Source organism: Elephas maximus, chromosome 17, assembly GCF_024166365.1.
Source record: "Elephas maximus indicus isolate mEleMax1 chromosome 17, mEleMax1 primary haplotype, whole genome shotgun sequence".
In the NCBI taxonomy this organism is placed as follows: Eukaryota; Metazoa; Chordata; class Mammalia; order Proboscidea; family Elephantidae; genus Elephas; species Elephas maximus.
Window position 1 is genome coordinate 34511121 of NC_064835.1, and position 60948 is coordinate 34572068.

Genomic DNA, 60948 nt, shown 5'->3' on the forward strand with positions numbered 1-60948 from the left:
CTGGCTAGTGCAAAGGGTTAGTTATGTTAGGCTGCTAACTGAAAGGTTGGAGCTTCAAGTCTACCCAGCAGCACCTGGGAAGAAAGGCCAGGCAATCTTCTTCTGACAAATCAGCCACTGAAAAAGAATTATATGGAGCACAGTTCTACTCTGACACACATGGGGTCAACTGGTGTGGTTTGGCCAAACTCTTGAAAGGTTGTGTCCTAATGATGGCATTTCCGGTAGTGAAGGTTGGTTTGAATGGAGTTAAACCATCTATGATCCCTTGCCCTGGTCTCCAATGGTCAAGGACATAGTAGACATTTGCTAAGCCCTTGGCTCACATTGTTGGATTAACCTCTGATCATGGGAGCTTTATTCTTATTCCAAATGAAGCTAAAAGGCCCATAAAATTAAAGCTCTGATCTCTTAATATATTCTGCCAACCAGAATAATCAACACACTTCAAAAACAAAGATAGCCAGGATGTGAAAATGTATACAGAGAACATCCACAGAGAAGAAGACAAACATTAAATTATTACCAGTCCTCAATGGCATGGATATATTTTTACCATGCCAGGGTCATGGATATGAGATTATGGGATAAAAGAAAACTTGTGGGCATAGTGAAAGGTATGGCATTGAAGACACTCACAAACTCTTCAGCTTGACTTACAGGATCTGGTGTCTGTCTTCTGGGCTCTCGTACTTGTGCTCTTTATCTCAGCTCCTACTGCATTTTTTCTTATTTATTTTTTTGTAATTATTTACTAGATGGTGAGCTCCTTAGGGGGAAGTACCTATTTTCTCCATATCTGCAGCACCTAGCACAGTATCAAACATCAATAAATGTTTCTTGAGAGACTGATAGACACTTGTTCTATGAAGCAGAAAACTGGATAACCTTGTAGATATCTCTTTATCTGGGGGAATGGGAGCCCAAAGGAAGTGCTTTGCTTTCCATTTGGGTAGGCTGATGGGTGCTGTTGGCTGTTTTGTTTTTTTTTTTGGTAAATGTTGCCATTTCCTCCTGCCCCGTTAGGCACACTCTGCATGCTGACACAAGGCAGCTGGCTCACCACAGCCCTGCTGACAGTTCTCAGCTGCTGGCCAAGCTGGTTAGAGTCACCCATCAATATGTCCTAGAGGCTTCCACCCACTCTGATCAGACAGTAATCCAATCTCCTTCCTCGGAGCCCTCTGATCACCCGCCCTGTGCTCTCTCCTCTGTCCCTTGCTGTCTGAGCTGCTTGGACTTTGGCAGCCAAGTGGGACTAAAGCAAAAGTGAGTTCATCCACAGAGCATGTGCCTGGGCAGCCAAGTCCTCCAGGTTTGAATAAAATGACCCAAGCCATTTGGTATTCACCGGGCAGTCACATAGGGACATGTCCATTCTGGGATGTCCCTCACCAGGACCAGCTGCTATTTCAGCCAGATTTGATGAAGTTACTTGAATGGGACTCCTGGTGGGAAGCATGGGAGGTCAAACTCCACCTCCACCAACACCCCAACCCCTGTTCTACTAAGTATCAGTTTTGCTTTCGTAATGAATACCAGCAGGAATTCACATTCCCAGTTCCTTTTGGATTCTTCCCAAATTGATATCTCTCACCTGGTCTATAGCTGCAAATTAAAAAATTCAAGTTGTAGCTATCAGACACCAGAGACTATTTTATTTCTAGGAGGTAAAGAATTACCACTGGCTAACGAGTTATATTCCACTGTACAATGCCCTCTGATTGTGTATTATATGTTAGCAATCTGATTTTGAAAGAGACAATTGTATCATGGTTGCCCATCAATTGAAGACTAATCGTCTCAGCTGCACAGTACTGCATACCAGTCAAGCTTGTCATTCTCATACTCAACAGCTTTTAATTGTTGCATTGCCCTTTAATGACAACCTTTCTCCAGAATTTGGAGACAGAAACAGAGACCTGCCTAAATATCGGCTTCTTCCCGCCCTGAGTAAAAAGGACCCATTTAGCTTGAAAGGACTTGAGTTTTCTAATCCCCAGAGAATGATAACGCCTCAGCAATTTCCATTATCCATCAAGCTAAATGCTAGGGCACGAGATTTCTTCCTCCTAATAAAGTTAGGAAATGTATCAGACAAGAAAAGGGCTCTTATGACTACGCAGTAAGATACACACTAAAATAGAAGAAATGCCCTAAAAATCATCTTCAGATCCCTGGGTAGTGAAACAGTTACTAACCAAAAGGTTAGAGGTTCAGGTCTACCCAGAGGCACCTTGGAAAAAAAGCCTGGTGATCTACTTCAGAAAAATCAGCCACTGAAATCCTATGGAGCATAGTTCTACTCTGAAACACATGGGGTTGCCATGAGTTGGAATCAACTCAATGACAACTGGTTTTAATTATCTATCGTTTATCTTAAAACATGTATGAACTGAATTGCATCTACTTGGCTACAAAAAGGGTCAGATTCCTTTCTGTTTTTGTGATCTCTTTAGCGGATTGCCTGTGATGCATATTCTGGTTTAATGTTTATTCAATGATAACTTCGTTTTCATTCTCTTCTTAAAAAAATCATTTTCAGGACGCCTTTGAATGTAAGTAACAGAAAATCTAGCTCAAATTGTCTTAGGCAGATTTTTTTATTAGTTCACCTAACTGAAAAGTCCCGGGGTAGAACTGCTTTAGCATGTCTGAATTCAAGGGCTCAAAAAATATCTTCAGGACTTGGTCTCAGGTTCTCTGTATCTTGGCTCTTCCTGTGTTGCTGCATTCTCAGACAGGTTCTCATCTCCTGGTGGCGAGACCACAGCCAACAGCTACAGGCTCACAGCTCCAGCATTGTCCTAAGATCGAGTCTCATTGGATTAACTTGGGTCATGGTACTCATCCTGAACCAACCACAATAGCCAGGCGGAATGGAGTATGCTGATGGGCCAGGCCAGGGTCACTTGCTCACCCTCGAAGGTGAACTGCAGGGTCGAACTACCAACCTCAGCCTCTGAACTATGAATGGAAGGGGATGGTGATTCTCCAAGAAAACCTGGGCGCCGATACCATGAAAGTGGGGAATGGGTGCTTAACAAATAAACAACTGGGGTTCTCTACCTTCATCTCAACTCTGAAATAAGTGTCTTTTTAGGTTGGTAATTTGAACGTCATGTCTGCCCCAGACCCCTGTCCATAATAAAGACTTCCGTTCATTGAGTGCCAGTCCTTGTGCTGGGTGTTTACATACATCATCTCATTTAATCCCTACAATTACCCTAGGAGGGAGGTATGATTAACCCCATTTTTTAAATGAGGGAAAGGAGACACAGAGAAATTGAAAGGGTAGGGGTCATTATTCATCACAGGCCTAACTCCAAAAAAAAAAAAAAACACTCCAAAGCCCATGCTTATTCTTTTATCAGTGTGTTTCCCAATCACGTCCACTTATGGGGCTCTCTGGGGTGTTCACTAAAAATTCAGGCTTGGTAAATGCCCCTCCTGGGAGATTCTGATTCAAAAAGCCTGGATTAAAGTTTTGGAATCTCCTTTGCTAGCATGTGCATTCAGTAGTTTGTATGATAGCACAATATCTTGCTGCTTCTCACAGGTTAAAAAGTACAACTACTGCCCAGTCCTATGCCCTCTCTCTCCTCTCCCTTTCCCACAGCAGGACTCAGGGGGTCTGAGGGGACCACAGGGCAGTTTGTAGAGCATGCTCAGTCTATCGCCCTTCCAAAGCGGTCTTCTGGATAGGTAAGCTTCTCTCTAGCAGTGGTCTCTGAAGACGGGATGTATAAGAGGACCCCACTGGTGTATGCAGAGACAATAGTTCTTTTCCTGTTTAATTTTTAAAATAGGTAACAAAACATTTGATGTTTCAACATCCTTCACAGGTACAGTTCAGTGACATTGATTACGCTCATCATGTTGTTCAATCATCGCCTTTATCCACCCCATTTTTTTCTATCTTCTATTTAATATTTGGGGGCAGTGGTGGTTCCATGGTAGAATTCTTGCCTTCTGTGTGGGAGACCCAGGTTCAATTCTCGGCCAGTGCAGCTCATGCACAGCCACCATCCCTCTGTGTGTTGCGATGAGGCTGAACAGGTTTCAGTGGAGCTTGGGACTCAGATTGATTGGGAAGAAACACCTGGCGAACTACTCCTGAAAATCAGCCATGAAAACCCTACAGCTCACAAAGGTCAGAACCGCAGACGATCATGGGGATGGCACAGGACTGGACAGTGTTTCATTCTGTTGTGCATGAGGTCGCCATGAGTCAGAGGCTGACTCAACTGCAGCGAACAACAACATTTAATTTTTATCTAAGAAAAAAGAAAGAAAGAAATTAAGCTTTGCTAAAATGTAACATCCAAATTGCCACTGTTATTTTCACTCCACCAAAAGTCCTGGGCCACATGTGGTACATGAGATGTCTGAAGGGAAGAGAGAGTCCCGTGATGCAGAGGGGTGATGGCGCTCCCACTTGTTTGCTTGCTTCCAGGCATTTGTGACTAAGTGGAATTACACATTGTATTACCTAGTCTCCTGTGCCCCAGAGTCACCAGGCTTTGATGGTTTTAGAGAGAGGTTTTAAGAAACCATCAACAAACATACAATCCTTATCTTACACAAACTGTTTTAGATTATAGAAAAGGGGAGAAAGCTACCTAGTCCTTGTCACGAGATTAGTCTAACCTTGATGCCAAAACTGAGAAGGACAAAACAAGAAAAGAAAATCATCTAGCAATCTCATTTAAGAACACAAATGTAAAAATTCTATATAAAATATTAGCAAATTTAATTCAGCAGGACTTTAAAAATAATGTGATCAATACTTCAAAGAAAAAGATTCACAGGATGCAGTCATGAAGTGGATTTATTTTTCTGCTTCTATTGCCTTTTTAAGTTTGAATTGCGGTATATTCATACAATGAAGTACCATGCTACAGTCAAAATGAGCCAACACTATTCTATCAACATGTGTAAGTATAAAAACATATAGTACCATGTGGGAAAATGATGTTAGTAAAATACACATAGCACACCATTCTATCACATTTAAACATCTGCAAAACAATAGTGTTTAATATGCATAAATGTAAAGTACGTCATAAAAGAATTAAAACTTGAACAATAATGATAAATAATAAACACATGATAGTGTTTATCCCCAGCAGGGAAAGGAAAGGCAGTGAGATTGGGGAGATGTCTTCACAGGAAGCCTCGCTTATGTTTGCAATGTTTAATTTTAAAACATTGCGAAGAAGGTTTCTAAATATCATTTCCCTTGATGAAACATCTGATTCCAGGTCTGGGGCAAGCAATGTCCATGATGAGCTGTGGACAAGTTGTTTTGCCAGAAAGCAAGGAAGCTATCCAAGATTGTTTGGGGTCATGTCAAAACAACACAGGAACCACTTTGAAGTGGCTCCCACTGGCCAAAGATAGACAATTTGTGCATCAAAAAGAATAATAAACACAATGAATTAAAACCTGTCAAATATATAAAAATCACAGATTTATAATGATACTTAAAAACAAAACAAAAAACCCAACCTTGAGTACTCTCCATTGGAGTTTGCTAGGGCCTAATTTATTACTCTGAAAACTAATCAATAATGAGAAATCATTTGTTTTACCTTTCCTATGCCAATTATATTTCATACTACACAGTTCATGAAAGTGGGTCCTGTGTAGAAGAACTTCATCCATTAAATGCAGAAGGAATGATAAGATTTTTAAAAATTCACCATTTTGAACCTTTAATAAATAATTGATCCAGGCAACAATCGTGAATGAGGCTCAAACAGTAAGTTGAAATGTTGATGGGAACATTATAACGGGGAGTCACAACCTACATCCAACCAATCTCTAAGTGTAGGACAGCCAAAATATGTACCTCATGATGGAATGTAATAGGAAGTATCAAGGGATGCTTTCTTGCCTAAAAAAAGAACCTGATTCTAACCAAGCCTTTAGAACTAGCAACTTGTTTACAGGAAATATGGGGATTATAATAAAGCAACAATATCATTGTTGTTGTTGTTGTTAGGTGCTTCAGAGTTCATTCTGACTCATACTGACAACAGAAAGAAACACTGCCTGGTCCTGAGCCATCCTCACAATTGTTGCTATGTTTGAGCCCATTATTGCAGCCACTGTGTCAATCCATCTAGTTGAGGGTCTTGCATCCACTCTTTCGCTGACCCTCTACTTTACCAAGCATGATGTCTTTCTCCAGGGACTGGTCCCTGCTGATAACATGTCTGTCTTAGACTGGGTTCTCTAGAGAAACAAAACCAGTACAGCGTATAAATATATATAATAGAGAGATTTATATCAAGAAAACAGCACATGAGATTGTAGAGGCTGAAATGTCCCAAGTCCATGGATCGGGATAGAGGCTTCTGATTCAGGTAGCTGCAAGGGCTGGTGAACCCAAGATTGACAGGTCGGGAAGCAGAGCTCTTGCTCTCAGACTGTGAAGATAGACGAATCCCGAGATCAGCAGGTAAGCTGCTAGCTCAAGTCCCAAGAACGGAAGTCAGATGAACAGGAGGCAGCTGCAGGATCCAGAGCAGGTAAGAGGCAGAACGTCCGCTTATATTCAGATGCAGGTCACACGCCCAAAGAAACTTCCTTTCAACTGAATGGCTACTCATAGTAGATCCCATCATGTGGTGATCACATATAAATACTGAGAATCATGGCCCAGCTAAGTTGACACACAATCTTAACCATCACAATGGCCAAGGTATATGAAATGAAGTCTCACCATCCTCGCTTCCAAGGAGCATTCTGGCTGTACTTCTTCCAAAACAGATTTGTTCATTCTTCTGGCAGTCCATGGTATATTTAATACTCTTTGCCAACATCAGAATTCAAAGGCGTCAATTCTTCTTTGGTCTTCTGTATTCATTGTCCGGCTTTTGCATGCATATGAGGTGATTGAAAGTACCATGATTTGGGTCAGGTGCACCTTAATCTTTGCTTTTTAACACTTTAAAGAGGTCTTTAGCAGCAGATTTGCCCGATGCAATACATTGTTTGTTTTCTTGACTGCTGCTTCCATGGGCATTGATTGTGGATCCGAGTAAAATGAAATCCTTGACATCTTCAATATTTTCTCTGTTTATCATAATTGCTTATTGGTTCAGTTGCGAGGATTTTTGTTTTCTTTACGTTGAGGTGTAATCCATACTGCAGGCTGTAGACTTCGATCTTCATCAGTAAATGCTTCAAGTCCTCTTTGCTTTCAGCAATCAAGGTGGTGTCATCTACATATCACAGGTTGTTAAAGTCTTCCTCCAGTCCTGACAGCTCCTTCTTCTTCACATAGTCCAGCTTCTCTGATTGTCGAATAAGTACGATGAAAGGATACAACCCTGATGCACACCTTTCCTATTTATGATCTGGAGGCAGAACACATGCTAGGGAAACTTCCTTTTTGCTGTTAAGGCCTTTTAAACCGTGAAATATCCCCTTGTTCTGTTTGATTAACAGTAACTCAACAATAAAAAGATGTATTTGAGACAATGAAGAAGTTGTGAATATGGATTGAGTATTAGATGACATTAAGGAGTTATTGCTAATTTTGTTAAGTGTGATGAAGGTATGGTGATTATGTTTTTAAAATTTTCCTTGTCATTAAGATAATATCACTTCAGACAGAACGTGACATGGTGAAATGCCTCTCAAATGATCCTTTATCCCAACTCCTAAGGGGACCTTAATGAACTAAAGAAACTAATCAGATCCTTCAGTCAAGGGCTTCTGCGATGTGAGAGATAAGTCGGCCCTGCTCGGTGCCCTGTGAGGAGAATGTGGTACAGACTGGGAGGAGGAGCCCATCTGCTCCCTAGTGGAGCAAGTATTGCAGAGCACTGGAGGCACCATGCTGGTGTTTGTGGGGTGACACAGCCCCTCAGCACAAAAGTCAAGGGCACCAATGTGGTCAGCGCAGCTGGGAGAAGATTACAGAGCCCTGGGTGGCGTTTGGGAGTGGTGGAAGCTGCCAAGAGGAAACCTCCCTTCCAGAGCACACATCAGACACCCAGGGCAACTTGAACCAGAAAGAAAGGATTTGAGGAGGCTCCTTCTACTGGTGAGAACTGAGCCATGAGTGGCTGTTCTGTCATGGTTGCCACTCCAGGCTGCTGTGGCTTGAGCGTATCACTCATAGAGAGATTTGGTATTTGTCTTGGTGTTCTCTGGAGAAACAGAACCAGTCAGATCTCTCTCTCTAACTATCCATATCTATCCATACATCCCTGGGGAGTGGAGGGAGGCAAACAGTTAAGTGCTGTACTACTAACCAAAATTTTGGCAGTTCGAACCCACCCAGAGGTGCTTTGGAAGAAAAGCTTGGTGATCTACTTCTGAAAAATCAGCCATTGAAAACCCTATGGAGCACAGTTCTACTCTGACACACAGGGGGTAGCCATGAGTCAGAATAGACTTGATGGCAACTGTCTTTTTTTAATTTTTTGTCTGTCTATATCTATCTATCTAATCTATCTGTCTGTCTGTCTGTCTGTCTGTCTGTCTATCTATCTATCTACCCACCCACCCACCCACCCACCCACCCACCCACCCACCCACCCACCCACCCATCCATCCATCCATCCATCCATCCATCCATCCATCCATCCATCCATCCATCCATCCATCCATCCATCCATCCATCCATCCATCCATCCATCCATCCATCCATCCATCCATCCATCCATCCATCCATCCATCCATCCATCCATCCATCCATCCATCCATCCATCCATCCATCCATCCATCCATCCATCCATCCATCCATCCATCCATCCATCCATCCATCCATCCATCCATCCATCCATCCATCCATCCATCCATCCATCCATCCATCCATCCATATCTATGGAGAGAATGCATGCATGAGAGATTTACTTCAAGGAATTGGCTCAGGAGATCATAGGGGGCTGGGAAGTCTTGAATCTGTAGGTCAGGCAACAGGCTGGAGATTCCTTCAGCCTTGTGTCTCACAATCTGTAGGTCAGGCAAAGAGGAAAGTGGAGAGTAAGAGTGTTCTAGAAAAATGTCTATTTATGATCTGAGTGATCATAAATACATATAAACTGAGTGATTGAGGGTTACAGAGGGTAATCTGCTTTACTTGAGGCCAACTGATTAAATCACACATAATTACTTTCTAACAGTACCAAGGCTAGTGTTTAACCAAACCACTGGACACCATTGCCTAGCCGAGTGAACACACAGAACTAACCATCGCAGCATTTTACGTGTAAACACAGCAATCATAAGCGAGGCTCACCCTCATTTTATACTTAGGGAAATAGAGGCTCAAAATCGTTTAGTTTTTTCCTCCTAAGAAGGCTGGATGAGAACTACTTCCTGATTCCATGCTGCTGTGTTAACAGTTACCTGTCCATAACTCTTTCTGATTTTCTGTGCACCTTGGCCTAGCATCCAGACGGACTGTCAAAAGACTGATAGAGCTCAGCCTGAGAGGTAAGGTGTTAATAGTTACTATCTTCTTTCTGAGCTTTTATCAGAAACTGCTGTCCACACAAATCAAACTGTGAGAACATTTGCCAGAGATTTCCCCAGGGTAAGATTAATTCTTCCTGCTCTATCAGAATTAGTGTGTTTAGCTGGCCGTGACACTTCCTGGGACCATTACCAAGCTCCATGTCCATCTTGTCCCTAGAAGCTGGTGTTCTGCTCCTGATTGGATGTCTGCTTCTCTGGTGGAGCCCAGGCAGTTGAAAAGTTTCTGTGGTGGTTTGCCAGCAGCAAGAAGTCTAAGCAAGCCCTGAGAATTTCCATTTGTAGGTTCTGAACAGAGTCCAGGGAGCCACCTACCATGGAGACACTGACGCTCTTGTGGCTAGGGGAGATAAGGATGTTTGCAGCAGCTGATTTCTCGACTTGGCCTGCCTTGTTTATAATGAGTAGGACATGTATCTTCCTATTAGAAGTGTTTGTCTGTATCCTCTATGAAGGCATGGAAGGAGGAAGGGGTTAATAAGAAGAGAATGAAAAGAGCTAGGCCATGTTTTCTGGCCACCATCCCTCCATCAGTTCATCATACTATGGTGGCTTTCATGTTGCTGTGATGTTGCACGCTATACCACCATTATTTCAAATACCTGTAGGGTCACCCATGGTGAGCAAGCTTCATTCAAGGAGTTCTGGTAGTGCAGCGGTTGAGTGCTTTTAACACATCAGCTGGTCCGTGGGAGAAAGATGTGGCAGTCTGCTTCCGTAAAGAGCACAGCTTTGGAAATCCTATGGGGGCATTTCTACTCTGTCCTGTAGGGTCACTGTGAGTCAGATGCAACTGGATGGCAATGGGTTTGGTTTTTATACTCATTCATTCATACTTTCCTTCCCTCAACAAATATTAATTGAGGACACATTAGGGTAAATTAACAACGCATGATACTGTGGGGGATAAGATAACGTCTTCTGTCCTCAAAGAATTTCCATTCTAACTGGAGAGAGATGACTTGTGTACTGAAAACTATAACATACTATCTTAGATACGTAGTGCTGCTGTAATACAATACGCCACTAATGGCTTCCCCCGTGTGTCTGTGTGTCTATTCTCTTTTTATAACTCAGAAGCGATTAGGTTTAGGACTCACCCTACTCTGCTGTGGCCTCATTAACATAATAAAAGAAAAGCCGGGGTCATATTTACAGGCACAGGGGTTAGGATTTCACCACATAGTTTTGGGGGACCCAATCCAATCCATAACACATGCTGTTGTCACTCTGGTGACTGAGTAGAACTGCCCCATAGGGTTTTTTAGGCTGTAATCTTTATGGGAGCAGATTGCCAAGTCTTTCTCAGTTAATCTTTTCGTTAGCAGCTGAGTGCTTAACAGTTACACCACCAGGACTCCTTCCATAAGACAGAGAGTGTGCTAAACACGGTAAGAAGGTTACCAAGTGCTATGAGAGTTCAGGAAGAGAGGTTACTTCCAGGTGAGAATTTCAGGGACGACTTAATGAAGGGTGCGGTGGGTGTAATAAGTTTTAAAGAATAAATAGAATTTGGATAGGAGGTATGGGGAAAACATTGCCTAGGCTCGAGAAGGGCTTGAGCAAAGACCTGGAGGTGGGAGTGTGTGAAAGACGTTTGGGAAAATAGTAAATCACCCAGCATGGGGGAAGCTTGGGTTCTGAAAGCAGAAGAGGGAGAAGAGGTAAGAGAGAGCCAGGTTGAAGTAAGCTTTGAGTGCTAGGCTAATGTTTGGGCTTTATTTAGAAAAAAAATTGGAAACTGTCGAAGATATTTGAATGGGAGCCCAATTAAGAGACAATTACTACAGTTCAAGGAACACCTGTGTGGCACAAATGGTTAAGCGCTTGGCTGCTAACCAAAAGGTTGGTGGTTTGAGTCTACCTCAAGGCACCTCTGAAGAAAGGGCTGTCAATCTACTTCAGAAAAATCAGCCATTGAAAACCCTATGGAGCACGGTTCTACTCTGACACACACAGGGTCGGCTAAAGTTGAAACGGACACAATGACAACTGGTTGGGTTTGGTTTGCCACATTTCAAGGGACAGTCAGTGAGCATCTGGACTCAAGTGGTGGGGAAGAAAAGGGAGTCAGAGGGAACTGTCTGGGAAAAGTGACCGCAGGAATGAAAGGGAGGGGAGAGGTGAGGGAAGCTGGAGGTAAGAATGCCTCTTCTTTCTCTCTTTCCTCAAGGTCGATGGTTGTTTTCTAAAGGCCTCGCTGTCACTCTACATTTCGTTTGAATTAGAATGATTTTTATTTGAATAGTAGTGGTTTTAATACCCATTTATCTGTTCAGAGCAAGTCAGAGCTTGATCAATCAACGATACTATCTGCATCGTGATCTTCATTTTGGGCAATTTTTGTGTTTTGCATAAGTGTGCTAGCTTGCTCTGAAAGTCAGTGAAGATGTCGACAATACTTATTGAAAACCCACTGAGGCTTTTAAATTTTTATACATCATCAGTAAGAATTTACTGAATATCTCTGATGTTTAAGGTAACGTGGGGTGAGGAGGGAAGTTAGCCTTTGCCCACAGGAATTTACAAACTAGTGAGGGGAAAGCTGTGTGTGTATAATTAGTTGGATATGTGAAAAGTGCCATGCAATCAGAAGAAGTTCAAAAGGAGAAGCACTCAGTTCTAGTAATCCAGGGAAGCATTAGGTGGCCAATAAAATAAAATATGGGCTCTACCCGTTGGAATTGATATTGCAAAGAAAGACAAATATAAAATGACTATTTATACATACTCAAGGATGGGGAATCTGAGAGCAACAGAGGCAGGTGGTTTCACACTAAAGGACTACTACGTAGCAGTCCTTGGGCAGTACAAGCGGTTAACGCACTTGCCTGCTAGCTGAAAGGTTGGTGGTTCGAATCCACCCAGAGGAGCCTTGGGAGAAAGGCCTGGCAATCTACTTCTGAAAAGTCAGGCATAAAACCCCATGGAGAACAGTTCTACTCTGACACACATGTAGTCACCACGAGTTAGAGATAACTAGATGGCAGCTGGTTAGCTGGTTATACGTTACCAACAAGGAAAAGTACAGTGAAGCCTTCGAGAACCAGAACTCGATGGAACTGCCTTGTTTTTCTGGGTCTCACAAGTTTTTGGCCTTTGACAGGGTGCAGTCTTATCACTTTTCTATTGCTTGTTTTAGTAGAAAATATTTGCATTTTCCTCCTCTGACAGGTTTCCACCTTATACAGGTTCTGGCTTCCGCGGGTTTTGCTGTACAGTAGGTGGTAGGAGACAGGAGGTGTGGCCTGCTAGGAGAGAGCAGGCCTCAGCCTGGATGACTATGTAGTAGTGGGTTTTGTCAGGGCAAACTGCCTACCAGCCATATTTTGAGGGGCCTTCAAACTCTGCAGTGAGCTCCTATATAATCAACTCCGCGGCCTTTTGCCATCTGTTTTCATTTGGGTTGAAACTGGCTAACTTTGGGGAAGGACTTTTGTGGTTATGCCTGATAAACCCTAGGGAATGAAGTTAGTATAAACCGCATGGTCGCCCAAGGGCAGGATTTCCACAAGACTGAAGTTTGACCAAGAAGCTGTGTAAATGGGACATGTGTGCCCCAGTGCCCTTCACCTTGTCTTGGTGAGGTTTGGTTTATTCAAAATTATTCAATATTGGTGCAGCTTGTTCAAAATCCCAGGTGTTACCCAGACTAGCTTCCCAGGATCTGAAATGGATTTCTCTCTGTGGTCTGCTAGGCCACCGCGAGGTTTCCCTTCTGGATTCCTCTTTGTGGTGGGAGGTCAAACCCTGTCTTGCCTGCTGCTTCCAGGAATGCATGGTGTGTGTCGGTGGGTTACACAGGAGGGTTTTATTGCACCTCCCTTGAATAGAATGGCAGCCAGCCAGAAGGCCTGGGTGCATGTATAAATAGAGGGACACGTAAGCCTGCGTTTAATATCCAGAACACACACCACCCACTACTATGTGTTTTAATTAAAGGCTGCTGACAGCACCGCAGACCACGCCGTGGGGCCAGCAAACCAACTAATCCCACTGCTTTATCTCAGGCATAGATGGGGGCAGATTTCATGGCCAGGGACCATTCCTTTCCAGCCACCAGCAGCTCTGAATCTCTTCTGCTTTTCTTGCTTCAACTGCCTATTACTGATGACCCATGATAGAGAGGCCAGGTGAAATGGAAGGCTGAAATGTACAGTTAATCCCAAGTCTTTTTTTTTTTTTTAAGGCAGGAGAATTAGACTCCCTTGCCTGTGTGTCCCTTGCACTGTAGAGCTGATGTCAAAGGGTCTGCTGAAAGTTTAGTATTTCAGTCTCCCCTACCCACCTTCTTACGACAGCATCATTTCCTAGTGACAGATGGAGTATGGATTCCGCTTCTGCGGGTCAGATTCTTTGCAACCTGGTCTCAGGCCGTCTTTCTGATCTTATGACCACTGCACCTCTACTTTTTGTCTGTGAACATTTTATGGCGCTTTAGGTGAAAGTTAACACAGAAATTAGTTTTCCCTTCAATAATTCACACACAAATTATTCTGTGACATTGGTTGCAATTCCTGGGTTTCCACCCTGGGTTCCTCGTTTCCATTTGTCCAGTTCCCCTGACCCTCACTGCCTTCTCATCTTTGCTTTTGGGCAAACATTGCCCTTTTGGTCTGGTATAGTTGAATATTTTAAACAGCACATTCCTCATGGGTGTTATTGTTTATTTTACAGGTCAGTCTGTTATTTGGCTGGAAGGACGCCTCCAGGAGTTGTCTCGGTTCCAAATCAGAAGGTTGTCTTAGAGCAGTAGTCTCGGGGGTTCCTTCAGGCTCTATCAGACTATTAAGACTGGTCTTTTTTATGAATTTTAATTTTGTTATACGTTTTTCAACCACTTACCTGGGACTTTTTATTTTGTTCCCTGTCAGGGTGGTGGGCGGTGGTAATCGGACACCATCTAGTTCTTCTGGTTTTGGGTTTGAGAAAGCTGTGGTCCATGTGGACTATTAGTGCTTTGGACTAATGGCTTCCTTGCGTCTTTAGTTTTCTTCATTCTCCTTTGCTCCAGATGGGAAGAGACCAGTAGTTGTATCTCAGATGGCAGCTTGAAAGCTTTTAAGACCCCGGACACTACTCACCAAACTAGGACGCAGAACATTACTTTATGAACTGTGTTATCCCAATTGACCTCGATGTCCCCTGAAACTATGGTCCTGAGCCTTCAAGTCCAGTAGCTTAGCCCTACAAGGTGTTTGGTTATGTCTAAAAAGTTTTCATAACTGTGCCCCCTATGTGCTCTATTATATATATGAATATACATGTAGTACATACAAATATGTGTGTGGAAATATTCACAACCATACCTATATATGCACAGGGGTGTAGTCCCCTATGACCTCCCACACCTATTTAGCATATCTTTTTATCTATATATGTATGAGTCGGAATCGACTCGAAGGCACTGGGTTTGGTTTTTTTTTTAATCTACCTATGTAATCACTCACAAACGATTGTCTGTTATTACTGTTGTTGCAGGATTGTATATGTTACAGAATTTACCGTAATTGGCCTTTATTCTTGCGTACCTCTCAGTGTCTTTCTTTGTCTTGGTCATACGGTGCTGTCTTCCTCCATATAATGTACTGCCTTTCCCTTTACCAAAATTAACACTTGTCTCCTTTTTTTTTTTTTTATTATCTAGTTAGTGATTCTCCCTCCCTGCCCTTCCCATCCCTGGTAACCATCAAAGAATGTTTCTTTCTGTGTGTAAACTATTCTGGACTTTTAGTAACGGTGGTCTTATACAATACTCATCTGTTTGTGATTGACTTATTTCACTTACCATAGTATCCTCCAGATTCATCCATATTGTGAGATGTTTTGCGGATTCATCATTATTCTTTATTGTTGTATAGTATTCCATCTTATGTATGTACCATGTTTTGTTTACCCATTCATCTGTTGATAGACACTTAGGTTGTTTTTATCTTTTTGATGTTGTGAATAATGTTGCAATGAACATGGGTGTGCATATGTCTATTTGTGTTACAGCACTTATTTCTCTGGTGTATATAACTAGGAGTTGTATCGCTGGATCATATGATATTTTGATTTCTAATTTTTTAAGGAAGCACCATACTGTTTTCCATAGTGGTTGTACAGTCCCACCAGCAGTGTATAAGAGTTCCAATCTCTCCACACCCTCATCAGCATTTGTTGTTTTCTGTTTTTTTGATCATTACTATTATCGTTAGGGTGAGATGGTATCTCACTGTAGTTTTGATTTGCATCTCTCTAATGGCTAATAATCAGGAGCACCTTTCATGCATTTTTCTGCTGCCTGAATGTCTTCTTTGGTGAAGTGTCTGTTCATATCTTTTGCCCATTTTTTAATTGGATTGTTTGTCTTTTTTTGTGTGCTTTAGGTGAAAGTTTACAGAGCAAATTAATTTCTCATTAAACAATTAATGCACATATTGTTTTGTGACTTTGGTTACCAACCCCACAATGTGTCAACATTTTCCCCTTCTTGACCTTGGGCTCCCCATTTCAATTCATCCAGCTTTCCTGTCCCCTCTTGCCTTCTCGTCTTTGCCCTTGGCTGGTGTGCCCATTTAGTCTCATATACATGGTTGAACTAGGTGTGTTATTGTTTGTTTTATAAGCATGTCTAATCTTTAAGTTGGAATTGACTTGACAACAAGTTTTAATATTTGGCTGAAGGGTGAACTTCAGGAGTGACTTCGGTACTGAGTTAAAAGGGTGTTGGGGGACCATACTCTCAGGGTTTCTTCAGACCAGTAAGTATGGTCTTTCTTTATGAGTTTGAATTTTGTTCTATATATTTTTCCAGTTATGTCTGGGACCCTTTACTGTGATTCCTGTCAGAGCAGTTGGTGGTTGTAGCTGGGCACCATCTAGTTGTGCTGGACTCAGTCTGGTAGAGGCTGTGGTAGTTGTGATCTATTAGTCCTTTGGACTAATCTTTCCCTTGTGTCTTTGGTTTTCTTCATTCGCCCTTATTCCAGATGGAGTGGGACCAGTAGACGTATCTTAGATGGTCTCTCATTGTTTGTCTTTTTGTTTTTGAAATGTTGAAGTTTTCTATAAAATTTTAGAGATTAGACCCTTGTCAGATATGTTGTTGTCAGAAATTTTTTCCCTATCCGTAGATTCTCTTTTTACTCTTTTGGCGAAGTCTTTTGATGAACATAAATATTTAATTTTTAGGAAGCTCCAGTTATCACCTCCTGCTCACAGCATACTTGGATAGTTTTTACAACTTTGTAGCAGATGGCTGTAAAGTGTACTGAGGAAGGAGGGTCTTTTTCTAATTCATAGTTGTTGAAAAGTTGGTCTCAATGCTCTGTGGTCACATGGAGGAATTAAAAATCTTGAGCAGCTTCTAGATGAGCCACCTTGGAACTGACAAATGACAGTTCTTAACTACTGAGAATTCTAAGTGTTGTCTTACTGTTACTCAAAGCAGGTCCTGCTCAGTGTAGCTTCTTGTCAATAAAGCCACACCAAGGTGAGGAGGGAGGAAGAGCACTTATTGCAAGCGCAGGCAAGAAGCAAGGATGTGTATACCTTAAATCAAGCTCCTTGAATAAGGGGAGGCAGAACCTTTTATACCGTCTCGTACAAGGAAGTACATACAAACGTTATCGACTACATGTTATCATGGCGAGCAGGTGTGAGACAAACTGAATTTTTCTTCTTTGGACTGTAGGCTAGTAAACTAGGTTTGACTGGCTTGAGCCACACCCAGTGTTTTGAGGACAGTGGACAGGAGGAGCCAAGATCCACTTGGTCTGAGCAGCTCCCATCTGAGCCACACCTTTTGCCATCACCTAAGGTTTTGTTTGCTAATTGCCAGGAGGAGCAGGTAAGCAGCTTCTGGCTGCCTTGGCTATCAATCCCTCCTTCTCTTTGTGGATATGGTGATAAGTCATATTCCCTGGGTTGTGGAGAGTGTCTTTTAAATTGGCAATGGCCCCTCCATGTAGGGGATTGTATTGTATAGAACAGCAGGAGGTGAGCCAGTCAAAGATAATTGGCCTATCTTGGTTAGGAACATGAAGCCAAGCTTTCTGACTTATTGGCAAATCCAACCTTCAGTCATGTTGGTTGCACTTACTATTAATTGTGCTAATTTGACAAAAGTGTTACTATGCCAAGACTGTGTGAGGGAAAGAGTTAGGGGAAGAATGGAAGTGAGGTACCACAGCTTCATATTTGCATGAAACAGTGTCTAGGTGAAGAGACCTACTATCTTAAACAGGTGAAATATGAACAGGAAGGAAAAAAACCAGTTAACAAACTAGAGGTTAAAACTCAGAGTCTCTTAAACAGATCCTTCAGGTCTTGTAATGGCTCACAGTTTCAGATGTCCTGAAGAGTTGTTGTAGGGTTGGAGCCTGGAGCAGGTGCTGCTTTCAGCCAAGGTTTGACTCCTTTCAGTTTGACCTCTGTATGGGTGATGAGAAGCACCTCGAAGGGTCCTTTGCACTTGTGATGGAGAACCTTGTCTTTCCAGGCATACAGCAGGACCCGATATCCAGATTGAAATGGGTGCGCCATCACCTCAGGAGGGTGTTCTTGCCTGGCAAGGGTGTATCTGTGGAGAGAATGAAGGACAGCAGACAAAGAATGCAAATACTCTTGTGCAGTTTTTTCCACCTAATACAATTAAATAGTCTTCATTCCAAGACAGAGGTCCCTAGGCTGTGGAAAATTCCACCACCTCAAACAGCTTGCTTAGCTTGCCCCGAAGCTTTGCATTAGAATCCTGTTTCCTTTGCTTGGCACACCCTGCAATTTTGCATTAAAATCGTAATGATGCGTGAAGCTCTGTGTGAACCCCATTGTGCCTGCATAGCATGATTAAGAATGCTGCTGATGTAACTCGTGTGAGCTTCCTACTTGCAAATCTCTTTAAAGTGACCTTTCCCCTCCCTTCGATGAGAAGTCTTGGCGGCAACAGCTACGACCGTGTCCTTTCCTTGTGCAACGAAATAAAGGCGCCTTTCTGTTTTCCCACCTCGGTCTCTAGTTTATTGGCCAATACAAGTCACGCTGAGCAGAACCTGGGGTTTCTACCCGGCAACAATTCATCAGCCCATAATTTTTCAGAAGGGGCTTCCCGTAGACTAGTTAAAAAGGGCTTAATTTGAACTTGTTCCTGGGAGCTGCCCTAACCCTAAGCAAGGCCATAGGTAGAGCCTGTATCCATGTCAATTTTGCTTCTTGACAAAACCTTGCAATGTGTCTTTTAAGTGTCTGGTTCATTCTTTCAACCTGTCCACTGGATTGTGGTCTCCAGGCTGCATGTAGTCACCATTTGATGACCAGGAAACATGCAGCTTTTTGGGCTACATCAGCTACAAAGTGAGGTCTTTAACACTTCCTACAGAAGCGGGTAATCCAAACACTCCATGGGTTAGATAAAATTCTTAGTAACCTTTCTTCCGGTAACTCCCTACACTGTTGTTGATTTTTTTGATAAGGATCCCTTTAGGTTGTTAATAACTGAATCAGTGGCTCCTGCGTCCAGTAAAAAGTCAGTCATTTCTCCCTGACCTTTACTTTAACCAGGGAGTCACCAGGGGAAACTGGAATAAGATTGGCCCCTGGTGCCCCTGAGTACAATTGTTCTTCTTGTTGTATGGTAATCTTTTTTGGGTTCTTTCAGGGCCCTCTGTCTCTTAGGGCATTCCCTCTTCCAATGCCTTTCTGGTTTATACCACATGGGCTGGGTTAACGGGAGCCAATGGAACATGTCCAAGCTCAGCATAACTTCATTGCTGCACTTCCCCCTCTTCCACTCATTAGTGGGCCCAGGTGGTCAGCACATGCGAGTAGACCAAGCTGTCTACTTGCTGGCTCTCTTTAACTTCCAGTCCTGGAAGGAGATCTTTTCTGATGGACACCCGACTTTTCCTGCCTTCATGCATCCAACAGCAAATTGCTTGCTTGAAATTCAAAAAGCCAAACAGCCACTTTTTTCTGTAAATTCATCCTTCAAATGCAAATCTTTCATTCTTTCAGCCATTCTTAGTGGTTCTGCATATCTTTTCAAATGCAGATCTGGGTGGGGCTCAGGTTTTTGACCTCAGCCCCCAATCTATACTCAGGGAACAATGTTCTCTCCTCATTGTCTTAGCTATCAATTTAATTTAGCGGAACAAATAATGTATTGAGAATCTATTGTGTAGGAAATGCTCTAATAGGCCCCCAACAGGAGGAAAGAGGATGGGGAATGGGGAGGGAGGCATGGGGTGGGGGGAGTGACACGGTGGAGGGGGGAATTCAAGGGAGGATACAAAAATGAATAAGGTGTGACCTTGATTGCAATTTATAGCTGCGGCAGAGACACAACTGTGAGGACTATGTGTTATGATGGCGACAGTCTAGAGGAACATGGGGAGAGTGAAATTAATTTGGTCTGGGAGAGTTGGAGAAGCCTTCATGAAGAAGGTGATATTTAGGTAACTCTTGAAGGATGGGTGGGTTCCTGACAGATGGAGAGGGAAAGAATAGTAGCAAGAAAACTTAAGGTAAGAGTGGTCCAACGGCTAAGGTATAGAGTGAGGTGTGTGCGTGTGTGTTGGAGCAAGTAAGAATGGAGGTAGAGAAGCTTGAATAGCCTCTTAAAGACTTTAAATTTTATCTGGGCAATGAGGAGCCACTGAATGTTTTTGAGCAGAGGAGTAGCATCTTTTGAATTTTTCCAGAAATGGCACTTTTTTATGCATGCAGTTATTCGGCGGACTGTTGGTTGTATTGTGTGGTGCTAGATTACACATTAAACTTTCCTATCAGAGCATTTCCTACACAATAGATTCTCAATACGTTATTTGTTCCACTAAATTAAATTGATAGCTAAGACAATGAGGAGAGAACATTGCTCCCTGTGTATAGAGTGAGGGCTGAGGTCAAGGAAAAGGAACTTATTGCACTTTTGTTGCCGTTTATTCATTTTCCTTCTCTTCCCTTTAATGCTTTGGGCAAGGGAAGAGTTAGGCTATTGGTTCTTCCTACTGACATCTGGGTCACGGATTTGATTCATGTTAAATCGGTTGCCCTTGAGGTGATTCTGACTTGTGCTGATCCCATGTGTGTGAGGGTAGGACCTTGCTCCATTGGGTTTTCATCAGCTGATTTTTCAGAAATAGATGCCAGGCCTTTTTTCTGAGGTGTCTGTGGGTGGACTTGAACCTCCAACCTTTCTGTTAGCTGAGTGCGTTAACCATTTGCACCATCCAAGGACTCCTTGATTCACATTACCACATGCCTACCGTTTTCGTTAATTAGACGGATTGGGGAGTAAGTAGTCATCATTGTCCATGGGATAAAAACCCAAGAAAGTTTAGGGGTAAACAAATTGGAGAAAGAGGCAGATAGACAAAGAGGTGGGACATGCGTCAAAGCACAGGACAGTAAGCCATGGATTGAGAGAGGTCCCAAAATAGAAGGTGCTTCTCTTGGGATTCACACCACAGGCCTTGGCAGGCAGCCTACCCTTATCACCAGTAATTTTCAGATTTCAGAATTGGGCACCACACCCTGGTGTTAAGCTGTTAACCTACAGCCTCAGGCCACAGCTGCTGGGAAGAATTCCTCTTTCAAGTTGTGGCATCATCAGAGCTCTCTGGACACACCAGGAAGGGTGAATGTTCCACCCAGTCCTGTGATTCTGGGATTCTATATATATTTAAGGACGTCCCGCTGCTTTACGACCTGACACCGATCCCTTCCCCAGAACACACACACACACACACACACACACACACACAGAGTAGGGTCTTCCTGTAGTGGACCATAAAACTGCAACTGCAGAGTATGGATGCGTGCACGTGTGTATTCGTAAAACAGAAGTGGGTGCAGGTGTGTGTGCATGTCTGTATACAGGAGCATGTGTGTGCATGTGTGTGTGTGCATACAGAAGCATGTGTGTGCACGTGTGTGTGCCTGTGTCTGTGCATACAGGAGCATGTGTGTGTGTGCATACAGGAGCATGTGTGTGCATGTGTGTGTGCCTGTGCATACAGGAGTGTGTGTGCATGTGTGTGTCTGCATACAGTAGCATGTGTGTGCATGTGTGTGTGCATACAGGATCATGTGTGTGTCTGTGCATGCAGGAGGATGTGTGTGCATGTGTGTGTGTCTGAGCATGTGTGGTGTGTGCATATAGGAGTGTGTGTGTGCATACAGGAATATGTATGTGCATATGCACACAGAAGTGTGTAGCCCTTTCAATGCCTAGGACATGAACTCCACTCCAGACCTTTTTTCTTCTGCTGCTGGAAAGAATAAAACCTGAAAAAATGTGGAAAGTTTGACAGAAATTAAGGTCATTTCTGGAGCCTGTATTTTCATTAAAAAACTTGCTCTAGGCAGAGAGATTTGGGAGTTCTTCAGACATTTGGTGTCTGAAGTTACACCACGCAATCAGCAGAGGGCTCCCTCAGCCTCAAGCTGGTGTTCATGCTTGGAAGGCCAAGCAATGTAAATGAGTCTTTCTTCGCCCAGAGCTGACTGAGTCTAAAATCCAAATGCCCTAAATTACTTCTGTAGGGAAGAAACCCTAACCCATCCTGAAAACAGACCACTTCAGCAAGAAGGCATTTGTTAGTGTTTACATTAAACGACACTGTTTAAATTCCTGGATCAAGGTCAGCATAATGTTTATGCTCAGAAGAGCACATAGCTAAGTTATCCTTCAAAGAACCCAAGAAGCAGGGCAACTCCCTGACCAGCAGTGTACGTGTTTCTGGGCCCATTGGCTCAAAGGGTCCTAAATATCGCTTCACAGCGTCATCAATCACCATCAGTCCCAGGTCTGGACCAAAGCTTTGCAGATGTCAAATCTCTACTGTGTAACTTTTCCCAGATTCATGCTGGCTAAACTTAGAGAGCCTGGCTGATGAAGCACAATGTCAGTGTAGCTAATGCCCAGTGTCTGTTAGGGCGACTGGAGCTGGTTAGCTGCCCAGAGCACTCCTCCCTTGGGCAGCTCCACTCAGCAAACTAAATTAAAATTGAGAAGGCAGCTTGGTAACAGGAAAAGGAAATTGGGCGATGCCCAAACAATACCTATTTAAAGTTAACTATCTCTTGAGGGCGTTCTGAGTTTCCACTTTGGAGACATATCTGTCTCTGATCCAACAGCAGGTATTAGTTAAAATCGGGGCACTCTTGCCCTTGGAATTTGCTGGAGAGCTACTGTCCAATTTTACTATTTAATGCTCTTTGTTCTCAGCTTTAGACAGATAATCTCCTTCCTTGATGATAACAGCCTCTGAGACATGTCATAATGAATGATGCCATCACTTATTTACCATCAGGTGGGCTTCTCTGAGGAAACCACAGGAGAACACCCCAGTTCCTTGACTACATTTGGGAGGTATCTTAGACTTTTATTTGGGGTGGTGAGGACGTGCCAAGTTAGTAGGTGAGGTTTTCTGACCTGTTTAAATTCCCAGGAAAAAGACATATCATCTGGTGAATAAAATCTTCCTCCCACCTGTTTCCTGAGAAAATGAATCAAGCACAGCAAAAGGGGAAATAGCCGTCGGGCAAACTATGGCACAGAAGTGCTGAAGGAACTTTCGGGAAAGGAGGGCTTGTGTAGTCAGGGTTAATCAGCATGGTCTGGAGAAAATTCCAAGAACCAGGAGTCCTCTTTGTGATAGAAAGGCAAGCATATAACAGTGAAAACTTTGGGGAAGTCACTCCGGGAGACTGCAGTGGGAAACTCAACAATTTCTGTTTGTACTGGCTTCTTTCATTCAGATGTTTCTCATCAGTTACATTCAGATTGATTCTATTTGCAAAACTCTCCTGACGGTCTTGGTAGATGAGACTTGATGGCAAAGTTTCTGGCATTTTCTGATCCTGCCTATGCCCTGTTCTTCTTGTGTAGTTTCTTTGGCTCCTAAGGAGATATTGGCTAAGCAGAGGCTACTGTTGAACAAAGCCCAATGTAAAACAGAACACTAGAATACCAATGAAGTGATGTTTCTAAATGTAGGGGGTGGGAAGGCTGTAGACGACAGAGAAGTATGAGAAGAGGGAGGGACTTCCATCACACTGGACTGAATCATGTTCTAGTGAAGATTTATTATTGCCCCATATGTCAGTGCCCTTGCTAATTGTGCAGGGTCAAAATTACATCCCCTTCACTCTTCAGCCTTCCTAAAGGACACAATGTTAAGTACACGGGTCCTGCCAAGTGCCCTCCGTTAATTTTCTGGCCCTCACAAAGTTTGTGACTCACGACACTGTGACACCATGCAATCATTCTCAAAATCCTTCCACGCAGCCTTGCAGTTTCTCATCAGTTTCCTTCTTGGCATCTACCTTGTCTGTCCCACTGTTTCACACGGGACCCGTCTTTTAATCTTCTGCTTGATACTAATTTTTCTTGTCCTGTTAGCGAGGAGGCTCATTACCCACCCTTTACATTGCCATGGCAGGGGAGGACATCGGGTTGGAGGAAACTTCTGATCCTTCTCTTTCCACTGTTGAGATGGGAAAAGGGGTCCTGTGGTCCACAGCCCCTTGATTCTCTTGGGGTGGAGAGCAGGTGTGCTGTCCTTCTTGTGGCTGCCTTGATCCAGTTTGCCTCACGTGGACTACAAAGAAGTAAGCCTTAGGAAGCAGGAGGCTTGTTGGCTTCAAGTCCAAGATGTTTACTCAATCCAGTAAAACTGATTCTATATATAAATACTACATATATGTATACATATATAGTCTCAGGGTGGTGCAAAGATGTGATGTGTTCCCTGCTAAATAGAAGGGTGGAGGTTCAAGTCCACCCAGAGGCCTCAGAATAAAGGCCTGGCCATCTGCTTCTGAAAAATTAGTCATTGAAAAGCACAGTTCTTCTCTGACACACATGGGGTCTCTGTGATTTGGAGTTGACTCGAGGGCAACTGGTGGTGGTGGGTATATATGTATATATAGCAGAGTCCCTATTCCCATACTGCAGCCCTGGTGGCACAGTGGTTAAGAGCTCGGCTGCTAACCAAAAGGTTGGCACCACCAGGCCCTCCTTGGAAACCCTGTGGGGCAGTTCTACTGTGTCCTGTAGAGTCACTATGAGTCGGAATCTACTGGAGAGCAGCGGGTTTGGTTTTCGTGGGTTTAATATTTACTCGCATGCTGATGGGTATTAGGCTGTTCCCAATCTTTGGCTATTATAAAAAAAGTAGTTGGCATTTTAATCCCCCAATCCTGTGTTTGTTTCCCAAAGGGTAAGAACTCAGAGGGGAGAGAAGCGTGGTTCATCCTCCCTATCCCTGCCACGCTTGGGTTTGAAGTACCAGACCACTGTGTCAAATACTGCAAATTTGCTGATTTGTACTTAATTCTTTCCAGCTTGACATCATGCATTGGAAGTTGTTTGCATAGAATTTATACTACCAATTCTAGTGTTCACTAAATTAGATGATTTTATGCTTTTCTTTCTCCTTCTCTGCCTCCAATGCCCATCAACTAAGGATTTGGTTGTAACCAAAATACTGTTTCAGCAAGTCATGCCCCCATGCTGAAAGGAGTTAAGCTATTTATTCCCTACATTTGTGTAGCAGTTTATATAACTTGCAAAGTACTTTCACATGACAATATTTGATTTGATTCTTGCACAAATTCTTTGAGGTAGGCAGGTCAGGTGGTATCATCCCCATTTTATAGATGAAGAAACCGAGACTTAGAGGGACTATGTGGCTTGCCCAAGGCCATCTAGTTGACAAATGGCAGAGACAAAGCTTGAAACCAGATCATCTAACTCTCAATCTATTGCTTTTCTAATATACACGGTTACCCTTTTGTCACAGGGTGGGAGGCTGAAATTCTAGCACATTCTCCCCAAAATTTCATTTCTATCAGCAGATAGAGTGAGGATCTTAAGACAGGAGAAATTATTTTCTCTCAGACAGCTCTCAGTTCTGCCTCATGTATTCACTAGGCTTCCTCAGATGCACCACACTGCTGTAGTGATTTGTGCTTTGAGGGAGACGTGAACAAGGTCTGGTGCCACCTCAGCGAGGAGAGCAGCCCCATGGGAAGCTGAGGAATATTAAAGAGGATATGACCGCTGAATATACTCCTAAAGGAGAAACAGAAGGTTTCCAGGTGGAACTGCCAGGAAGGAGAGAGACTGGAGAGAGAGGCAGGTGCTGGTATGCCATGAATCTCAGGTGCTGTGTCTCAAGTACTGGAGTCTCAGGCGCTGTGCTGAGTATTTTATCAACCAGCCTATAGGGGAATCACTGAAGAAGTTTGAGGAGAGGAGTGACAAGATTAGATACGCCTTTCAGAAATCTCACTCTGCCAGCTACTTACTCATTTGCTCCCTGAATGCTTAGAGTTCACAAACCATGTCGCAGGCACTAGCTTGCCCCACACGTACAGTGGTGAACAAAAGTCCTTGACCTCATAGAGTTTACAGTCCAATGGGCAAAGGGGGAGGCATTGAACAAACCAATGACACAAGATTAGAAGAGGATCAGAGAAGACAAAGGAAACCCTCAGTGAGATGGACTGACACAACAGCCACAACAGGGACTTAAACATATGAATGATTATGGACATGGCAGAGGACCAGGCAATGTTTATTTCTGCTATACATGAGGTTGCCATGAGTTAGAGCCAATTCTGTGGCAACTAACTAACAACAACAGCATTTGTGAAAGAGAGTAAGGGAACCTCATTTAGATGGGGAAGGCAGGGAGGGCCTCCTGAGGGTGTGGCCTTCAGCTGAGACCTGTAGGGTGAGCAGGAGAGCCAGGCAGGGGGCAGGGAAGAGCAGTCCAGGTGTCGGAACGACATGGGTGACACCCTTAGTTGAGGAAGAGCTTGGCCAGAGCCCATGATTGACAAGTGTGACCAGAGTAGGAAGGAGGCATAAAATGAGAGTGTGAGTCCAGTAGAGAATAGTCACTTAGGAATTTGTTGGCCTTGTTAAGACATTCAGATTTTTATTCCTAGTGCAACAGGAAACCCTTAAATGGGGTAATAGAGAAGTGAAATCACCCAATTTTCATGTTTGAAATGTCCCTCTGAGCACAATGTGAGATCAGATGGGCGGGGTGTACAAGTGAGAGGGAGGCCCATTCTAAGGGCTGCCGTAGAAATCCTGGAGGGAGGCAACAGCGCCCCATGAAGGAAGTAGCAGTGGGAATGGACAGAAGTGGTTGGGTTTGGGATATGAGGAAGAAGGGAAGCAGGGAAGACAGGCCGTAGGAGGAAGACAGCTGGGAGGGAGAGGATGAGTTTGAGCACGTTGAGTCTCGTGGGAGGTTGGAAACTTCCTATGGTCCCTGTGGTTCAGGAGACAGATCCAGCCTGGGCAGAAAGGCATTCACACGGCAGGCCTGAGTCTGCTGTCCTCACAGAGGCTGCGTGCAAGTTGGGCCCTGGGTTGGCACTTGGGAACTTGGCTCTTGGAAAGTTTTCAGTCAACGTAACTAACTGATAAGGGTGGTTCACTGTGCCTGGATAAACACAGTGCTTGTGCAAACAATGTGGTTTGTGCAGGACACCTGCTTTTCTTCTGGGAGGCTGGGATTTGGGTATGTACCCGCAGTGGGTACTATGGGACCAGTCCCCAGTTACAACCTTGGGCACTGAGTCTGTAATGAACTTCCTTGGGCAGAAACATCACACACATATTGCTGCATTTTCATTGCTGGGGGAAGAGTGTGTGCTTGTGATCCCTCATGGGAGAGAGAGAGCATAAAGGACGCCTCTAGACTCTGCCCGAGTCTTATTCCCTTATGACCTGGCTGTGTGCCCTTACTAACCACTGCACTATGTCTTAGCTGTGACTATAACTGTATGCAGAGTCTTGTGAGTTCTAGAGAATCTCCGAATGTGAGTGGTCTTGGGGACCTCTCAGACACAGCCTCAGGGTTTCAATTTGGGAATGATGGCATGTAGGAAAAACTGAAACCATGGGAGTGTATGAGATCACCCAGGAAGAGTGAGTAGAAGGTGAGATTGACCAGAACAGAACCCTGAGGAACGTGAACGATGGTCAGAGGGAGGGACCTTCAGAAGAGGCCCAGAAGTCAGGCAGTGAGGACTGGGCAACGTCTGCTGGATTTAGCAACAAGGATTTAGTAACTTTGGTAGGACAGTCCCATGGGGAGTGGGGGAGATGCGGGAGTTAGGGATGTGAGGAAGGGTTGCAACTCCTTCAGTAGATGTGACTCTGAGAAGGAGCAGCAAGGTAGCTATAGAGGAATGTTGGGGAAGTTAAAAAATACATATCTTTTAATCTGGAAGAAACTTGATCATTTGTTTTCTCATTTATCAAGCACCCACCATATGACAGGCTCCATGCCAGACACAGGTGATACTAGTGGACAGGAGGCAGGGGCCCAGCTGCATGGGGAGTGTGGTCCAGCAGTACAGAGAAGAAATAACTAACCTGGGGGCTGAGTATTTGAACATCATGGAGGTGCACAGTGCTGCAATGATGTTTGACTGAATCTGATGGCTTCTTAGAGGAAGTGACCCTTAATCTGGGGCTTGAAGAACAAGTAAGAGATTGTTGAAGTGGAGAGAGGAAAGCAGGGAAAAAAACATTTCAGAAAGATGGAAAAATATATATGAATGTCTGGAGGGAGAAAAGAGTGCGTACTTTGGAGGAAGAATTGGAGCTTAGTGGGCAAGGGAGAGAATGAGGAGACTGCCTGCAAATGAGCTTATGTAGCACCTTTACAGACTGATGGGCAGGAGACCATGGAGAGGGAGAAGCCACATGCACCGGAGAGCGAGGGGATGGACCCTCAAGGGGCCAAGGACCTTGAGAATGGGGAGTGGTGTGTTATCTGGAAGGGATTAGGTTTATTTTTTATTGTGGTAAACTATATGTAACCACACATTTGCCACTTCAACCATTTTCTTGGAAAGGACTGGTTTTGAGAGGTTAAATAATTTGTCCTCAGTCAGTCACACAGCTAAGAACTGTAGGAGCCAGGCTTTGAACCTACATTATCTCACTCCAGAGTCCATGACAGGAACCATTAGGCTGTGTTTTAGAGAAGGGAATACTTTTTTTTTTTAATTGCTTAAAAAATATGTATATAACACAATATTTGCCAATGCAACATTTTTCATTTGTAAAATTTAGTGACACCAATTACATCTATCATGTTGTGCAACCCTCACCGGTATCTCTTGCCAAATCTTCCATCACCATAAACAGAAACTCACTGCTTCCTAAACAATGATTCCCCCTTTTTCCCTCCCTCGTGCCCCTGGTAACCACTCATAAACTTTGATCTCCACACATTCAGCTATTCTAGATAACTCTTGTAAATGGAAACATAACGTATTTGTCCTTTGGTGACTGACTTATTTTACTCAGCATCATGTTTTCAAGGTTCATCCATGTTGTAGCATGTACCGGGACTTCATTTCTCTTTATGGCTGAATAATATTCCATTGTATGGACAGACCACATTTTGTTCATCAAGAAGAGATTTGTTTTGATAAGAGAAAAATACCCCACCGTGTTACAGACACAGTAGAAAAGGATATATTAAAAAAAGGATAGCAAGCTCTCTTCCTCAGCACTGCCTATGGAGGTGGCAGCCATCTCCTACCAGCATCATGGCTGCCCTCAGACCCCTCATGAAGCCCAACATTGTCAAAAAGAGGTCCAAGAAGTCCATCCAGCACCAGTCACACTGATATGTCAAAATTAAGCGTAACTGGCACAAACCCAGAGGCATGGACAACAGGGTGCAGAGAAGATCCAAGAGCCAGATCTTCATGGTCAACATTGGTTGCGGGAGCAACAAGAAGATGAAGCACATGCTGCTCGCTGGCTTCCATGAGCTCCTGGAGCTGGACGTGCAGAAAATCTTACTGTGCTGAGATTGCTCACAGTGCTTCCTCCAAGAACTGCAAAGCCATTGTGTAAAGAGCAGCCTAGCTGGCCGTCAGAATTACCAATCCCAATGCCAGGCTGCACAGTGAAGAAAATGAATAAACAGCTTGTTTGCAAGTTTTATTTGTGCTAAATAAAACCATAAACAGGCTGCCAAAAAAAAAAAAAAAAAAAAGATAGCAATAGTTAAGACTTTAGGACTAGTGGTAAGAGATTGACAGAGTTCTTGTTTAATGACTTTCATTTTTCTGTGTGGCAGGTTCAAAAAAATTTTTTTCACCTCGATTTCCCTTCCTGAGATCTAGCACATTTGGAGGCTAGGGAAACAGAAGGGGGCCTTTAGTAACAGCACTCAAGGGGGAGAAAGGGAGACATTCTTTCAGCACCACAACACACCAGAGACGAGTCAGCAGGAGCTCAAGGTTAGCACTGTGGGAAGTCTTTAAGAGAGGTTGTCCTTGGTCATGTGCCTATGAGGGCCTGTGATTGTTAGGGTTGTGTGTCGACTTGGCTGGGCCATGATTCTCAGTGGTTTGGCAGCTATGATGTAGTTTGGCAGTTGTATAATGATGTGATCACTTCCATGATGAGATTTGATATAATGTGATCACCTCCATGATGGGCTGTGCTGTGAGTAGCCAATCAATTGAAAGGGAATTTCCTTGGGGGTGTGGCCTGCATTCAATATATGTGGACTTTCTGGCAAACTCGAAGGCTTTTGTTCTATTCTGGATCTTGCATTTGGCTCATCAGCTCCCGACCTCCACTTCTTGGGACTTGGGCTAGCAGCCTGCTGTCTTACATGACGATCTTGGATTTGCCAGCCCTCGCAGCTGTGAGCCAGTAGCCTACTGACTGACCTGTGGATCTTGGGTTTGTCAGCCCCTGCAGCTACATGCGTACCCATGGACTTGGGACTTGTCCACCTGTACAGCCATGTGAAACATGTTTGTTGAAACAAACAGATGCAGCGCTGGAGGTGCTCACTCGTCTATGTCAAGAAATATGGAAGAGAGCTTCCTGGCCAACTGACTGGAAGAGATCCATACTTATGCTTATTCCCAAGAAAGGTGATCCAACTGAATGTGGAAATTATAGAACAATATCATTAATATCACACGCAAGCAAAATTTTGCTGAAGATCATTCGAAAATGGCTGCAGCAGTATATTGACAGGGAACTGCCAGAAATTCAGGTTGATTTCAGAAGAGGACGTGGAACCAGGGATATCATTGCTGACATCAGATGGATCCTGGCTGAAAGCAGAGAATACCAGAAGGATGTTTACCTGTGTTTTATTGACTATGCAAAGGCATTCGACCGTGTGGATCATGACAAATTATGGATGGGATTGCGAAGAATAGGAATTCCAGAACACTTAATTGTGCTCATGAGGCACCTTTACATAGATCAAGAGGTAGTTGTTTGGACAGAACAAGGGGATACTGATTGGTTTAAATTCAGGAAAGGTGTGCGCCAGGGTTGTATTCTCTCACCATACCTATTCAATCTGTATGCTGAGCAAATAATACGAGAAGCTGGACTATACGAAGAAGAACGGGGCATTAGAATTGGAGGAAGACTCGTTAGCAACCTGCGTTATGCAGATAACACAACTTTGCTTGCTGAAAGTGAAGAGGACTTGAAGCACTTACTAATGAAGATCAAGGACCACAGCCTTCAGTATGGATTGTACCTCAACATAAACAAAACAAAAATCCTCACAACTGGACCAGTGAGCAACATCATGATAAATGGAGAAAAGATTGACGTTGTCCAGGATTTCATTTTGCTTGGATCCACCACGAACAGCCACAGAAGCAGCAGTCAAAAAATCAAAAGACGCATTGCATTGGGTAAATCTGCTACAAAGGACCTCTTTAAAGTGTTGAAGAGCAAAGATGTCACCTTGAAGACTAAGGTGTGCCTGACCCGAGCTATGGTATTTTCAATCACATCATATGCATGTGAAAGCTGGACAATGAATAAGGAAGACCAAAGAAGAATTGACGCCTTTGAATTGTGGCATTGGCGAAGAATATTGAATATACCATGGTCTGCCAAAAGAACGAACAAATCTGTCTTAGAAGAAGTACAACCAGAATGCTCCTTAGAAGCATGGATCGCGAGACCGCGTCTTATACTTTGGACATGTTGTCAGGATGGATCAGTCCCTGGAGAAGCACATCATGCTTGGCAAAGTACAGGGTCAGAGGAAAAGAGAAAGACCCTCTACGAGGTAGATTGACACAGCGGCTGCAACAATGAGCTCAAGCATAACAACAATTGTAAGGATGGCTCAGGACCGGGCAGTGTTTCGTTCTGTTGTGCATAGGGTCGCTATGAGTCAGAACTGACCTGACGGCACCTAACAACAACAACAACAACAACAACAACACAGCCATGTGAGCCATTTCCTTGAGATCCCTCTATTTTATATATATATAGTATATATATATGCTTCACTGGTTTTGCTTCTCTAGAGAACTCAGCCTAAGACAGGGCCTTTCCCCTATTCCCTTCCTCCACACTTAGGATCTGAAAACCCAGATCCATGGAACAGTGAAACTAGATAGAACTGGGTGACTGAGAAATCATGCCCAAGGCCCGGTCCAGGAAGAGGCATCACCCTGGGTAGACGGTGGAGAACAGAGAGATCAACCAGGAAGCTGGGCTGTGTGGGAGTCCTGGGTATCTACACCTACTGTGCTGTGCCGTGAAGAGGAGCTGGGCATTGACTTCAAGGTAGAGGAGTTACCTGGTGAATAATCATCCTCCTATGGATTTGACAGAGATTGGAATATGCTGCTTGAATGTGAAAAAGGTAAAAGTAAAATATTCTAGATTTTGTGTCTATGCTTGAACTGTTAACAGCGGGATTGTGTAGCATTGCTCCCTTCTATAGTAAGAGATGCAGTGTTGAGTTCCACTGAGTCGTTGGAGGTGTGAGATCATCTATTCAGAGTGAGGGATATGGGGCAGAGTCATGAGCTCGAGGGGAGTGGAGGTAGTTTAGGAGTTTCTGCAGAGAACTAGGGAGAAAGCTGACCAGGAAAGCCTTGGTGGATTACCTGACAGAGTCCACACTGAAGACCATATTTTATATAGTGGTGCCTGTGTGCTCAATGGGGTGATCCTCCAGTGGCATTAGCCTCATTGTTAGCATCACAATTGTGGTTACGAGGAAGGAAGTTAAATTGATCAGGAATGAGGTTCTGATTTTTGAGCACCACAGTAAGTCAATGGGGCAAAGAAGTTGATAATATTGGCAAGATTGAGGCTGAAGTACTAGAACATGGGATCTGAGCAGCACAGGGAAAGATAAAGTAGGGGCAGAGAAGAAGTAACGGCAGATAGGGGACAGTTCGCATAGGACGAGGTCAAAGAGAAAGAAGAGTAAGTTCAGTGGGAGCTAGCGAGAGATCTCACAATGGACTCAGACATACCAATGATCATGAAGATGACTCAGAACCAGGCGACATCTTGTTCTGTTATACATAAGGCCACCATGAGTTGGCGTTGACTTGATGGGAGCTAACAACAGCGAAGTGAGGAATCTGGAAGGATAGGAAGTTGTGTTTGGGGAGGAGGATATTTCATTTTGTGACTTCAGAGGCGGAGAGGTTCTGAGTAGTAAGCAAGCCCAGGATGTGGCCTTGGGAGGGGCCTCCCAGGAACCTTGTCATCACTGGGAGCCTCTCTTTGATCCAACTTTGTACATAGCTTTTCTGTCTCCTTCAGCCTCTCATGGCACCTCCCATCTTGGCTACCCTTTTCCCACTTTCTGGTCCAGCAGGAGGACCTCAGCATCTTTTCTTACTTCCAAAGAAATTTATTCCACATGTGTCTGATTCACTTGCATTTACAGAAACTAACAATCTCCAGTGTCCAAAAACCCTTTCAACTGCTTCTTCTCTTCCCTTTCTTAGAAACAGGAAGTTGTGTTTGGCGGAGGAAAAACCCTTCCAGTGCCCCTGGGACTTACAAGATGTTTGGATTGAGGACTGGTGAGATCTTTACTTTCTCCTTTCCTGGGGCAATTGCACATTTGCCAGGGGTAGCCAGAACTTTCCTGTTTCTCTTTGCTGAGCCCAAGGCCTGAGGGAACGTATGTCCTAAAAGAGACAGGTGGCTTTAAAAATTCCTACATCTCTCTTCCTGCATTAGCATCACAGTTAAGAATGTACTTGTACGTGGCGTGTTAACTCTCTCCCAACACTTTAGCAGTGCCTGTAAGGAGCCCCTTTATATTTGGGGGTGTAGGTTGACTGACACTCAGTTTTAAGCAGGGCCAAGTACTTTCTAAGTGGAATGTCCCCATGTGCAGAAGAATGAATCAAGGAAATGTGGCACAAGTTTTAAAGGGGCACATCTATTTTGATGAATCTGACCAGGACATTCTGAAGTGTTAACCTAGAAAGCAGTCAGGTGCATGGGAATGGCTGTCATGGTGTAAGTGTGGTAGGAAAAGACACGTGAGTCACAACCTGACTGCTCTACTAATTCTTCACTCAATTTTTTTTATATGCAACGTCAATATGACCACAGTATTTGTCACTTTAATGATCACCTAAACTGAGCCAGCAAAAATGTCAGCTTAAATGGGAGACATCTTTCTCTTTCATCCAGAGGGCCACTGGAAAAGTTCCCATGCTAGAGGAGAGCTTCCTTAATGAAGATATTCTCTTTTCAGTCAAGGGCAACCAAATGAGAACAAACCCCTATTGATATTTCCCAAAGGCAAAAATGTTGTTGGGTCTCTCCCTTCCTCTGTTTTCTAACCTAGCCCCATGGATTGTAGGTGCTCAGGACCTGGGTTGGCTGATTATCTCACCAGTGGTGGAAATAGGGATGAGGAATTTTGGGGCAGGGGTATACTTTACTTGGGAATTATCTCCTAACATACATAGAGACCACTACTCGTCTGTCAGATTGTCATACTGAGGTGGCTTGAGTGTTGCTATGATGTTGGAATCTATACCACCAGTATTTCAAATATCAGCAGGGTTGCCCATGGTGGACAGGTTTCAGTGGAGCTTCTATACTAAGATAGACTAGGAAGAAAGACCTCTCAATCTACTTCCAAAAATTAGCCAATGAAAATCTTATGGATCACAAGAGAACACTGTTTGACTTGCTTGCTTTGGATACGTCATCAGGAGGGATCAATTGCTGGAGGAGGACGTCATGTTTGGTGAAGTGGAGGGCCAGCAAGGATGAGGGAGACCCTTAGTGAGATGGATTTGCACAATAGTTGCAACAATGGATCGAACATGTCAGCGATTGTGATGATGGTATAGGACCTGGCAACATTTAGTTCTGTTGTACATAGGTTGCTATGAGTCTGAGTTCATCCAATGGCAGCTAACAATGACAACATACATAGAGCAGAGCAGGGGTGAAGGAGGACAAGTGTCAGGGATAGTAACTTAGACCTTCCTAAAATATTGCCTTCAGTATCTTCATCTTGCTCACTCATCTCATGGTGTTTTGGCCATGTATCCATTAATTTAGCTTTGACTCAACACAGGAGCAAGAGAGGAAGTGATAAGGATGTGGCAGCAGAAATCTGGAAACCCAAGGACAGTCCCGTGCCTGACTCTGGCAAATTCCACATTTCTGTTCACTCTTAAAGAGTAACCCAAAACCTGGTGCTGTTGAGTCAATTCTAACTCATAGTGCCTCTACAGGGCAGAGTAGAACTGCCCCACAGGGCTTCCAAGGAGCAGCTGGTGGATTCGAACTGCCAACCTTTTGTTTAGCAGCCAAACTCTTAACCACTGTGCTATCAGGGCTCCACTCCTACAGAAAAACCATTTCTAATTCCAAACAGTAAAAGGGACACTGTTGCTTCCTGGAAGGACTTGGAGACATGGTGCAGAATGCATGAAGTAAAGGTCACTGTGGGTCTTACAAATTTCTCTTCCTGCAATGAGTAGAAATTTGGGAGCTGGAAGGCTTGGGCTACGCGCTAAAGCACAACAGTGCCTTATGAGCTCACAGATTAAATAATGCAGTGGCGACAAAGCCTCTCTATTTGTGCTGGGCCCCAAGTTGGAAATATCAAGACAGAGCAGTGGAGCTGAAAAAGCAGGGGTCAACATACTCTTAAGAACTTTCCTGTTGTTTTCATCATTTTTTGTTGTCATTTTTGGAGGTGGGGTAGTAAGGGGAGGTTGGGAGAAATGAATAGGGCTCCAGAGAAAAGCTTGAAGAACCACGTGTTTGGGCACCAGGAACAAAGATCAGTCCTCATTAAGAGGGCCCAGTTGGCTGAGAAGCCCAAACGTGAAGGGCATCACCAGAGAACAAGGTGCAGGTCTAGGGAGATGATTGCTCCTTCACCTGGGAAATGTTCTCAGGAGGGAGAACTTGTTTTGCTAAAGTGGGTTGGGGAAGAGTAATGTTGCCTATTCTTGTAAATTCATAAGACTCTCTGGTCAGCTATAGGGGAGTTAAGAGCCGGGAATTAGCCCAGACTATGATTCACTATCTCAATGACAAAAACGGGAAAATGAACTTTGATGCTAACTGAACATTGAAATATTTCTGCCAGGTGCCTGAAGGATCCAGATTAATGACCAAGTTACCTGCAAAGTAATTTAGGGATTTCCCATTAGAAGCATGGAAAAATGCAAACTCTCGGGAAGAGGGAATGCAGAATTCCCTTCTCTGGGGCTAAAATGGTGGTCGGTGTTGGCTGGGAGAAAGGATGGTGTGGTCTCTCTCTGCAGATCTGCTTTCGGAGTCCCTGAGCTGCAGCTGTTGAATTTCCAGACACAAACAAGTATGCATTCTGTGAGTCTTGCCGAGCCCACACAGCAAGGACAGCCAAGTGGGATTCCATTCTGCTTTGCACATCAGCAGCTCGGCTGCCAGCTAAACTCCGGGCAAGATTCACGACTGTGGATGATGCTGGCAACAAGGATGGCACCGTGGACTGGTGAGGGCAGTAAACAGGGGACGCATTTGGCCTTCATTAACTTGGGGAGGATGAGAAACGGAAGGAGCTAGGGTTTCAGAAACATACATCAGCCTCAACAAAACTGGTGCACAGCAAGGGAAGAGTTGGTTTTACTAGTAGTCAACAGCATGCCTGTGTGTGTGCTTGTTTATAGTGAGGTAAGTTCAGCCTCCTGCTTTCTGAATAGGGTAGGCAGACAGGGACAAGTGGTCAACTCTGTATCAACTGCCACCGAGTAGAGCTGTGCAGTTGGCTTACTGTACAAAGGGATCCAGCCAAGTGGAGAGTAAGGGGCTGAAATCCCCCGTGTCTCCCTTTGTGCCCCAAGGTCTGAGTCCTCCCAGAGGGGCCCAAAATCCAGTTGCCGTCAAGCTGATTTTGACTCACAGTGACCCCACGTGTGTCAGAGTAGAACTGTGCTCCGTAGGCTTTTCAATGCCTGATTTTTCAGAATTGCCAGGCCTTTCTTCCGAGACTCCTCTGGGGGGACTCAAGCCTCCAACCTTTCAGTTAGCAGTCAAACGTGTTAACCAGGTGCCTGAAGGATCCAGATTAATGACCAAGTTACCTGCAAAGTAATTTAGGACACCTCTGTCTAATTCCCAAGGGCTCCATATAGTGTTTTTCTGCCCATATCACCACACATTTGAATGGGTCCTAAAGCTAGAAGAAAAGGACAAAGGGGTCAAAGGTGATGAAAAAAGCAAAGTGCAAATTTAGATCTTTTCCTTCTTTCACTAGAATGCTATTTCTTGATGTTGTTTTTGCTGCTTCTCACCCATTTGTGACCAAGGACTAAGTTCTCACCACACCAGACCACATGGACGACTGAGCCAGAGAGTTCCTCTGAGCTATGGAGAAGATGAGAAGGGGAGTCAGATACTGGAGTTTTGGAACTCTCAGGTAGATTCAGGTGGCTGGTGGGGCATTTAACTGGGCTCGGATTGAGACGGCTGCAAGTTGCTTGGGCCAAAAGAGTTGTGCAATGGGGATGAAATTTGCTGTGGGTCAGGATGGAGAGAAGGAAGGTTCTGTGGGCTTGGGCTGATGTTACTTAGATACAGGGTCAGAACTCGCCTTTTACTAAGAGACTCTTGTGCCTCAGGCTCAAATAAACAAGGCTGATCCACATGTAAGAGTGAGGATTTTGAGGCATGCGTAGTGAATCGGACTTACTGAAGAAGAGGGAGCACAGAGGCATACCACTACCGTTTCTTCTGATTTGGAAAATTCCTCTAGAGCAGTGGTCCTCAAAGTGTGGTCCCCAAAGCAGCAACATCCCGTCACTTGGGAACTTGTGAGAAATGCAAATTCTCAGGGCTCCGCTCACTCAATCAGAAACTCTGGGGGCGGGGCCCAGCAGTCTGTGTTTTAAGGAGCCATCCAGGTGATCCTGATGGGCTGGTTTGGGGCCCATGAGATGTGGCTGAGATGAAACAAATGAAAAGTTGCTCAAATGACCTGGACTCAGCAGACATACAGGAACACAAAGCAATTTCCTTATTATTTACTGAGGAGCAAGGCCTGACATGGCTTAGTCAGGCAAACTGCCAGCTGCCCTGTGTGTGTTCAAGGCGGGCTGACTGAGACTAGTCTTCGTCCTTGCACTCTGCATCCCCTAATTTTTCCAAAGAAATCAAGAAGCAGACCAGAGCACGACATTAGCACAAGATCACACTTTAGTTCTGAGACATATTTGCATAAATACTTGAAATGGATCCATCCCTGCAGGTGGACGCCTGAGAATGTCTGGCTCCCCACAAGCCTGCAGCCCTGGAGCACTTTAGGTAGTGGATGTTAATACTGAAGACAGTCACCGTCATTTTTAGCAGACTGCCCAGGGGCCGCAGCTATGGTGCGAACTCTGGAGATCACCACAGAGCTCCCCTCCCCATACTTCTCTCTTACTATTTTTCCCCTCTGAGGTAGATTATTTACCGGGGAATCCAAACAGAAAAATATATATATATATATTTTCCCATTTATCTTGGTTAGTCCTTTGCCAAGAGGCTGACTTGGAGTCTCCTGTTTGGGTCAATAAGTGCACTTTTTACCTTTTAACCGATGCCCTCTATGTGAACCCAAGCAAGGTCCAATGGCCTAGCAGTCCCTTTAGGGTCTGTTGTATCCATCCCCTCTCCTCCTCCCCATTCTGAGTTCATGCAGTATCAGGGGCTGTGGCAATGGGAGGCCTGGGCAGGCCACACCACCTCCATATGTAGGGTCACCATGGTGGTGACACTTGCCTGTACCCCAGTGCCTTAAGTCTGTGAGCATGCTGGTCCCTGTCCCCTGCTTCACAGGGGGCACGGTTGGCTTCCACAGGGCTTGGTATCCTCAGGCTTTAGAGCCTTGTTGCAGGTGGCTGAGGCCTGGCCTGTGGGGTCCCAGCACTCCACAGTCCGCCGCTGCAAGCCAGCCCCACAGGTCCTGGAGCACTCAGACCACTCCCCCAGGACCCACTGTGCACTGAGTAGGGGCTGGATGATATTGGTGGTGGCTTTCTCCTTGCTATTTTGCATGCTGAAGTTCACATCATTAGGAACGAAGAAGGTGTACTTGACTTTGGGGGGAAAGACCTCACCAGGGACTGTCAGGAGCTGGACAGTCAGAGGCTCAGGTAGGGGCCGGAAGCTCTGCAGCCGCTCCAGGGTGGCAATGGAGCCACTGTACTTAAGGATGGTCCCCTTAATCAAGATGTCCTGTTCCATGGCAGAGATGGCCAGGTTTCCATTGAGGAGGTACTGCCCATCGGACGTCTTGACTGCCAGGTAGTTGCCATCGTTCTGCACCCCAGGGAGGCTCCGCTGTTTCACGTCAATGTTAGTGGCACCGGCTGGGATGGTGACGATGTCATTATAGCCATAACTACGACAGGAACAGAAAGGCACCCTTAGGACCAGGGGTTACACAGCCTGGGTCATGATGGTGCCTCAGAGAGTTAGCATGCTCTTGGCTGGGGCTGGGACAGAAATAATCAGCAAATAATCATGCCAAATGGTCCCAAAGCTCTAAATAAATTACCTGCTGGGGCAGACAAATATTTTGTATGTTGGGATTTTCAAGGGCTTTTATTATGTCTGGCAAGTCTCTATTTCAAATGTTTGGGTTGAGGAGGAAGAGAGCCCAGAGGGGTTTGAAGACCTGCATCCGTAATGCCAGACCTGCCACCTCTTGGCTGAACAGAGATCTTAAGTACATTCAGTTCCTCACATGAGTCTACAAGGTGGCTTAGCCACCTCCACCCACAGAGCTGAAACTCAAGTGGAAAATCTGTTCCACAGAACCCTTCCTATTATTGTGAGCTGCCATGGAGCTGGCCCCTGACTCATGGGATCAGACTATTGTGATCCACAGGGTTTTCACTGGCTGGTGTTTGGAAGCAGAGTGCCAGGCCTTTCTTCCTATTCTATCCTAGCCTGGAAGCTCTGCCGAAACCTGTTCTGCATCATAGCAACATGCAAGCCCCACTGACAGATGGTTGATGGCTTCAGGACCCTACTAGGACGGAAATCTCACTTCATGTCTTTGAATCAATCAGCTCCTAGTATTGGACGGCTTCCATTTGTTTAATATGGCCCTAGGGCGGGAACTAGAGATTAGGAATTTGCTTCTGACAACTTTCTTCTAGGTGTGGTCAGCACACCATGAGCTGTGCAATTCCGGAATGATATGATGCTGTCTTGGGAAATGTTTCCCTCTTAGTTCTTTGTTCTCTTCTGGGGGGAAAGTGTCTGGGTTCATAGGGTGGGGAGAAAGTGGAGAGTACTGAGGAGGTCAGTCAGACTGGTTCTTTGCTCTTCTTGCCCTACTCCCAGCTGGGGCTGGCTGCTTCACCCGGGCAGCTGAGAAAGTACCCACAGGCCCATATATCTGGTGACCAAGAGAGATCAGGCTAAGGGATCCAGTATCCGGATAGCCTGGGCTTTTTTTTTTTTTTTCTTCCTAACTTTCCCTCCTTTGAGTTTAAATTTGAAAACTCCCAATTTGTCTTCTGTAGGGAGATTTTGTTCTCTGAGCCCGGTGAGATGACAGAGAGAGAGAGAAAGGAGAGGAGAGGGAAGGAGGAGAGAGGAGAGACAGAGAAAGAAAGAGAGAGAGTAGAGGAGAGAGGAAAGAGAAGAAAGGACAGAGAGAGAGAGAATGGGGCAGGGTGAGGACAAGGGTTCCCCAGGTAGGAGACAAGGTAACTAGATGCTTTTCAAAAACTCTGAAGGACCACGGGTGGGAAGAGGCGGAGAGGAGTGGAGGCTGGTGTAGTCCCCAGAAGGACAAATATATGCACCAGATGCCAGAGTGGCAGAGTGTGGACCACATAAGACACCTAGCCTTGCTCTTACTCTTCGAGAAGTTGCACAAAATAGCAGGAAAAAAAAAAAAAAAAAAAGGTCTAGGAGTTAAGAAACCTGGGTTCTTCCGGCTTTGTCATTAACTATCAATGAAAGCTTAGAAGAGTCAATTTATCATTTGCGCCTTAGTTTCTTCATCTGTAAAACGGGAAAAATAATAGCCTTTCTCACCTCATAGAATTATCTTAGGAAGTGAAAGTGCTTTGGAAAATACTAGGGGTGACATGAATGCAGGGCAGCAGGGTGTGAGAGAAGCATCTGGAGTTCTCAGATTCATCAAAGCACTGAGGCCACTGAGGCCCTTCACTAGATCCCCTTCTCTGAAGACCCACCACAGAAAGGACAGGACTTGCCAGGTATATGGTGATGTGCCCTTCCCAAAACAGACTTGGAAAGCAGCTTTCTGGCAAAGGGCCAGTGTACTCAGAGCAGCTCACTGCTAACTGATTCAGAGACAATACATCCCTGCGCACATGGCCTTCAGTGCTACTGAAAATAACAGCTGTCTGTGGTGAGTCCTTTCCATGGGTTCTGTGCCAGATGCTGTACACATACCATCTCATGAAATCCTTACAGTGACTCTGACATAGAGATGACTGCCGGTATTTTGTAAAGAAACTGAAGCTCAGAGACTTTAAATTACATAGCCAGTAAGAGGCAGCCACAATTCAAACTTAGGCCTATCCGATCCCAAAGCCATGTTGCTCTCCATTGTGATCTTCCCACCCAGGAATGGAACTGCTGGGGAACTCACTTGGAGGGGCTGAGTGAACCAGAGACCTTCCTGCATGAGTTGCCTTTGCCCCCACACACCCCACACTTGTCCAGCTTCCTGGGCGAGTCCACCACATGGTCACAGCCAGCCTTGACACACTGGCCACGGACACAGATTGCCAACGTCTCTGGCCCACAGAGGGTGCCGTCGATCACCTGGAGTGGGGCAAGAAAGATCAGAGAGGGCACTGGTAAGCCCGGAAGCAGCCCCAGGTGGCTGGGGACAGATGACTCCTCCCCTCCTCTGCTTCTGAGCTCCAGGGGTCATCTTACTTTGGCCTCAAACACCTTGAACTCACTCCTCCCTCGGGCTCGGCAGAAGAGCTTGCAGCGGTCCCGGGGAGACACCCCTGTGTACTTGGGGACCCACTGCAGGAGGTTCCCATCCATGTCAGTGTAGTTGTAGGCATTGTACTTCTCACACTGCTGCTCCCTGAAGCTCTTCCCTAAGGAGAGGCAGAGACAAGACAGAGGTAACATCCTGAAGCAGGGGGAGGGCACAGAAGCAAGGAGGACCCAGGGCACCTTTCTTCCTCTGGGTTTTGGACCCAATCCAAGGATACAGATCCAGGGTCATCTGGGCTCAACTTCCCTGGACATACCCTGACCTAGATCCAGGTGTGATTCCTCCTCAAAGGGGCAAGAAAAGGAGGCATCCAGCCTCAGTGCTGAGCCTTCTGGAATGTTTTGGGAGAGTCATTAACCCATCCTACAGGTGAACAAAGTTGTGTGTGGACAGGGAGCAAGATGGGGTGCGGAAGGCACAGAATAGAGCATGGGTGGTGTTTTTGGCCCTCTGCTCACAGTGTTCTATTGTGACTTCCCTGGTGACATTGGCCATGTGGCCGGGGACTCTCGAATCTGCACCTTTACCTAGAACTTACCCCTATACTCCATTTCTGTAACTCTGGGTGTCTATGGGAGACCTAGAACCCCTGGCTGGTACAAATGGTTAACATGCTTGGCTGCTAACTGAAAGGCTGGAGGTTTGAGTCCACTCAGAGGTACTTTAGAAGAAAGGCCTGGTGACCTACTTCTAAAAAATCAGCCACTGAAAACCCTATGGAGCACAGTTCTACTCTGACACACATGGGGTCGTTAGGCGTTGGAGTAGACAGGAAGGTGATCTTTTTTTTATGGGGGAACTCCATCTGTATGTGTGGCTATTACCTCCAATTTAGCAAAGCCCCAAACCATATGGTTCTGCCAATAATTGGTTTGATTTTTATTATGTGGTCCTGTATTATCCTAGCCCAAGACTGGAATCCCTGGTGTCTCCTAAAATATTTAAACATCTCTGGGTGGCACAAACAGTTAGGCACTTGACTTCTAACTGAAAGGTTGGTGATTTGAACCCACCCGGAGGCTCTGCAGGAGAAAGACCTGGCAATCTGCTTCTGTAAAGATTATAGCCAAGAAAGAAAGCCCTATAGGGCAGTTCTACTCTGTCACATGGGGCCACTATGAGTCGGAATCGACTCAACGGCACCCAACAACAACAATTTCCAATCTGTCATTAAGTTTTCTGTTATATTGAGGACAATTTATAAATTCAAATGTCTGCAGCCCACTCTCACCATCTTAGACCACTCTTACAGGCCCAGGCCTCCTGGCTTCATACAGGACCTGGTGCTCAGCCTCCTAGAGTCTGCAATCTTGCTGCAAGCTGCTTCCAAACCCGTCTGTCTGACATAAGACTTGGATTTTTGTGCACAATCCTGTAATTAAACATGGTCTATTACTGCAGAGCCTCTCAGCCCCAGCTGTGCCTCTGAATGACCTGCCGAGGTTTTTCAAAACACAGATGGCTGGAGATTGTGATTCAGGACATCTGAGATGTGCTCTGGGCCTCTGTGTTTGAAAAGCTCACCAGGTGACTTGCCGGACATCCAGGATGGAGAACCTCCAAATACTATTTCAACTTTCAGGAACCTTTATTGTCCAGCCTTGAAATGCTGCTTTACTCTACTCGAGCTAATGTTAAAGACAAAAACAAAAAAACAGTTGCCATCGAGTTGACTCTGACTCACCGTGACCTCAGTGTGCTCTATGGGGTTTTCAGTGGCTGATTTTTCAGAAGCAGATTGCCAGGCCTTTCTTCTGAGGTGCCTGTGGGTGAACTCAAACCACCTAACTTTTGGTAAGCAGCTGATCAAGTTAACTGTTTGTACCACCGAGGGACTCCAAGCTAATCACCCTTCTCGAATGTCTCTCTCCATCTGGGGATGCCCCCCACCCCCTTCTCCACCCTCTCAATCCTTCTAGGTCCTGCCTAGTTCTGAGTCTCTCTTGAAGCTTCTGACTAGCCTGGGCTTTTCCTTTCTCTGAATGCCTTATCAATCTAGCGTCTGTGCCACACAGTTAAGCCTTGATTGCTGTGTACGGGGGCTTATGGCTTTAATCAGATTGCAAGTTCCTTGAGGAACAAGACCATGCTTTGTACACCTTTTATGTCACAACATTGATCAGAGGTCTAGATACAGAAAAGGTACTAAAAACACTTATTAATTGAAATGGCTCCTGCTGGTGTGTCTGAAATCCTGATATCACCTACTGCCCGTGCCTACCTTCTACCTCTTAGTCATCCTGCCACCCCATCTTGCTCAGAGGACCAGACACTTCACCCTGGATGCCAGGCCAACTCTCACAATTCCAGGGCACATTTTTTACAGCGTCATGCCACCATTGATCCCTCCCATCGTGCGAAACTGCAAAGCCTACAGATTCCTGTCTTAAGACACCAACCCAATGCCAGTTTGTCTCTGCACTTCGATGACTCTCTCTTAAGGCTCTGCTTGTCTTTTCCTGCCTGCCAATGCTCTGCAGAGCTGCGAAAATGGGAGCTGGAGGGGACAGGGTGGGGAAAATGTCTAACGAGCCCCTCCCATGAATTATTCTGCTGTTCTTACTGCTTCTGAGTTAAAGTGTGTGCTTTCTAGCAGGTACTCAGGGTAGGAATATTCCATGGGGAGGTGGAGACCGGGTTGCCTCCTGGGAAGGCTCAGTAGGGCAGCTGCCATGGCCCCAAGGGAAGATGGGCAACTCTTCTCAGAAGAAATGTGCACAGGAATCAGATTCAGGAACCCTCCCACCACCCTGGGCTGAATGTTGGCTGGAACAACTTTGGAGGTTTGGCTCTGAACTTGCTTTGGAAAACACTTCCATCCTACAGGCTGATGAGGATTCAAATGCTATCAGGCGAGTTATTATCCTCGACTCCAGCCCCTCTGCAAAGGCCCCACCCCAATGACTGGGAGCAGCACCCTCTGTCTCCACGCTTGGAAGACAAGGACACTTTCTCTCCTTGACTTTGTCAGGCTCTCCCACACAATCAGAGTTGTCCGGGGTCCCTAAGGACTGCCCCATCCTTGGTGCCTTGTAGCACCCAATTATGTATGGATCCCAAGCAAAACTCGGCACCTCAGGAGACCCACCCTACTCCTCCTGTCACAGCAACAGCTGCAGCTGCTCTGGCAGGTGCTGCTGTGCGAGGCCATTACCATCAGGTGGGCACTCCTCTGTGTGGCATGACTGGTACTTAGCTCTCCGCCCCAGGCAGTATCTTCCTCCGTTCTGAGGCTCAGGGTCCTTGCACTCACGGTAGGAAAACTGAACTCCTCCTCCGCAGGTGCGGGAACATTCTCCCCAGGGCCCCCATGGGGCCCAGGCTCCGTGCACCACAGCCTGCAACACACAACACCACACTGGGTCAGGAGTGGAGGCCAGGAGGCGTCGGTTCCCCGCGTAGTCAGGTGGCCGCTGCCCTGATTTCTTCACCCAGTTATTCTCATTTTGGCGCCTGGAGTCAACTGCCCAACGACTGTGTGGCCACCAAGACTGTGCAAGACTTGCTCACTGCTGACTCTCAAGTGATCAAACAGTCCTTGTCCTTACTAAGGTGCTCAATGTGACGCTGGCTGAATGAATGGATGAGTGACAGTCTTATAGGGGTCAAACCAAAGAAACCAAACCCACCGCCATCGAGTCGATTCCAACTCATAGCAACCCTATAGGACAGAGTAAAACTGCCCCATAGAGTTTCCAAGGAGCGCCTGGTGGATTCAAACTGCCGACCTTTTGGTTAGCAGCCGTAGCACTTAACCACTACGCCACCAGGGTTTCTAGGTTGGGTCTAATGCAGTGGTTTTCAATCAGGGCTGCTTTTGTCCCCACCCTGGGATATTTGGCAATGTCTGGAGATAAACAGAGTTACTTCCAATTTGACAATCCACCTATGAGAACAAAGCTCTGTCCTTGGTAGTTTCATATTTTTCAAAGTGAAAATGATTTGTTAAAAATTACAAAAGTAATACTTCCCAAATCGGTGAATATAATCAATGCCACTGACTTCTACACGTTAAAAAAAAAAAAAAGGCAGAATTGGCAAATGTTTTGTTATATATATTTTTACCACAATAAAACAGTTAAAAAATAAGCAACACTTCTTCATATAAAAAGTACAAAAAACAGAAAAGTATAAAAAAATTAATACTTTTTAAAAATACCACCACCCAGGTAAAACCACTGGCAGGGCTTCTGTCACTATCCTTTCACAGTTTTCCTATGAATATATAGTCATAAAGATGTTTTCTTAACAAAGATATGACCCTATCACACACATAATCTTTTATGATCTGCCTTCTCTCTTTCACAACGTATCGTAAGCATCGTTCCACGCTAGCCTCTCCCTGTCCGTGTGTGGCTCTGCTGCTGAGGCTGCTGGGTAAGGAGTGGGTGTGCCAGATGAGCCTGGCATCTGATAGCAAGGGAGGGTGGGAGGGGGCTGAGGGTGACCCCTGCCCCAGCTCAGGCTTAGAAGAAGAGTAGAGGAGAAGCGTATGGTCTGCCCTGCCCACAAAGGCTGCTGAGGCTCAGTTCAGAAGACATCCTACTAGGCCAGGCCACCTTGGAGATTGATGCTGGGCTGGGACCAGTAGGAAGCTGCTTCATAGTGACGGCTGGATGATGGGGGGTGGGGGGGGTATGCAGGAGAGGTCCATCAGCCTCCCACGTGGAGTGTTAGAAGCTGGGCAGAGAAGCGAAGCATTTAATACCATTTACTACTGGCTTTTCTTACAAGCTGATTCTGTACTGGGCCAAGTTTCTCTACTGGTTAGAGGCGGTTCTGTCTCCTCCCCTCCTCCACCTGGAGTATGGAATCCTCACCTTCCTCTCATTCCCTGCCCCCATCTCTCCTTAGGAACTCAGCTCCCACATGGGTAGGATAAGAATGCTTTTCCCTCAGGTCTTAATTTAATGTTCCTTTCCTGCTAAATTTTTTTTTTTTTTTCCTGCTGTCACTCTACCTGTTAATAACAGAGTTAATAATGGCTTCCACTAATTGGGAAACCCTGGTGGCGTAGTGCCTAAGTGCTACAGCTGCTAACCAAGAGGTCAGCAGTTCAAATCCGGCAGGCGCTCCTTGGAAACTCTATGGGCCAGTTCTGCTCTGTCCTATAGGGTCTCTATGAGTCAGAATCAACTTGACAGCAGAGGGTTTGGTTTTGGTTTTTTCCACTTATTGAGGGTCCATGTTCTAGTCTCTGTGCCAGAGTTTTCCACACATTACCAACAAGCCTTAAACGTCAGCTTCCAAGCATTTTTAAAGGAGGAGGTCCGAAAATGCCCGGAAAAATGGTAGCATCATTCTTTGGACGAGGAGTATAGACTGGAATCTTTTGGATAAATAAGCTTTGGTTTGTTTGTTCAAAGATTAGTGATATGACGATGGAGTCATACCCAAAGTCTGTTTCCAACTAGTGAGCGTCGTTTCCTGCTTGAAAACAGCCCCCCCCCGCCACCTCCCAGCACCCCCAGCTGCTGCTCACCTGTGGCCTGTCCACTTCCTCCTCAGGCAGACAGCCCCCGTCCCAGCAGCGGTGCCCGGGCCCACAGGGTGTCCCATCTGCCCAGGGCAGGCTCCCATTCTTGGTGTGGCACAGGGGCTCAGTGCCCTCGGTGTGGCACCACAGCTGGGCACAGATGTCCTGTGCAGAGGTGTTGGGGCAGTGGCGGAAGCCCGGCCCAAAGTTCTGCTTGCACTGTTGGTCCAGGGTATAGAGGGACCTGCGGCCTGGGAGGCCTGTAGGGAGGGGCAGCGCCGAGGTGGGGGCATCCAGGAGGCAGTCTCCTGAGAGACGGAGGAAGAGAGGATGAGAATAAAGGGCAGGACCTGCCTTTCTCTGGAGCCTCCCAGGTCACACTGGAATTCCTAGTGCTGGGATGGCCCAGACATCACAGTTCCCTTGATCTCAGTCTAAAAACCGTCCACACTCAACCATCTACATAGAGCTGATCCAATTTTTATTACTGGTAGCAAGTCTTTTAGGGTTGACTTTCTTCTGTCATCGAGAGCATCAAGGCTGCATTTTCCCCTGACCACTCAGAGTGCACTAGGGGAATGCAGCTAGTGATCATATTAATCTAAAAACCCCAAACCAAGCCAACTGCCATCAAGTCGATTCTGACTCATGGTGACCCCATGTAGGCAGAGCAGAACTGCTCCACAGGGTTTTTAAGGCTATGACCTTTCAGAAGCAGATTGCCACTTGAGATCCTTCTTAGTGGGTTCGAACCGCCAACCTTCCATTAGCAGTTGAGCACTTACTGTGTGCGTCATCCAGGGAGTCCATATTAATCTGACTCACCCTATAATTGGGGATATAAATCTGCTCTTGGAAATCCTGCCACGCAAATAAAGCCACAGTACTGATGCCTGGACAGTCTCATATTTTTGCATATGTCTATCTGTCTCTTTCAATGGGAAGAGTCAAGAATAAGCTGTGTTTTCACTGTTTTACTCAACAATTCAAACTGTTTCACGCAGGCAAACCACCTCCCGACCCCCGCCCGCCCCTTGCTGTCACACAGTTGTTCAGGGACAGTTGGCCACTTCTGAGCTATCACAAGACTATCACTCCAGCCTGGAAGGTTTGCTTCTTTTCTCTATCCTACAAGTCTTCTTCCATTCCTTCAAGGTCTGTTCAAACCCACCGCCTCCAGACACCCTTCTCAGACAGACTCCACCCAGCTTTGTGACTAATGACCTTCTAGACAGCTGGAACCAGGCTGCTGGAAGATGGGGAAGGAGGTGCCATAGTACAGAGGTGGGCAGAGGGACTCGTCTCTTCTAACCCCAAGTGTCTAACATGCTTGTGATAAGGCACTGAGGTGCCAGCCAGGCCCAGAGCTCAGCTGTGGCAGCTGAAGGAAGAGGGATGTCTACCGTGGCCGCCGTCCAGGAACTCTGTGATGTACATGGCGCTGCAGGGAGACCAGGGCAGCGTCTTGTTGAGGTGGACGAAGAGTGGTGCCATCACGTGGTGCTTGTCCATAGGCCCAAAGAGCCGCTCACAGGGCTTCGAGTCATCGTGGGGCATGCTGAGGACGTGCCCTAGGGAGGAAAGAGACCTGGTTCTCCTCTGCTCCTCTCCAGCATGCCCCACTCTGAGTGCTTCCCCCAGGGCCCAGCTTCAGCAGGAGACAGCCAAACCAACAAACTAAACCAGGCTCATGGTGACTCCTGTGTGTCAGAGTAGAACTCTGTTCCACAGGGTTTTCAATGGCTGATTTCTCAGAAGTAGATCACCAGGCTTTTCTTCTGAGGTACCTCTGGGTGGACCCAAACCACCAACCTTTCAGTTAGCAGCTGAGTGGGTTAGCCATTTGTACCATCCAGAGACACCAGGAAGAGAGCCAGACTGCTAACACTGAAGTGCCAACCAGTTACCAAGTCCTCAGGGAAAGGTTGCCCCTCACTCCCTCATGATTTCCTTTCAGGCTTTTCTCTTCTAAGAAGCTTTCTTGGATTACTGAGGAACGGTGATATCCCCTTGTTTTCTGCCTCAGCCTGTCCTAAATCCACACTCAACTCTATTATTTGCTCTCTTATGTGACATTCTCCTTACATTGCTCTTCTGAGAAATCCTTGCTGCTTAGCTTGTACACAGCAGCACACCTTTGCCCAAGCATTTGTTTCGTATTTTGCCATTTTCCAGGTGACCTTTTGGGAGGGCCCAGGACAACATCTTAGTATTCTGGCTGTGAACTCCGGGGAGGGGTGGAGTTGAGTCCCCTCCCTCTGTGCAGTGTCAAGCACAGGGTCTCTATGGAGACAGACACTCTGTCAAAATTATGAGTGGATAATGGCTAAGAGTGAGGGTCATGTGCCTTAGAACCTGGGTAACTTGTATTTGTAAGACGAGTTGCCTCTGATGTGACAAAGAAGGCTCTTACCTAGCTCGTGGGCCAGTGTGTAGGCTGCCTGGAGCCCCTCGTCCTCGATCACAGAGCAGCTCTTGTTGGGGTCGCAGATGGTACCAATGTCTGCCACACCCAGGGTGTCACATGTACCCTCCTTCCCACAGAAGTTCTGCGTGGTAGAGAGAGTGAGAGAGGGTGACAGTGTGAGTGTAAGCATGGGCAGGCAGCCAGGCCCCTGGGAGGCAGGCAGGACCAGTGCCCAGAAACATGGAATTCCATACTCAAACGTTCTGTAAGACATTAGCCTGGTGTCACGTGTTACTCAGCTTTTTTTAAGGCGGGGGAAGCAGCAGTAGGATTCAGCATGTCAGGATGTTGGACCTAGTGGCCCAGCACTACAGGCACTTTCAGGTCTTGAGTACGACAGTCTTTGGTCAAGCCAACTCACCCATCCCCCATCTCTGACTTGGAGAGTGACCTGTGAAATCCACCTATGTTAAAAACCAACCCCCCCAAACAAAACAAAACAAAGGCTATAAGATGGATTTCTGAGTGACACAGAACAGAAAATCTTCCTATTTCTTCTCCTGAGTTAAAGGGAATTTTTAAAGCCAAATTCACTGTTTCCTCACAGAGGCCACTGGAATAAGGACTTCTCTGTTTCTCTATGTTGGTCAGGTCCTGGGGCTCGAAGGGCTTCAAAAGGTTGTTTTTGGAGGCAGGATGGCATGGTAGCTAAGAACACAGACCCACAGCAAACTGGCCTGGACTTGAATGAGGGCGCTGCCACTTAGCCTGAGGTCTCTCTGTCTCAGTTTCCCCCGCTGTAAAATGGGGCAAACAACAGCACCCACCTCATGGGGTTGTTGTGAGGTTTGCAGCAGTGAACATGGCCTGGTACATGGTACTACATTCTCTTGCCTTCAGGAAGCTATCCATTTAAATTATGCCAGGTAGGTCAGCCGCTGCCCTGACTTTGAGGAAATCTTGATGGAAGCCCCCTGCTTACCTGTCCCTGTGTTTAACAAGCACGGAAGACCCTTGCTTAATTCCAACTCCAAACCTCTCACTTGGCAGTTCAAGCCCATTTCCTTTTGTGACGACCTCAGCAGACAGCTGGTCACAAACTTTTGGAAAAGAGCCCTCATGAGATTCTTCTCCTTCCCTCTCAAATACCTCACACTCCAACTCCTGTCCTCATGACCTCCTCCTCATCACTCCTCTCCTGAGGCTTCTGGTGTCCAGCTGGGGCCAGCAGGCAGACATTGCCCACGTAAGGGCAAGGCCAGTGGTCCTTCCTCTGATCCGCCCCTCCATCTCCCTTCCTCCCCTGGGTTGCCGGCCCACAGACCTGTCTGGTGAGCAGGATGGCTGTGTCGTAGTGCTCCGGGTGGCGGTCGCTGGGATGGTTGAAACGCCGTTGCCAGCTGCAGAAGTTGCGCAGGGTCAGCCCGCCGTTGTCAGACACCTCTGGGCCCCACTCTTCATCTTCCACTATCAGCACTTTTACCACCATCAGGTTGATGGCGTTCCTGATGCTGGGGTGCTTGTAGATACGGGCTGCCACGGACATCAGTGTCAGAATGTGGTTCTGTCGAGGAGGAGAGACAGGCGAGCGAGGGGTGAGACAGCCCTCGCCTGCCCAGTGCCACCACTTCTCGTTAGAGGGCACCGACTGCACGCGTGCCAGGCACCGAGCTGGGCATTTATATGTAATACTTTGTGTAGGACTCACCCAAACCTCTAGACCTTATGTATGAGAAAACCAAGGCTCAGTAATTGGCCTGAGATCACAAAGCAAGTAAGTGTAGTGGTAGAATGTGAACCCAGCCCACCCACTCTAAAGCTTGAGCATTACCCACAGACCTGTGCTGCCTCTCAGCACAGCCACCAGCCATGGGGAGCTATGTAAGTCTAAATTCATTAAACTGAAAAACAAAATTAGGTCCTCAGTCACACCAGCCACATGTCAAGTGTGTCAGAAGCCATGTATGGCCAGCGACTACCATAATGGACTGTGAGGATAGACTGTTCCCATCAGCAAGAAGTTCTGCTGGACTGCACTGCCTTAACCTTGACACCAACTGTCTCCCTGCCAAGAGGCCCCAGCTCCTCCCCTGTCTCAGCCCAGAATCAATTATCTGAGTACTCAAGCTTAGCAGAATTTCCCTCTTAGAGTCCAGCTGAGCATTTTCCTGTTGTCTACTGGGGTAACCACTACTCTTCAGGATTGGGGAGCAGCTGACAGTTATTGGCTGTGTAAGCTCTGTCTGATGCTCCCTGCCACCAAAGCACCTGTGCCCTGGGTCTACACTATTTCTTTACAGAAGTCCCTCACAACCCTCTGTGAAGTTGACACGGTAGTCCCCACACTACGAGTGAGGAAGCCGACATAGACACAAGTGACCTAACTTGCCTGTGGTCCTAGGGGCCACAGGGCAAGGATGCCCGTCCAGGTCTGTCTACCTTGCCAGCCCATGCTCTTTCCACTGCGTTTCCCAGGGCCTGGCCTCCTGGCTTTTGCCTGGACAGCCCCCCTGAGGGTTTAGTCTTTTTGCCTGCGACTGGAAAGAAGCCATCGGCCTAGTCAGACCCCGAGAGAGTCCCTGGGTGGCACAAACAATTAAGTACTCAGCTACCGGCCTAAAGGTTGGAGATTTGAACCTATTCAGAGGTGCCTCAGAAGAAAGGCCTGGCAATATACTTCCGAAAAATCAGCCATTGAAAACATGAGGGAGCGCAGTTCTATTCTGACACACATGGGGGTCATCACGAATCAGTACTGCTCAGTGGCAACTGGTTTGGTTTTTTTTTTTGTGATGAAGCCCAGGTGCTGAGCTCTTCATGCTTCCTATCCACCCACAGCCTCCTAGGAGGGGGCCTGGATCCCTTGGTCCTATGGCTTCCAACTGCTCCCATCCTGCCTCAGGGACCCCTGGAAGTGGGCCCTCCTGGATTATTGTGCAGACAGGGAGACAAAGGGGCAGAGTTGGGTACTGCCTTCCACTGGGGGTGAGGCTAGCTAAGCTGCCACTTGTCCACCCTGCCTCTCTGCCCCAGAACACTGTCTCCTGTCATCCTTTCTTCTGTCCTGTGGTCTTGAAGATGGAGGAGAGGAAGGGGGAAAGGATGGAAGCACTAGAGAGGAACATTCAGTTGGATGAGGCCATGTGTGCGTGTTCCAGACAAATCCCATTATTTGTGAATGAGATCTCTCTGTTCACTTCACAGGCAAGAAGCCAGGTGTTTTGTTAGCCCTACAAACAGGAGCTGGCAGGTTACTTAGCACGTCAAGCACTCCAGCTACGTTCAGGCTGATGTAAACATCTCATCGGCAAAGCTGAAACTTGGCATTTGCTCCTGGAGTTGGATTCCTGAGGAAAAAAAGTAACCAGATCATCACGCAACTGGGGGTGAGGGCTTAGGAATGGTAGCTGGCTGAAGCCAATTCCTGGCCAGGTCTTCACGGCTTCCAAGGGCAGAAGGAGTCTGCTGGGCTCTCGTCTTAAGAAAGGGAGAGGGTCTGATGGGCCAGGGCTCAAACTCTGGAATTTCTTCTGAGACAACCTGCAACTGTCCTCACAAGACTTCTCCTCTTTTAGCCTCAGTTTCACAATCTGGTAACTGGGTAAGACAATGCCCTAGAAAGAAGGTGTGAAGACGAGAGACGCCAGCTGCTAAGCATCAATCCAAGAAGGCTCAGCACAGGTACTGGGGACCTGAGGTTGAAGAACGGGCTGTATTCCAAAGTAGGGAAGATCAGGGGAGGCTCTCAGGCAACACAGCTGAGCGACGGCCCTGTCTGCAGAGACAACCAAAGGGAAATGAGTGGAAGTGCTGCACGAAGGACAGGTAAGATGCCAGGAGGAGCTTCCCAACACTAAACACCTTAAGGCACTCGAGTTTTCAGAGAAGTTCCTCTCTCGTAGTGATGGTCTTCTCAAGACTGTGTGACTGTCAGGTTGAACTGGCTTGAGGGCCATTTTGCTTCAAGGCAGTGGGTTGGACTTGAGGACATATTAATGGCCCTTCTGGTTGGTGAAGGGGTCCCTGGGTGGCACGAATGATTAAACGCTCGGCTGCTAACTGAAAGGCTGGAGAGTCGAGTCCACCCAGAGGCACCTCAGAAGGAAGTCTTGGTGACCTACTTCCCAAAGGTCACAGCCATGAAAACCCATGGAGCACAGTTCTACTCCGACACGCATGGAGTCGCCACGAGTCAGAATTGACTTAATGGCAACTGGTTTGGTTTTTTGTTTTTGGTTTGGCAGCGGGCTATCTCAGAAGATAACTTCCATTGCGAGAGGGCTGCCAGGACTATGTGGTCCAGTGTTCCCTTTAAAATCCCAAGCCTTGGTCCTCTTTACCTCTACTTCTCTCTTCTGCCTCTGGACCTCTAAGAGATCGGAAGCACTGCCATTCCCAACATCTTCCCCTCAGTCAGCTCTTCGCGGAGACAGTAGCAGGTTCTCCTGATATTTGAAGTGCATTTCACAGTTCGCTAGAGGGAAAGAGCCACTGAGCCCAGGGTGCAGTTCTGAGAGCTGCTGATGTTGGGCCAAACCCCTGGGCCAAAAGGGCAGGCCTGGCTTCCAGTCACCGTGGTGGCAGGCATGGAGCCGGTCAAGGAAAAGGTCAGATCACTTGCTCCACCATCTGGTGTCTATTTATACCTCCCTGCTCATCACACAGAGCCGTGCTGGTACAGTGGTTAAGAGCTATAGCTGTGAACCAAAAGGTCAGTGGTTCAAATCCACCAGTTGCTCCTTGGAAATCCTATGTGGCAGTTCTACTCTGTCCTATAGGGTCGCTAGGTTTGGTTGTTAAGTTTGGCTCATCACGCAAGTTCAGCCTGCTAGCTAAATATTATGAGCAGAATTCTGTCCCTAACTGGTGGGGTTGGGAACCCAGCAAGGGAAACAATCTCCAAAGATCATGTCAGGTTGGTGGGTGCCCAAGATCAGTCCAGCCAGGGGTGGTCAAGAGCCTCACCCCTTAAGTCTCTTTAGGGAAAGGAGGGCATTTTTCAGGCATCTCCTCCTCTGTTGGTACCCCCAGGACCTGGAAAAGAGAAAAACACCCCAGCCAGCTAGGTTGGGACATAACGCTCTTGGACTCTTTGAGATACAAGCAAGGAGACTCTTCCCACAGAGCTCTTGTGGCAGCCAGAACCAACTACGGTGGGCATCTGGGGACACTAGGCCGGGGCCAAGCCCATTTCCCACCGCACTTTCTCCTGCCAAAACTGTCACCCGTGATGCTTTTCTTGTCTGTTCTTCACACGGCAGGTCCCACTGCTTTTCCTTGCAGTGCACCTGGGAGAGGTAAGAGTAGGAAGAGTGACAACATGGAAATTCTCTGATCTCAGTAACTGGTGCTTTTCCTTCCTGGAGTCTCTCTAGGGCCAGAGACAGTGCTAGGAGGAGGTGGGGCAGAGGCAAAGGAAAAGAAATGAAGTGATGGGGGAAAAGTAAGGGCCTGCAGGAGATGTCCCTCACCCCTCCTCATTCTCAAAACAGCAAAGGTACATGTCACCTCTCCAGAGCAGAGTCTTACGCAGAGCCACAAGGAGTTACCCTTAAACGCCCTGAGTCGATGCAAGCTGCAAAGGGAAGCATCTCTGCCACGCAGGACTTGGAAGCTGACATGGCAGAGACTGGCGCTCCGACGGTGGGTGAGTACACCGCCTTTCACACTGACACATGGCTCCCACCATCGAAGGCAACTGCAGTAATAGCCATACTTTTTTGAGCACCTACCACGTGCGAAGGAGCCCTGGTGGTACAATGGTTAAAATGCTTGGCTACTAACCAAAAAGTGGGCAGTCTGAACTCACCAGCAGCTCCACTGGAGAAAAGATCTGGTGATCTGCTCCCATAAAGATCATAGCCTAGGAAACCTTCTGAAGCAGTTCTACTCTCTCCCTTAGGGTTGCTCTGAGTCAGAATCGACTCGATGGCACACGACAACAATCATGTGCCAGGGCGCCTGCTTTTGGGTGCTTTCTATATTTTATTACATCCTCAAGACCATGTCCAGTCATTGGCATAATTGCTCCTACTTTGGTGATGATGAAATCGACATCCAGAAAAATAGGCAACTTGCTCGAGGATACTCAGTTATTTCTATGACCCTCCAAAGTCTATGCTCACCACACTGACTGCTACCTGGTCTTGCTGCTCTAAGGAAAACTTCAGCGGAGCCACAGCTAAAGCAAGCAAGCAAGGGAGCTGGCCCTATCAGTGTCCACGCCACTCAGGGGGAGAGGAAGATAGTGATGTTACCACATTTTCCTTGGGAAATACTCCATATCTTTGGTCATTCTGATTACTGCAGACACAAGGGATGGGAAAGACTCATTCTTTGGCCGATGGGCAGAACACAGTTCACATGTATATAATAACACTTGTCTTTCACCCATGAAGACTTGAGTAGCTATAGAGCTAGTGGGGCATACATCTGTTTTGGGTAGGTGACTATATAATTTATCATTCAAACCAGGATGCTTTTGAGAGTGAAAGGGGGGTGCTATTAATAACTATGCTAGAACAGTCATAAACTGAGACTGTGCTGGGCAAACTGGGACATATTTAAGTATTGGGGCTTGTGGGAAACATTTTCTCCAGAAGATACGGGCAAGGGAGAGATGACATGGCTGTAAATCAGCCCTTCCCTGAGGTCACTCCCTAGTACCCTGATGTCTTCAGAATCTCCTGGTTTGCGCTAGGGCAGATGAGTGCCTAGGATGCTTTCTGTAGGAGGAAAGTTCAGAAGCGCAGCTCAGGGCAGACTTCCCAGACTGACGGGTGGCAACGCCCAGCCTAACATATCTTTCCTGCTCCAGTTTCATCCAGGGTTACAATCAGCGGCAGCTGGATGCACCTTCGCCTCTTCTGAGGTGCTCCCCTTCTTGCAGAAAGCCGCCTTTGTCCGAGTTTCTTAGCTCTGAAACTAGACAAGAAGGTGGGAGGCAGGGGCCCCTTCTGTCAAGGGATTAAGTGAACTCAATTTTTCTGGAATTCTGGAAGACTTCATTGTCATTTAGCAGTGAGACCACCTTAGGTACAGCTAATTCTTTCCCTGAACAAGGAAGGTGGCTGGGTGTCTTTGGACTGCTGGATTTCATGGCCCATTCCCAAAACAGACAAGAGGCAGAGGGTGAACAGAGTCACAGACCCTCCTCATGTCAAAGAGGCATCATGGTGCAATAAAAAGACACTGAACACAAAGTCCAGGAGGCTTGGGTTACAGCCCCAGAGCTACCACCTACCAGCTACGTGACCTTGGGAAAGTCACATCATTTCTGTGAGCCTCACTTTCTTCCCTAGGAGCCCTGCCTCCCTCACAGGTATTCCCACCAAGACAACAAGGGTAAAACCACTCTGTAAATTTACACACCAAGACAGTGGCTTCCTCCCAGAGTGCTGAGTCTTCAAGGAGACCACCTCATCATAAGCAGCCTCACAGACATTTAGAGCAGAATTGCCGACTTCGTTCAGTTGTTTTGCTTTAGAGATGAGGAAACTGAAGCCCTAGAAGGTTAAAGTCTCTTCATCATCACACAGCACACATCCCCCAGTGGCTAGGACACCACAGATGCCTTCCATTTGCGCGAGTAAAGTCTCCAGGAGGCTCCTTGGAGAGTTAAAGATAAAGGACTGGTTTCTGTTTGGCCAAGGGATCTGGGTAGGACCACAAGCTGCAGCAGCCACTTGAGGCACCGGGACTTGATTTTCCTTCTTCTCTCAGCTGAGCTCATGGGCCAGTTTTAGGAAGCCCAGGGAAGCAGCAGCAAAGTTCAAACCTATACCGTATTGCCTCCAGAGCTGGTGAGAACATCAGACCAGAGGCACCAGTGGGTGGTCATAGGAACAGCTGTGTCCAGCCCTTCTCCGACCCCAACATGATGACATCAGGAGTGGGGGTGGGTCATAGCATAATGAAATCAAGGTGAGGGTGGGGATGGGGATGAAGTGGCTAGTCCAGCCCAGAGAGTTTTAAGACCTAATAGTAGATCCCCTAGGGGGAGGTGCTGATGCCTGTTCTGATAAGCTCTCCCCATCCAAACTGGCTGGCTGGGTGTGGAGTGCCTGTGTGGGACTGTGAATGGTCTAGAAATGTGTGCACGTGGAGGGGCCAGGGGATGCGGCAGTCATGAGCTAGGTGGTAAGCCACGGGTCACACAAGGGTAGAAGTGCTCCTGGGTGGCTCTGCTACAGAGAAGGCCAGCTTCTTGGGTGCAACAAACCTGTGCAATAAAGCTCAATGTGGCCTAACTAGCACTTCAGTGGCCTGGGAACCCTGGAGCCCGGCCCCAAAACATGTCTGCTTCTAGACAGCTGTGAGGTCTGCAGATGCCAACTATGTCCCTGAGGCACATTCTCAGTGTCTCAAGTGTCTAGGTGATGAGTTGAGAGAGTGAGAGGATGGCAAGGCTTTAGGGAGGACACTTTGGCTCTGAAGACTGAAACACAATGACTTTTCTGCTGCTTCCCTCTTTCTCATTGGCTTTCCTACCTCTTGGTCAGAAACTGGTCTCTGTGCGGGAAAGGGGCCCAGCAGTTCAGCTCTTGGTTTGCATGAATGTACCTCAACTTTTCTGGTGGAGCCCCCAGAACCCTGGTCCTGTGGTTTTAACATGAGATGGGAAAAATCTTCCTGACTCCTCTCCTGCTATGCCTCGCAGTGCCCTGGGAGAAGGGAATAGTGCCTGCCTGCGCAGTAGCCAGAAGAGCAGCCAAAGAAACCTCTCACCCTGGGGTTTCCTACTCCCTTCCATTGGAGCTCATCTCCCGGTGACTGCAGAGTGGGAAAGGTGGAGTGAGAAACAAAGGTGCAGACCGCCTCCTTGTCTGGACTATTCTGCACAGGTAACACCGATGCCCATGGTGCCACCACCAACAGGCAAAGGCTGAGCCTAGAATAGGGTCTCCAGCCAAAGGTGCCATCATGCACAAAGTGCTACCTGCATTGCAGCGGCTACCAGGATCCCTACTCAGAGAATTACGGCACTCTGGGCACATCAGTTCTCTACCTGGCACATTTCAGGTTCTCTGCTCCCCATGATGAAGGGAACCCTTACACTTCCCCTGGGTCCTTGGGGGAGGTGGTGGGGCTTAGGGTGACACAGACACCGCCTGCTGAGTCCACCTCACCCTTGAGTCCAGTTAGAAATGGTACTGGGAGCACAGGACTCTCCTGGACTCAGCTGTTCTGCCCCAGCTCAGCAGAGAGCCTGTCTTGGCTAACAGCAGCTGAGATGGACCAGGTACAGTACAGGCTCTACCAGAAACAGTCACTGAAAGAGTTAACCCCTACTTTCTTCTCCCCCCTTTTCCACTGAAGCTTCAGTTTCCAGTGCTGGGCCCCCAGGCAGAAGTTCTACTGCCCTCCCTCCTTGTGTTGGATACTGGCACAGCTGCAGTCGGCCAGGGCTGTGGGCCAGGTTGGCAAGGTAGCCCAGGCTCCCTGATCAGAACCAGCTGGGCACAAGAAGGTTGAGCAGCGCTTTTCCAGGTTCAACCCCCTCCAAACAATGCCTTTTACTTACGGCCACTTCAGCGCAGTCCCGAAAGGGAATGAAAGAGCCACATCTTTTCAGCCCAGCTGCTTTCCCTTTGGGGCCTCTGGGACCCGGGGACAAGAGAGGGCTGGGGGGGGGGGGGAGGGGGGAAGGGTGGGGTGGAGTTGGTGTTTCTTCCAAAATGTCCATTTTAAATTTCTATTGGGAGAGACAGGTGCGTGGGGTGCTTTCAAATCCCGTTTCAGCTCAGTTGGCTGAGTGCTGCAGGGGATTTAGAACGCCGGGGTCAGGGAGAGGAGCAGAGAGGAGGGCGCGCCAGGGCCTTCACTCGACGATGGAAGGGACTTTGGGGATGGGGCTAAGTAGCTCGGGTGGCAGAAAGTAAGAAGACAGTCATGGCGCTTTCTCGGAAAGAAGGGAACCTGTGTGGGGTTGGCTTGGAAGGGTGAGGAACGTGAAGGGTTTTTCAAGGGGATTGGGAAGGGAAGAATTTGGAGACGCTGGGAGGCGTCTGGGGACCTCCAGGGGAGGAGACTGGGGAAAGCTCTTGGAGTCCTACCTGCAGGTCTGCCCCATAGAAGGCAGCCATGGACGCATCGGCCACCAGCAAGGTCTCCACGAAGCGAGCCTCGGACACAAACCGCTTGGATCTACTCGCGGCCCCCAGGAGGGGTGGGAGCTCGCTGGCGCCGTCTGCCTCCTCTTCGTCGGTCCCTTCCTCCTCCTCTTCCTTCTCTGGCTCGTGGTCTTCTCTCCTCGGCGTCGGCACCTCTCGCCTCTCCGCCTCCCACTCGGGGGCCGGAGGGCGGGGGCGAACGTCGGCGGAGCCGGGCCCCCAGCGCTGCAGGCGGTGCGGCTCGCTGAGCGAGCGCCCAGCGCCCTGCGGCTGGATGGTGAACTCCTCGCCGGCCAGCAGGAAGGAGCCGCTCAGGCCGCGGCACAGGCTGACGGCCGCCAGCGACCCGGGGTCGCCGTCCACCGTGCCCGAGAAGAAGCAGCTGCGCAGCCGTGCCTCGCCGCCGGCCGGCCCGCCGGGCGCCCCGAGGTGCTGGATCTTGAAGCGGGGCGCCAGGAAGCTGGCGTCGGGCGCCAGGCGCAGCACGAAGCCCCTGCCGAAGGCGGACAGGTGGAGCGCCAGCTCGCCCTCGTCGCCCGGCCACCGCGTGGGCACCACCAGCTCAGCGGCCGGCTCCCGGGGGCTGCGCGGGGCCGGGGCGGCGCGGGCCAGAGGCGACAGCGACAGCAGCAGCAGCAGCAGGGGCGGCAGCCAGCGCGGGGCGGCGGGCGCGCGGGGCATGGGGGCTGCGGGGCGGCGCGGCGCGCGGAGAACACTGGCCCGCGACGGGCAGGTGCCGGCGGCCGGGAGCGCGCACCCCGCGCTCTCCAGGAAAAGCAACGTCAGTACAGCGCACTGGCGCGCCGGGGCCGCGAGGCTCGGGAACACGGCTCCCCGCGGCGGCCCCTCGGCAGCCGGGCCCAGCTTCTTCCCGCCGAGCGCCGGGGCCGAGCGCGAGCAGCTGCGCCCGGGCCGCGTGCGCCTCCTCCGCCCCTTCCCCGCCGGCCGCCTCCCGCCTCCTCCCCTGCCGGGGCCACTGCGAGTGGGCTGCCGGGCCCTCCGTATTTATACTTCCTTCCCGGCTTTGACATAAGAGGTTTATTTTTGATCTCTCACTATTCCCGTTTCCCCTCCCCTGGGATCAGAGAGAAACTGAAAAGAGGGAGCGAGAGAGGAGGAAAAAAAATTTGGACGAAATGTAAAACCAATCAGGAGTTAGCGAGACCCGCCCCC

The 60948-nt window shown here is 47.0% G+C and overlaps 1 protein-coding gene and 1 pseudogene across 1 annotated transcript; one reads left to right on the plus strand and one right to left on the minus strand.

The window, feature by feature from the left end:
• Positions 1–29067: 29067 nt before the first annotated feature.
• On the plus strand, positions 29068–29449 carry LOC126060817 (60S ribosomal protein L32-like; annotated as a pseudogene).
• A 9159-nt stretch (positions 29450–38608) lies between these two features.
• On the minus strand, positions 38609–60456 carry ADAMTS8 (ADAM metallopeptidase with thrombospondin type 1 motif 8). Its single transcript, XM_049856794.1, has 9 exons — positions 59719–60456; positions 50988–51227; positions 49670–49805; positions 48660–48827; positions 47263–47564; positions 44935–45118; positions 41708–41880; positions 41415–41590; positions 38609–39179 (listed from the first exon to the last, which is right to left on the minus strand). Exons 1-9 carry the CDS (start codon positions 60454–60456, stop codon positions 38609–38611), a joined length of 2688 nt encoding a protein of 895 aa, XP_049712751.1.
• Between the last annotated feature and the right edge of the window lie 492 nt (positions 60457–60948).

What these genes read in the sequence shown, in the direction of transcription:
- ADAMTS8 (XM_049856794.1), bottom strand. Translation starts at nt 60,456, where the DNA reads ATGCCCCGCGCGCCCGCCGCCCCGCGCTGGCTGCCGCCCCTGCTGCTG. An exon ending in CACACTGGCCCACGAGCTAG is followed by an intron (nt 48,828 to 49,669) that starts GTAAGAGCCTTC and finishes TTTCCTCCCTAG; the next exon opens with GGCACGTCCTCAGCATGCCC. An exon ending in AGAGGAGTGCCCACCTGATG is followed by an intron (nt 41,881 to 44,934) that starts GTAATGGCCTCG and finishes GCCTCTCCTTAG; the next exon opens with GGAAGAGCTTCAGGGAGCAG.